The 72,089-nt window shown below is 32.0% G+C and overlaps 5 protein-coding genes across 8 annotated transcripts in view; 2 read left to right on the forward strand and 3 right to left on the reverse strand.

Annotated features, from left to right (window-relative positions):
• Window positions 1–4,746: 4,746 nt before the first annotated feature.
• Window positions 4,747–5,494, reverse strand: LOC130806295 (ARGOS-like protein). Its single transcript, XM_057671311.1, has one exon. It carries the CDS (start codon window positions 5,262–5,264, stop codon window positions 4,851–4,853), a length of 414 nt encoding a protein of 137 aa, XP_057527294.1. The 5' UTR covers window positions 5,265–5,494; the 3' UTR covers window positions 4,747–4,850.
• A 21,146-nt stretch (window positions 5,495–26,640) lies between these two features.
• On the reverse strand, window positions 26,641–31,101 carry LOC130806303 (uncharacterized). Its single transcript, XM_057671322.1, has 3 exons — window positions 30,951–31,101; window positions 28,934–29,900; window positions 26,641–27,124 (listed from the first exon to the last, which is right to left on the reverse strand). Exons 2-3 carry the CDS (start codon window positions 29,876–29,878, stop codon window positions 27,119–27,121), a joined length of 951 nt encoding a protein of 316 aa, XP_057527305.1. The 5' UTR covers window positions 29,879–29,900; window positions 30,951–31,101; the 3' UTR covers window positions 26,641–27,118.
• Window positions 31,102–35,593: 4,492 nt separating this feature from the next.
• Window positions 35,594–41,589, reverse strand: LOC130806312 (RAP domain-containing protein, chloroplastic). The gene is made up of 4 exons (XM_057671334.1): window positions 41,384–41,589; window positions 39,391–41,249; window positions 39,234–39,316; window positions 35,594–35,976 (listed from the first exon to the last, which is right to left on the reverse strand). Exons 2-4 carry the CDS (start codon window positions 41,177–41,179, stop codon window positions 35,905–35,907), a joined length of 1,944 nt encoding a protein of 647 aa, XP_057527317.1. The 5' UTR covers window positions 41,180–41,249; window positions 41,384–41,589; the 3' UTR covers window positions 35,594–35,904.
• A 3,557-nt stretch (window positions 41,590–45,146) lies between these two features.
• Window positions 45,147–56,912, forward strand: LOC130806322 (poly(ADP-ribose) glycohydrolase 1). Of its 2 annotated transcripts, XM_057671350.1 has the most exons (12): window positions 45,443–45,583; window positions 46,739–46,846; window positions 48,197–48,382; window positions 49,348–49,451; window positions 49,927–50,131; window positions 50,231–50,335; window positions 52,139–52,257; window positions 52,557–52,700; window positions 53,679–53,820; window positions 54,015–54,194; window positions 55,700–55,762; window positions 56,417–56,912. In XM_057671350.1, exons 3-12 carry the CDS (start codon window positions 48,245–48,247, stop codon window positions 56,552–56,554), a joined length of 1,338 nt encoding a protein of 445 aa, XP_057527333.1. In that variant the 5' UTR covers window positions 45,443–45,583; window positions 46,739–46,846; window positions 48,197–48,244; the 3' UTR covers window positions 56,555–56,912. The 2 variants fall into 2 exon arrangements, with proteins under 2 accessions (XP_057527326.1, XP_057527333.1); XM_057671343.1 differs by lacking the exon at window positions 46,739–46,846 and having other exon boundaries at window positions 45,147–45,583.
• Window positions 56,913–62,948: 6,036 nt separating this feature from the next.
• Window positions 62,949–72,089, forward strand: part of LOC130806333 (uncharacterized) — a 9,640-nt gene continuing 499 nt past the window's right edge. The window contains exons 1-3 of one of the 3 annotated variants that reach the window (XM_057671372.1): window positions 62,949–63,269; window positions 66,856–67,266; window positions 69,167–69,229. In XM_057671372.1, coding sequence (XP_057527355.1) covers window positions 66,910–67,266; window positions 69,167–69,196 — 387 coding nt within the window. In that variant the 5' untranslated portion in view covers window positions 62,949–63,269; window positions 66,856–66,909 and the 3' untranslated portion in view covers window positions 69,197–69,229. Of the gene's footprint in view, window positions 63,270–63,824; window positions 64,166–66,855; window positions 67,267–69,166; window positions 69,230–72,089 lie in introns of those variants that run through there. The other 2 variants (XM_057671379.1, XM_057671363.1) reach the window with 2 other exon arrangements.

Below are 72,089 nucleotides of genomic sequence, written 5' to 3' on the forward strand. Positions count from 1 at the left end.
CATACTAGTTGGTTATTGTATGGGGAGAGGATGCATGCACCCATCCATGCATCATCCCTAATCCCTTAAAACTATTACATATATTTAAGATTTAGCTTAAAATTTTTTGTGATATGATGAAAATTCCCTCATGTGAATATAAGTGAAAATCTGTACACTGAAAAGATAACATTTTTTCATTTCGCTATGTTTACTGTACTTTTCTTATATTTTAAAAATTTATTCAATAAGTAAGTGGTTGACATTAACATAGTGAAAGCATAATAAAAATAGTAGATACATGCTTGAGAAAAGGGCGGGAATCTATTACACATGACGTTATAAAAATTTATTTTCACAGGTTTATTCATTTAGTATTATTTATATTTGTTAATTCTCATTCATTTTGAATCATTTATACTTTTGGGAAACAGTCTATCATTTTACTTTAATTACTTTCATACATTTTAATATTATTTTAAGTACATTTACAGAATTCAATCTCACTAAATAATTATTATCAAATATTTACTTTTTTCTTAAAAACACTCTATTTTCTTTTTGATACTGATTTAAAAGGACATAATGATATTTACCTAAACATAGTTTTAACATTTGTTTTAGATTTTCCATAGTAAAGTACATCTACATAGTACTCTCAAATTTAAATTCTCAAAGGCTTAAAGTTGATTACTTCTATAATTTGAACATTTTGGAAATTGAAAAGAATTGACTTTGAAGTTTCTAAGAACATTGTATCCTAAAAATAGGTGTTGACCAAATCTAATGAAGCCAAACCTTTTCCATGTATAGAAGCAAAGGAAGTACAATATATTATATAGTGGATGATAAATAAGTATTTAAGTAATGCATAGATCTCACAAAGGAGAGGAGAGGAGAAGGTAAGGCATCTTCCCCTTTATTTTCCAAGTTTAGAAGAAACCAAGACTTGTTGCCTCTTAATTATAATCTCCACTTGCTTTTTTAAGGCTTATTAATAATTGCATCAACCCATTTCGCACCAGATTCTTATTCATAGCGTCGTGTTCGATGTACTCCTTTTTATGTATTTACTATTTCTAGAGTCAACGCGGCCCAGCTTTTCTTACCGCTACAACTTTCTATAACCAGCTCTTCAATGTGAGAGTCTATCTCTCGAATAGACGATGCTAATAATTTATATTAATTTAACTATTTAATTAAAATATTAAATCCGTCTCATGATTAAACTGTCTCATATATATATATATATAAAGGTAAATCACTATCGAATTTTATGATAAGAATGTCTCATATAAAAATTTGTGTTCTAAATAGAAGTATTATACTTTTACTTGATAATATACACTACTACTTGAAGTTTCATAGTACATGACCATTATGCCTTTTTCGACTTTTGCGTATAAAATAAATAAGTTGATCAATGAAAAAAAATAATGGTAGAATCAACTATTGGGTATAAAAGAAATGAGTTAATGTTGCTTTATTGAGGTGCGCCATATAAAAGTTAAGTTTTATTGGATGGATTACAATGCTGAATATTTAGAAAGAATTGTAAAAGGAGGATGGATATAACGAAAATGTGAATGCTTCAATAAATAGAAGTAGAAATGGTAAAATAAAAGGCGAGTGTGGTGTATCAGCTAAAATTTTTTTTCCCTCCATCTACCCGCCACTGATGACTGGTTAAATTTTTATACTCACGCTTGCCTATCTAGGTAAGCTTTTAAGTCTCACTTACTATGGGCCTATGGCCAACTAAGTATCTACATGATGGGTATACACACCTTATCGCTTCACATTCACTACAATCGCAATTTCTTACAATTTAATTGTATATTTAATTTTATTCAAACCATACCAAATAATAAGTTAAAATACTTGTTTGACTGAACAATAATTTAGAGAATTATAACACAATTTAGTGTCAAATTAAAGAACCTAATAAATATTTAAGTAATGATATTTTCTTTTTTATGTAAACTTAAATTAATGGTTGAATTAAAATTGTATTGTCATTATATCGAATAAGTATTAGTGATACAATTTTTTCTCTTATGATCAATGAAATCAGTAAGGTTGTAGAATTAAAAGCTCTATCAAAATTTACACTAATTTAATATTTAAAATATAGCAATATACTTACTAATATCTTAGAGTGGTCCTGCGATCTTTCGATCTTAAGCAAAGCTTTAGGTAAACTATGATAGTAAATATATAAGGAACACATAACAACAATAATAATATCAGAGTTATAATTTTAAAAAATTAAAATAATTAATTACATAAACTAATAAATATGGTACACAAAATTAAGAAAAAGTCCCTTATATTAATATCTTAAACTACATAACGATTATACTCATTTCATTCAATTTTTTTATTTTCACTTCAAATCTCTTGAATATGAAAAACAAAAAATGTGTATTAAAAATAATTGTGACAACGCTCTTTTTCAAAATTCAAATCTTTGTTATGATAATTCACACTTATTCGAAAAAACATGTTACTTGTTCTTATTGCCAAATTGATAATATTGATTCAATATGCTTTAAATCACTCCTATGTTACTTTGATTTAGCATCAAAAAAAATAACGTATTTTTAAAAAACGTCGATATTTGATAATAAATAAAGAAAAAGATTAATTTGTATAAATGAAATTAAAAGAATTAAAATTTATGGATGAAGTTAAAAAAAAAAGTGATAGTTTCATGTCGAAACATAAAAATAATACTCCCTCCTATTCTACCTATTAGTTCCATTTATTTTTTGTCGCTATTTACTTATCACTCTTAATTTGTATTTTATTTTTATTTTATAAGCTAAAACATAGTCATATGAGATCCTATTTAATTCGTCTCATACAAGGATTATTAATATCATCTTTCTATAATTATTAATTAAAAATAATTAAATATATTAAAGGTTAAAATATTATCTCGACAAGTGTGAAAAATCAAATAAGACTAAAGAGTTGAATCCCAGGTAGTATAAATTAAGGACAATTCAGAATATAAAAAATGTTTATGAGAGCTTAGTCCATAATGAGTGTTTCAACTTTAAAGGGCATGTTGGCCCCAAAATCTTGTTTATACCAGTTTGCTACACCATTTTAATTGTAGCCCACATGTGTTCATTCGGGTGATCGGGTCAGTTTCAGACGGGTGTCACTCGGTTCGGTTGCATTTCGGATCGGTTATTTTTCGGCTGCGTGTTACAACAGATCACCCTCGGGTCGAGTCGGTTAGTCACGGTTTAGTTGGAGATCAGTTATTCAAGCTATCGGGTTAGCATCAGTTCAGTGTCGGTTGAAGTTCGTGTCGAGTGTCAATCGGTCTCAGGTTGTCATCGATTACTAATTGGTTCGGTTTTGTCGGGTACAGATCGGGTTCGAGTTTTTTTTTTTTAAAGCAAAATTCAGCTACGTATTACTAATTACTATCGATCGAATCAATATTAAATTAAGTTGTTAGTCAATTTTTAATTGATGACAAGATTTCCTTTATTTAAAGCAAAATAGTTAAAATGCAAATTAATTAGTAATCATTATTATTTTGTTACTTTTACTTGTTTGACCAGAAATTAAAATTATAAAGTTCTATCAATATTCATCTAATACGATTATAAGTAGTTAAATAAACATTGACCATTGATTATTAACTCTAAATATAGGAAACCACGTATTTATAAAATTTTATTTTTTAAAATATCTAACACTTTATTACCTTAACAAATAAGATGATTGAATATGAGTCTATCATACTTCTATGTTAAAAATTGGTTCAGGTTTACAGCAGTTCGATCTAAAATTCGTTCGGGTTCAGTCGGTTTTAGCCGGATAGAATTTGGTTTCGAGCATGATTCGGGTCGAATATGACTCGGGTCGGTCATTATTAGGTTCGGGTAATCTCGGTCAACGGTTATGTGTCAGTTACAAAAATCGGTTACAGCTCGGGTTCAGCTTTTCCATTTTTGGTTGTCAACCGGCTCGGGTACAATTTCGGTTCGGGTACTGTCGGTTCGATAAACCAAAAAAAGGAACACATTTTCGGGTCGGTTTACTTTCAGTTTCGGTTCGGATTTTCGAGTCGGGTCACTTTTGAACAGCTCTACTCACACATTATTAAACCAAATTTTGAAATTTTTTGAAAAAATAATTTGTTTTATAATTTTAATTTATTATATAAATAAATAGATAGTTGAATGGTCAAAACTTAAATGGTGAAAACCATTAACATTAGTGTTTGATAATTTAGCTAATTAAAATAACTTATTATAAATCAACTAATTCACAAGTTGTTTGTTTTCACCAACGTGTTTTTAATCAATTAGTTGTTTGCCAAACACCCTCTTTCTCTGTTTGCTTTCTTTAATCATTCCTTTGGTTGATTCTTTGCACTTAGATTAATCAAAGATCTTAGATCAAATAAGGGAGAAACGTTCGAAACCAGAATCAACTTAACATTATTACTTATCTTATTTCATAGAAACACCCAACTCAAATCTTAGCACCTCATTTTAGGTGAAGACAAAGAGTTCTAAAAGGTGCAATACATGAAACTTTTACAAAAAATAACGAACATATATATGATACTAAACTAAAACTACTAAATCAAAATAAAGTGTGTATAATGGCCTTAATATGATTCAACTCTTCATAATTCATACTAGTATATGTATCTTTACACCAAATATTCAAGTAAAAAATGAATCTCAACCTTGCATTCTCCTTCCTCCTATAATTCATACTACCTCAGTTCCATTATAGTTGATGTCACAATCAATTGCGAGTATTTCATATCTGAGGAAGTATGTTATAACAAAATCAAATTAGAAGCAATGGAGAAACAAAGGATAAAGCTACATCATTTACATATAAGTCAAGTCTCTAACATTAGAAGGCATAAAAGCCAATATCATAAGTAACCCAAGAATCCCAATTGGAAGCAAAAGTAGCAAAAATGGAGGTGGTGGCAATGGAGGAAGTATCAATGGAAGTATCAGTAACGAGGCGGTTAGACAAACAAGCAGAAACATAGATTCAAACCCAAAATAACCGTCTCGCAACGCCTTCTTTCCGGTGCCCTGAGTAACAGATTGTTTATATTCCATATCCCTTCTCACCATCCCTTCATTTATAGGGTTGGTTGTAGGATTTCTAATTGTACAAGGTACATTTTTTCTTACTCTACCTTCCATGACTTTAGTTTCAGAGGAATGGTTTCTTAATGTGATCAAACTTTTGGGTAGCTTCCAATCTGATTCTGAAAGTTCACCAATCATTTACACAAAACCCTTATATTTGTTGAGTTTTTCTTGAAGCTTGATGAATATTCGATGATCCAATATTTACCCGATTTTGTAACTGAACCCGGCTTGACCCGACTACAATGTGGACACTAAGACCCAATTTTAAACCGCTCAAAATATCTTCTCAATTACTCCAAACTTGTTAGGATGATTGATATTAATGTAAAGACCAAGAATTCCAAGCTTGATGTTGTAGCAGAAATCTACAAAATCAAAGGGTGCAAAAAGTAAGATAATTATCATACAGATCATTAGAACAATTTAAAGCGCACTCAATTTCATAATTACACATATCAACATTTCAAACAATCATCATCTTTATATTTATTATATCTTATTATATCTCGCTAGCTCATAGAAACTGTGATCCGGGGTTGGGATGGTAGAAGGGTTAGATGAAGAATAACAAATAACAGCATTTCAAACCATCATCATCATTATAGTCAATTAGTCAATGTATTTCGCTCATAAAAACTATGATCCGGGGTCGGGATGGTTGAAGGGTTAGATGAAGGTTAACAAATAACAGCATTTCAAACCATCGTCATCATTATTTCGCTCATAAAAACTATGATTCGGGTTCAGGATTGATGAAGGGTTAGATGAAGCTTAACACATAACATCATTTCAAAACATCCACATCATTGTAGTTATTATATCTTGCTCATAGAAACTATAATCTGGGTTCGGGATGGTTGCAGGGTTAGATGAAGGTTACCGAATAACGACATTTCAAGCAAAAATTACAGAAAATGAAAGCAAATAACAAATCACAAATCTTTCAATTGGAAATTCTTTTTGTAACAGGTCAAAAAATGAAAACCCATCAATACAAAACAACCCAATAAAAACCAATCAAATAATTAAATCATGCAATTCTTCCCCTTGAAAACTTCCTAAAGAGGAAAATATCAAAATAATCAAATCAAAAAAGGGGAAAAGATGAAGGTATTAAAGAACCACCTGTGATTAAGCTGAAAGAATGAAAATTTGTGAAGAAAATCAGAAGATGGGCATTTTTGGAACCCTAAGATTCGGATACCTTTTTTTATTTTTCTGAAATTAGGGTTTGGAAGGGACAATTAAATTGAGAAAATCCAACAAACAAAAGAAATAAAGAACACCCAAAAAGGAAGTGAAAATGGAAGTTAAAGGGGAGAGCAAGAAGAAGAAGAAGAAGAAATAAAGGATGAATGAAGAGTATGGAAGGTTATATAAAAAGGGTATGTAAATTTGCTTGGTAAAGAGAGGGAAATGGGGGTTGGATACAGTGAACTTCCTAATCAAGTGGGGTTTGCTGACAAAACCCAACTTGATCATTTTGGAAATTTGTTGGGAGATGTGGGAAAAGGGTGATGTTTTCTACTTAGGTTCTTCACCCCTAGACTCCTTTCTTACCCTTTCTTATTTCCATTTTTCTACTTTCTTTTTTCTTACTCATAAAATCTATTACTCCTCTTATTACACATTTTTTTATTTTTTTAATTGTAGTTGTTAGCTATAAATGTTGGGTCAATAGTAGGAATAGATAGAGTTGAAAGAGAGTTTGGTTTAGATCGCAGATTAAACGAATCAAATCTAAATTTTAATACATGGTCTGGTCTGGTTCTTTTCAAATAAATTACGGTTTATGGTCTGATTTCGATTTTTTTTCAAACCAGACCAAACCGTACTATTATCAAAAATTATAATTTTTTATAAAAAAATATGTTGCTGCCTAGATATTTCAAGATATAGTTATTTTTATATAGTAATATATACTTAAATAATGTTAATTCAATCAACTAATTACAAATTATTATATTTGGTTATTGTACGTGCGAAATATTTGCATAAACAAAAACATATATTAATTTGGCAATAATAAACAACCATAGATCAGACTAGACCAGACCGTTGTAGAACGGTTTGGTTCGGTCCAATCTGAAACTTTTGGTCTGATTTTAGTGTCAAACTAGACCAAATCGGACTATGTGCACCCCTAGAAATAGACAATGGTCTTGGATCGTATCTAGACCCGATTCGATTCTAATTTAAGAGTTTGAATTCATCAATTTTTGAACCTTAAGGGTTCGCATCGGATCTAGGTCAATGAGCTTTAGGGTCCACACTTTGACCCAACCCCTAGACCCTTTTCCTTTTTCAAAAAAATTATATAAAAACTTTTGTGTATTTATTTGTTTGATTTGAAATTTTGTTAGTTAATGTAATTTGAAATGTAGTGGTTGCATTTGTTCTTTAAAAATCAAAAAACTTGGTGAATATCTCATTTTAAGAACTTAAATGATGAAAAACTTTGTGTGTATTTGATATCTCAATTAGTATAAAATATAAGAAAAATCTTTTGTTAATTAGTACTCCCTCCTTTTTATTTTAGGTGTCCCATTTATTTTTGGGACACTATTTATCTATCACTCTGAAATTGTATTGTATTATTAAATCTATAAGTTAACACATAATCATTTGAGATCTTATTTGATTTGTATTAATGTGAAGTTTATTAATATCAATTTTTATAATTTTTAATTATATATTACTAGATATATTAATGATTGAATAAGTGCATTGGATATTGCATAAAGTAAATGATATAAAGTAAATGAGACACTTAAAATGAATAGAAGGGAGCAATATTTTCAATAATTTTAGATGAATGAGCAAAAATTGCATAAATGTGCTTTTATATTTTTTCGAAAAAAACATATAAATATTTTTGGATCCCGATCCAGAGACCCTAAGGGTCTGGGTTAGGATTCAAATTTTCTAGATTTTATGGATCTGACTTCGGATCTGAGTCCAATAAAAAAAATAGGGTCTGAATTTGGGTCTACCTGGATCTAACATTCATTCGACCCATGTTCATTCCTAGTCAATTGGTAGATACAATTTGAAGGATTTTACATGTTTATCAATATATTAATTTAGTTTTTAATATCTCTAATTGTATATAACTAAAAATTATAAGAAATTGATATTAATAAATTTGCATTAATACAAACCAAATAAAATATCATTTAACTATTTTTTAACTTATAGAGTAATAATAAATTACAACATATTGATGAATTATCAAATTTTAAATGTGTCATACAGTAGGGATAGGAAGGGTAGTATATTAAATCGAATCAGAGGACAAGGAGTACAAATTTTTATCACATTATATTGATGTTTAGTATCTTTAATTTTTGTATAACTAAAAATTATTAAAATATAAAAATATGTAGTTAAACGAATCAAATAAGATTTCATATGATCACTATATTTTTTTATTATGAATAAAAGATTTTACATAGCACGATAATTTTTAATTAATAGTTGCTACCATGTACGTAGGCCAATGGAAAGTTGACCCGACATGCTAATTTGACTCGAACCTAATATTAAATTAATGGGTTTGAGACTATGAGCATAGATTTTGACCTAACTAAATAATTGGTTAGACCCAGCATAATATGTTTATTAAATAGATTATGTTAAAAATTTTAAATCTAAAAAAATCTATAATAACTTATTGATTAATCAGATTAAAAATATTTTAGATTGGGTCAATCAATATAACAAAAACTTAAACCCATTTTATATCTGCTTATATTTCATAGTAGTACATATACATTTATAAGTCATAACTTTAAGTTTGTAACCGAGCCCAAAAACAATGCATTCTATGTTGAGAGATTTAAAAAATCATAAATGACAAAAAAATAATCATAAAAGACTATAATAATTGAGTGTATAAGAGTGTATAATGAGAATATACTTTTTAAGTTTTTATTTTCATTTTAGGATTTTTTTTTTCTTAGTCCTCTTACTCTCTCTTGAACTAATATTGCAATTACATTCTCTATATTTTCGACTCTTTATTTTCACACTAAGTTTGGATAAGATTTTAGGAGAAAAACGAAATGGAGGGAAACGAAAATAAGTGAATGGAAAGGAAGGAGAGAGATTAGTGAGGAATGTTTCCTTTGTTTGGATAAGAAGGAAATTGAGAGAAATTAAAGGAAAATAGAATTTATAAAGTTCTAAATAATTTAAATACTATCAATAATAATGCACACACTATAATTTAATATTAAATAATTCACAAAAAAATTTGAATATGAACAATATTCTACTTAACAAACTATTTTTTTTCCAAATATTTCCTCTTTTGAAAAGATTTGGTTATTAACAAATTAGGGACATTAGTCCCTCGATTTCCTTTCCTTCCAAATTCTTGCTTCTCTAAAAGTATTATCCAAACAAAAGAAATCATTTTCTTCCAAATCTCTCTCTTTCCTTTCCCTCCAAATTCCTCCATCTAAACAAAGTGTCAATGTCTAATTTCTAATCTCTCGGTGCTCTCCAACCTTTTCAATCTCTATGTAAACTTTTGTTTCTCGAGAGACATTAAATAGGTTAAGTGGGTTTAAATTAGGTTATCTAATCTATTGCAAATCATAACCACATTATGATTTTTCAACTTGACTAACAAAACGGTTAATTTCTTGTTGAAAGTTTTATGAGATATATGACTCAAACACAAACTTGATTCGACTTAATATATTTTAATAGACAGATATATTCGACCGCATAGGACCTAAAAAATTAAGGATCTTAATATTAAATTATGTAATACTCTCTCCTATTCATAGAGAATGAAACATTTCATTATCGGGTCAATTCACTGAAAATGTCTCATTTCTATTTTTGTCATTCTTTTTTACCCTTTTAACTTTACTACAACAACACAATAACACATAAATATCAATGCCTTTAATGGAAAAAGAGAGTTTTCCACCCACGTTTAAGTGTTTCCTCACCTGCCCTTGGTTTTGGTACAAAACCCAAATGTCTCATCCTCTATGAATAGGAGGGAGTATATATTAAATGTTTAAAAATATAAAATTGTTAAATAATATCATACTTTTATAATTACACAAAGCCTTTAGAAAAATTATTATTTTTTACTTTGCCCCGTTATGAAGATTTAATTATAAAAGTAAATCAATTAAAAATCAGGGAGTCAAATCTATTATCCATGTTTTACATAATTTTTCCTTGCAATGGCCTATGGGGTGGTGGGGGTAGCTTCTCAATAATCAAGTTTCAATTCTGTGGGCTGTTGAAAACTAAATCTTAAAACCACTTCAAAGTTGATAGAATTATGCAAATTTTTGCAGCTAAGCTTTGATGGCTTTGTATTTGTGAATAGTGATAAAACTCTTATGGGCTTTTAAAACAGATTCAAACAATTTGATATTTATTCAATATAGACTTTTTCTTCAATGGGGATTAATTGTTACATGTTATAATTGGCCAAGTTGCATGGTCGATTTTTTACAAGAGAACTATTTGCAACGACTCAGAGCCTCATTATTTTAAGAGGCCTAAATTTTTTAATATATATATATATATATATATATATATATATATATATATATTATATATATATACATATATATATATATATATATATATATATATATATATATATATATTATATATATATACATATATATATATATATATGTATATATATATATATATATATATATATATATATATATATGTATATATGTTTATATATACATTTGACCTTTTTATGTAATCAAATGTGTTATTTTGATCATTTATATATTGAATTATACACATATAAGAATTATAAAAAATCTATATTATGAAAGTTTGCGATTAGACGATTCAAACAAGATCTCACTTGACTATTTTCTTTCTTACACTTTACCCGCAATAATAAGCTTGAACGATGAATAATGTCAATAATCATTATGTAGCGAGTATTTCAGAACGGAGGAAGTATAATACAAATTTCACTTACGTATAAATATGTATTTAAAATAATTATTAATACCTTTATAAAATTAAAGTTTTTGTTGATTTGCAGGTTAAATGATTATTAAAAGTATTTTTTTCAAACTTAATACATAAAGTCAGACAAGTTTTTACTTACACCTTAAAACTTAAAAAGAGAACAAATATAATTGATAATCAGTAATCTAAAACACATTAATGCATATTTGTAGGACTACACGATCATACGATTCGATTCTACCGATTTCGATCCTACCCCTTAACAATCTTAGGCCGAATCCCGATCCTAATAGCTTTGTTTGTGACCTTGTTAATGACTAGTTATTTGTTTCTAGGTTAATTGTAATTGGTGGATATAATTTGATATTTTTTCATTGATATTCATTGTTTTTAAGTAACTAAATATTGATATTTTTAATTTATTGTATTTTCAAGGTTAATAGGTTAACTGAGCATACTAGTGTTTTGTCTAATTGATAAAATTAGTAATTTATCAATTGTCACTTTATAAAAGGCTTAACATTCGTATTTTAGAAACTCATTTTTTCGCTTTCGCTCAAGGTCCCCAAAAATATCCAAGACGACCTTGTCAGGATGTCCCATAGTAAAATATGGAAAGCCAAAACTCCTTATCCACCAAATTTTACCCCATAAGCATTTGATCGGAAAACGAAGAAAAACGAAACAAATATTAATATTGTGGTTTAGTGCGAAGAATATGTTCTGTCAAATTAATAAAATAATTTGACAAATAATCATATCATATCATACAATATTATAAAAATGTTGAAAAGTTCCAAGTGTCATCTTCTAAGAAGACATGACAAATGTAATTTTTTTATTGGATGTTAGTTGATTAATTGATAATATTTACCTGATTTAGAATTTGATTATTTTTAAAATTATATCAATTCTATATAACTAACCTAGACTTTGATACATTTAATTAGATGAAAAAGTGACGTATTTAATATATAATTTTTTTAAAAAGATCAGTATTTAATTTTTGCTTAGAAAAAGTCATATATTCAATAAATTTAATCACCATAGTATATACTTACATTATTCTTTAAAGTTATATTTTTATATATTTTATACTCACAAATTCGTGCATTGCACAAGGCTTTTTACTACTTAAAAACATAAAATTATTAAACAGTTAATTTTGCAGCGCAGCAAGGCACTCACTCATACTTGTTTACTTGAAATCTATCTTAAAAATATTGTTTTTTTGAGATATTTATTTTAATTGTGATTCTAACTTAATAGGAGTATTAGTTATTTGAAGTTTGCAACTTGGAAGAATGCAAAATTATTATCAAAAAGTGAAAAAAAATATATGAGATTCAAAATTATATTCAATTAAATTTTAAGATTAACTTAAAAAAAACTAAGGAGTGCGCTCATTCTTTTGGTATTTTGACCATCTAAGAAATATTCTTATGCTTTTATACACAAGTTATTTGCGCTTTAGTTTTACTTGAACATATGCTTTATGGTCAAGTACTTTGAATATTCTTCATTGGTGTATAAGGCATAGAGTTTGATAAAGCATGGATTTAGTTGTTCAAGATACTCTTGTTAGAAAATATGTTTTTATTTTGTCTTACGAGTTGTGTGGAGCATTAGTGCATTGAATATTGGATATTAAGAATTGAAATGCGATAAACGTTACGTGAAGCATGTATAAATTGCCGCTCCAACTTAGAATGTTCGAAAAACGAGCAATTATATACTCGAACGAGCAACAAGCTAATATTTTCTTTTCACATGTGTTGCCCAACTTTTGTAGCTTTGTTTTGCTCCTTTTGCCTATATATGGGCATATATTTTGAGATGTAAGTAAAACGAGCTCCATGCTTGAGCTTTATACTGTCTCTATAACTCTCCATGCTTTATTTGTGTAACTCTCTCTTTCTCTTCTCACATATTAATACACTATAAAAGAAAATCTTTCTACCGACTACGCAAAATACAGATTTATTTCAACTATTTTAAACAGTCGAATTAGATGAAGTCAGTATTTCATTTTAGTAAAGTAGTTGAAATTTTCGACTAACATCAGGTAGTCGAAAAATTAGTCGGAATGTCCATATAACAATTTCACTACGAAAAATTTAACTTTAGGTGGAATATATATAGTGACATTATAAAAAATGTGGCTAATTTGTATTTTTATTGTTAAGTTTTGTTTTGAATTCCACTATAAAGTGATTTAGTAACACTTTATTTTGCCTTTAGAGACATGTAATTGTCACTATAGCACTAGATCCAATATCGCGAAAAGCTTTCGTATGATTTTTTACTATGTTACTAAAGAGTTTAATTAGTGTCACTAAATCACTATATATACCATTAGAAATTTAAAGTAGTAACATTAAAATTAAATGTCACTAAATATATCCCACCTAATTATGCTTAATATCTCTAATTATGCTTAATTAAAAATTATGAAAAGTTCATATTAATTATCCTTGCATTGAGACGAATAAAAGAAGATCCTACTTGACTATATTTTAACTTATATATTTAAAATAAAATATACATTAAAAGAGATTGGTGAATAGTGACGAAAAGTAAATGGGACAAGTAAAGCGAATAGGATGTAGTATAATTTTATTTAATATATTACTATTATTATTATTATTATTATTATTATTATTATTATTATTATTAGTGTAGTGTTAGTATATTATAGTTGTATTAGTGTATTATTAATACATTATTAGTCGTATATATTAGTGTATTATAAGTATTTTATTAGTCTTATTTGTTTAGTTTAGTCATATTAGCAGTGTTAGATGTGTAACATTTATCAAACTTATTATGATGAAAAAAAGTCAAAATTCTTCAAGCTATTTTAAATGATTATATATTTATTAATAAAGCTGAAAAAAATAATTTTTCTGAAAATTTTTATCAAAAAAGAAGGTTTTTTTTCCACCAAAACTTGGTTGCAAATTAGAAAGAAAATAATCGGAAATCCCTTTTCCATTTTGAATTTCGCAATATTTTTAACAAATATTGTTATAGTTGGAAATTAAACAGTTACGACTACTTCTTTTATGGGATATTAGTGAAAAATTTGTAACTATTCAGTCAGATCAGTCGAAATATTTTGAGTAAAAGGTTTTATAATAATAATAATAATAATAATAATAATAATAGGAGTAATACAATTAATGAAATTAAATATAAAAAAAAGCAAGTTGCAAATAGGTCTCTAAAGAATAATCGAGTATTGAAAATTGATTGATGCAGAAATGAATTTAAAGGTAGAAGAAGCTAAATCACAAATATGCATTATTAATTAATTTAATAATAATGTTATGTAATTGTTTATTAATTTCCAAGTTTAGCAGTCATGTCACTCATGTGTGAGTGTTATAAGATGGGCATGCCATGCACGATGTTGTCTTCTCCATTATTCAATTCCAGACATAGCTCAGTCTATATTATTAAGGGAACCTACTTAATTTGCCGTCCATTCCTTTTATAAAACTACTTGGTGTGCCCCATGCGCTTCCCAACAAATTCTATTATCAGGCCAGTCTATAGTCTTATGTAAGTTCGTTTGCAGCGGCGAATTTAGGGTTCGGACTTTTATAGGGCATCAGTTAATGGACGAAATTTTAGCAGAATTTGTTTATAAAATTAACAACTAATTTTTTTTATTTCAGCAAAATGACAAATAGAATCACAATAAATTTATCAAAATTGCAATCTTATTCTTGAAAGAATCTCTCAATAAAATAGTGTTTTTGAATAAAAAAATGCTCGTAATTAAGATCTATATTAATCATATGCATTAATTGAATTAATAAAAATTTGAACTTATTCATTAAATTTATTCCTCTTTATTTAAAATAATGTAATTAGAGAAAAAGTTAAATATACTCTAAAATAATGTGTATGTTGTAAATAAATAGTGGATTGATCTATTATAGTGCACGCTCTTTGTTGAGGTCGTTTAACTATGTGACAACTTCAATTGGATCAGTTCAAACTATTTTTTAAAAAAGTACTTCTACTACAAGTGTGAATTCAGATTTCATTGTTTTTTTTTTTTAATGTTTTTTGCCTAATGGGCCGCTTGTATGAGCCCATCTCACGGTAAGACGGTCTCATACAAGACTTGCTAAAATTTTAAATACGGCATACCATAAAATGAAATAGAACAAAACAAATCAACTAACCTAATACAAAAAAAAGACAAAACAAAAAATAAGACAAAATTACTAAAATGAAGGATTATTTAATCATCAAAAGACTTCAGTATTAATATTTTTACGCTTTTCCTCTTACCAATAGAAAAGTCAACTTTGAATTTTTTTAAAAAAATAAAACTTGCAATAGCAAGTTAACGGGTTACCTAAGTTTACTCTAGGTAAATACCCATAAAGTTGAGATTATTCATGGTTAATCAATAGGTGAAATTATTATAAGTTAATTTTGAAAAAATCGAATTATTTTAGATAATTTTTCCAATTTATTAACTGAATTAAATCAAACTAAAAATACATTTGCGCTAACCAAATGTATTTTTAGTTTGTCAAAAAATTTATGTTCATTGATTGTGTTATGTTCCATACTTCAAGATATTTGAAGACTTTGTTAGTCAAAAGATTTATTTACACCTACAAGAAAAGGTTTAGAAATGAAATTTTAAAGGTTATTTATTTAACCCATCTTGATATAAGTATCTATTGCAATTAACAAGGCTAATAATAAAACTAGAGCTTTGATTTGTTAAACATTACGAATAAATAACTAGATAATGAATTTATAAAGTTTTTTAATGAAAATAAACGAGAATACAAAAATTCTCAAGAATGAATAAACATAAGAGAATAACTTCTACTATATATATACCATAGCTTGCATCTTTCCATACCATAAATGTAACAGCTCGAGATTTTTATGACGTCATTATTTAATATTTTAATAATTTTTGGAGATTTTATAATTAAATTAAATTATGTTTGAATTAGTTTTGATAAATTTCCTTTCATATTCGAATTTTTTTTTACGTTAACATATATTTATATTAAAAATATAGTTACGACTTCTAAAATAAAGAGGTTCGAATCAAAATTATTATTTTATTAAAATGTGTGAGCATACGAAGGTGAATTCTTAATTGGGCCTCGCAAGAAGATGAATCTAGATAAATAAATAAATAAATAATAAATAAATAAATAAATAGATAAATAATATAAAAAGGATGAGTTAGGGTTTTATTTTAAAAAGACTAGAACACTCCTTGCCTCACAAGTCTCACGCCATTACTTCTCCTCTCTCCCTCATTCCCTCCTTCTCCCTCACGGCTCACCACCACAACCAGCAGTAGCAGCCTCCCCTCCTCCCCAAAAGCTCTTCCTCCACTAGCAACGGCTACTACCTCCACCCTCCTCTAATAGCAGGCGGTTATAGGCCTCCCAAGAGCAGCTGCTGCTGCGTTTTTCCACCTCCAGCAGTGGTAACTGCCCCACATGACCACCAATTGTGGTCCACCACCACACTACCCACTTTCCTCTTTACCCCTTCTTTTGTTCATCTTAGTAAGCCATCTCCTCTTTTCTTTAATTAATTTTCTCGTTTTTAATTGGAGTTTTATTAAGTGTATTAAGGTTGATGTTGTTTTTGTATTTTTTTCATTGAATCTTTTGTGGGTAAGAGTTTGATTGATGAATTGAACATATTTATGATTTAGGGTTTGAAGTGTGATTAGAAATTATGGGTTGTGTGTTGATTATGTATTAGTTTGGTTTAATCTTATCATGGGTAATAGAAATAGTGTTATCTTTGAACATGAAATAATTAGAGTTTGATTAAGAAATGAGATTACTAGTAGTGTGTGTGTTGTATGCTACTTTGGTGGTGTGGTGATTAATTAAAGAACCTTATAAGTTGTTTTAAGACTTGGTTGATTATGGTTGTGATAATTAGTAATGATTTTGATTGTAGTTGATTATTTGGGAGTAATAGTTGCTAATTGTTGTGACTTGATTGTTGTGAATTGCAAGTACTCTTAGTAGGTCGTCATTGAAGTTATACATGCATAATTTTAGTAAAGCCAAGAGCATAATGTCAACTTATCGTCGAGGGTTGCCAAAGTTACTCATCATGTTGCATTGTTTTGATTGTAGTTCTCTCTAGCTTGGAGAATGTAACAAATGATATCACGATTCGATAACTCTAAGATTTGCCTTATCGTTATATTAGTGTTATGTTAAAAGTTGTAAGACTTAGTTGTGATTAGTTATTTCTTTTAGTAACGCGAACCAATATACTCAAAATTAGTTGATGAAGAGGAACGATTCACATATAATTTTATTTTTAAATTGATGAAAAGACTTATGTTGTGTTGAGTTAATGATTTTGACTTGCATTGAATGAGTTATTACGTGCTAGAGTAATCGAAAAACTCATGTTGAATAGGTGATAGCAGTTACTTTGGTGTGACAAAGTAGTTAAGGGGATTTGTTAGTTTTATTCCTAACTTGTATATGTTTCCAATTCATAAGAGGAATATAGAACCTTAGTTTGGTGAATTTTGTAACTTTTGGTCGTGTAATGACGCTTACAGGTACGTACACGCAGTAATTAACCCTTATATACAATTTTCCTTTAAGAGATCATTATTTATTGTTTATTGTGATAATATGCATTGTATCGAAATTATGAGGTACTAGTGAATACACTTTATATGAAGAGTTATCGACTATGAAATCCTTGCGCTTAGAATAGTTTAGAGAATGAGAGTGTTAATAGAAGGTGGGGACCACCCCCTTATTTATTTAAGAATTGGATTATGCCTTACTTGGAGTTAGAATTACTCCTTTATAGGTGAATTTCATATTTTGTCATTGGGCGCCAAGTGGCCGAGGTGTTACCATGCGGGCCTTGCAAACCCCAATATGGTGGCCTCTTCCTTGGATTAGTACCCCAGTGTGTTAGTTTTTTTCGAAGGTAGGACCTGAGAGGGTCAGCTGGAGGGGGTATGAGCTCATACTTTGCCATGGGTGCTGGGTGGCCGATAACGCCCTTGGCCGTGTCACTATGCCATGAAGTAGAGAAAAGATCCACTTATATAAAGTTTATTCATTGATCGAAACTTATTTAATGATAGAAGGTTCATTCATTGATAGAAAGCTTACACATTGATACAAAATTTTGGTCATTGATAGAATAGTTTATGCTAGTCAGAAGCGTTCCTAAGTTAAGTTACCTTAAGGGTATTACCAATCCCCAAAGATAGCCTATGATCACACTTACCTTAATATAGACAAGCTCTATAAGGTCATGTGTTAGGTAGTCTGTTAATGCCTTGGTTGAGTTAATACTACGCGTGTTTTACAAGAGTTTATGTTTTGAGAATAGGAGTGTGAAGACCTGTATACTACCCAAGAACACATGGTTCAGGTTGGAAAGGACGTAATGAGATTAAGAAGTACAGGTGGACAATAAACGGTTACTATCTGTGCTTGTGTCTTATGAAATCATCTTATGTTGTTGTATAACATAATGTCACCTAGTAGTTGGCCTTATTATATTTGATGCTAGTTATTGACGTGTACGTGTTTGTGTTTATGTTTGATTGTTTGATGTCTTTCTATGATTGTCCTGCTACGACACATTGGCCTTTGGTTTGATGTCGAGCAGCAGAAGGATCATAGACATGCGTGGCAGGTGTTGGAGCTTCTTTTACATTGCATTGCATTGGGGGAGAGTAATGAGGGCGAAACATAACCCGTGTCTAGAGGTGTTCGTACGGGTAATTGGATAGGTTTCGAACGGGTGTCATTCGATTCGGTTATATTTTAGATCAGTTATATTTCGGATGCGGGTTGCGACGGGTCATACTCGGGTCGGGTCAATTAGTCACGATTCAGTTGAAGATCGGTTATTCAAGCTATCGGGTTAGCATCAGTTCGGTGTCCGCTGAAGTACATGTCGAGTTTTAATCGGTCTCGGGTTATCATCCGTTAATAATTGGTTTGATTTTATCGGGTACAGATCGGGTTCAGGTATTTTTCAAGTAGAATTCGGCTACAAATTGCGAATTACTAATTACTATTGATCGAGTCAGTATCAGATTAAGTTGTTAGTTATTTTTTAATTGATAATAAGGTTCCTTTAGTTAAAGCAAAATAGTGAAAATGCAAATCAATTAGTGATCATTATTATATTGTTACTTTTACTTGTTTGACCGGAAATTAAAATTATAAAATTCTATCAATTTTCATATAATTCGATTAAAAGTAGTTAAATAAACATTGACCATTAATTATTAACTCTAAATATATGAAATCATGTATTTATAAAATTTATTTTATTAAAATATTTATGACTTTATTAGAATAACTAATAACATGATTGAATATGAGTCAATCATACTTCTATGTAAAAAATTGGTTCAGGTTTACAGCAGTTCGATCTAAACTTCATTCGGGTTAAGTTGGTTTTAGCCGGATCGAGTTCAGTTTTGATCATGATTCGGGTCGGATATGACTCGGGTCGGTCATTATTAGGTTCGGGTAATCTTGGTTAACAGTTACGTGTCGATTAAAAAATCGGTTACAGCTCGGATTCAGTTTTCCCATTTTCGTTGTCGACCGGTTCGGGTATAGCTACGGGTCGAATAATGTTGGTTCGATAAACCTAAAAAGGAACACATTTTCTGGTCGGTTTACTTTCGGTTTTCGATCGGATTTTCGGGTCGGGTCACTTTTGAACAACTCTACTTGTATCATACCGTTATCTTTCGATTTTGTAGCTCTTGTTTATCTTTTGTAAACTTTGGTTGTATACGTTTTGTTATAAGGCCTTGTGTACTCCTTTATATATTTGTCTTTCCGCTGCATAGTTTATAACTTTGTATGGTTTCTAAAGAGTTAAGTCATTTTAAACGCAAGCGTTGACACTGGAACCACAATCCATGCTTAGCATGTTGATTTGAGAAGCCGGCGAGAATCATTCCGCTGTGGTGTGAGATCTTATAGGCAATGATGCCTTAAATTAGTTTAATGTTTTTATTGTGCTAATTACTCTAACACATATTCGATTTTTGGGAGAGATGCTGTTGAAATTTTTACTCATAATTTCTTTTAAAATTTAATATTATCTTATTTATTTTATTTCAATGTAACACCCGAATTTCCTCCCATCTTTTGCGGTCTTGGTTTTGTATAAGGGGTCGGAAATTCAGGGGTGGTACAATAAATCTAATACATCAATTAGTATTGATGAATAAATATGAGTTAAGATAACAACTTCAAACAACTGATATAACCAAAGTTGTTAGAATTGGGATCCTACCTAAGATCGGCAAGGTGGTAAGATCAAAATCGGTTGAATTGAATCACAGGATCGTAAGATCCTAAAAATATGTTTTGATATATTTATTTTAGTTTATTTTTAAATTTATAAGTACATGAATTTTCTTAAACTTATTGGAGATATATTTTTATCTTTTATTTATATAAGTAAAAGCTAGAATATAAGAAATTTTTTATAATTAAGAACACCCTTGTAGGATCGGATCGTAGGATCGTAAAATCGTGTTATGATCTTATCACCCATATTCATGATATGTCTTGTAAAATATCCGAATCGTTCGCCTGTACAAGGGTGCTCAAACGAGCACATATATATAGTGCTCAAACGAGAAAATGCTGAAACAACTTTCAGTAGCATTTTGCCTCTGAAAAAACACATTGTACTCGAGCTAGCAGAGAAAGTGCTCGAACGAGCTGCACACCGCTCAAACAAGCAGGGTGCTGATCTATTGTTTTGTTTGTTCTTCACTTAGTTGCTTCGTATGTTTCAAAGTACTTTGACATAAAGTTCTAATACTTATTTGTAAAAAAAGGTAAAGGCAGAGGTAAAGGTAAAGGACACTCAGTATCCCGCACGAGGCATGGTCCGGGTGGGGGTTTTTTTTTTCCTGAAAGATGCGGACAAATCATACCCGTTCTCCCGAGGAGGAAATAAAGAGAGATGCGCGCAGCCAAAAAACCTACCAACTGATATTTACGCCCAATAAAAATCGAATCCCCAACTTTCTGCTCGATATGAAGATGCTTATTTGTCTCAGTATAAATATAATTATAAAACATAAGACTTGTTCTAATTCGCTTTAAATATCCAACATCTTCAACACGAAAGGGTGAAAGTGCTGTTAATTAATAATGCATGAAACAAATTTTCCAATTGATCTCATACAATACTTGAATATGGATTCTGAAAATCCAATTGTGATAAATGTCCAATCGAAAATTAATAAGTTACATTCGAAATTTTTAACCCATAAGTCCAAAATAATACAACCCATTTTTTTAAAAAAAGGCAAAACTTGATCATAATTGAAATAGATTTTTTTCAATTTTATCAATTTTCAAATTCCACGTTGTTACTTTGGAGAATATTTATATCTAGTTTTAATATTCTAAGTCAATATTTACTCTTTGAAACCATAAAAGTTTTTTAATTTTTTTTTCTTCTCATTCACTTTTTTTTCTCATGTCTCAATGCATAGGTAAACACCAAAAACTTTTGATTGTGGACTTTAAAAAATTATAAGAAATAGATGTTTAGAAAATATATATTGAGACAAATTTATTAAAAAATCCTCATAAATATGCTTTTTGATTTAGATTCTTAATAATTCATAGTCAAATTTTAATACTAAAATTCAAAGATTCTATTTGAGAAAAATATATGAAAACGATAGGAAAACTAATATTAATTTCATAAACTCAACTTTTATTTTTTAATTAATCTAAATTTAATGAATTTTAATGTTTCATAAACTCTTGCCTTGTTGAGTCGACCCAAATTTAGTCAAATCTAAAACAATATTAACGTAAATAGTCCAACCAAAAGTGATCCATGTAAATAAGTAACCCAAAGTCAACCCAAAAATAATCTCGAATGAAAATGATCTACTTTTCACCTATCTCACTAATATTCAACATATTTACTTTCGACAATCTGACGGCACATTTTCCTTGTATTTGCTTAGAACACATATTTTTTTCAATTATAAGAGTAGGCTGAAAGAAAGAAAATCATAGATGTGAATAGAATTTAAGATTCTATGATCAGAACCTACTAGGTATGATGATTTGATAATGACGATGAATAATACCGAGAAAAATTTAGACTTATTATCTTATTTTGACTGAGACAAAACTCAATTCTCAACTTAAAAACACATATTAAAATTCAAACAATTCATCGTTCAAAAAAAATAAAAGTATTCAACAATTCAACTTTACACTTATCAAGAATTTCCATTTTTTATTTTGAACACATGGAAAAGATAAAAAGTAGTTGACTAACACGGCCGTACCGTACGCATTTAGAATTTTGTTTTTCAGCAATACGGGGCTTGAACATTACACGCCCCAGTCAAGTGGAAGTCCGTATTAGGAATCATCTTAAACATTAAGTAAAAACAACATCGCGTTGAATTTATCATTTCACCAACGTTTTCATAGTGTCTTTTGGAAGAAAAAAAAATGTAGGAAAGCCAATAGAGGAATTTGGAGTAATGAAATATAATATATTTTTTATTTGGCTAATAAAATGGATACAAATTCTTAACAACCCGCTTTATATGAAATCGTTTTACGATGGGACAAGCATACTGCATATATAATTAGCCCATTTATGTAATCGATCACTTTAAAATTTTATTTGATCACTTTAATACATTAAATATACAGTATTAGCCGCATAAAGATAGTCTCATAATTAATGTGACAGTTTCAAATAAAAATTTGTGAATTCTTAAATGAGAAATCTAATGATAAAACTATTTTTATTGGCTAATTCATATAAATTTAGTGTGTGAATTTATACATATACTTGAAAAATTTGTAAATGATAGTATAATACTCTCAACTATTGCTACACTCAACTATTATTTAACCCTATATACCATCAAGTATTGGGATACTTAACCTTGTATATTCTCAACTATTTTGCTTATTGACTCAAAATGCCTCGAGAGCAACTTGTTGAAACTAATATGCATAGTATTAAAGGTTAAATATCACAATACTTACGGCCTGTTTGATAGGTTGTAATAAACAAGAATGAAAATGAAAATTAGTGTATTTTTGGTTGAATAATCTCTTGGTCATCTTAATAGCCATACTTGTCCAACTTCAATCACCTTATTTTCTTCATAAATTTCATTTCAATGTATTTCCATTGGAGGAGGTGGTATTAGATGGTAATGAAAATTTATAAACAAAAAACTTTTTTGTGATTAAAGTTTTATTACCATGGAAATGACATAGAACTTTTAATGAAATTTTACACTATAAATCATTCTCATTACCACCATTTAGTACCACTGACCAAATGGATCATAAAGAGATACAAAGTTAAGTTTAGAGTATTTTGAGTCAATGAGTAATAATATTATTTACAAACTTTTTATATACATTTGTTATGTTTAATTTTAATTGGACTGTCTGATTATCTCCTTTCATTTCTCTTTCCCACTAAATCATAGTTTAACTCTTGCATGTCTCCTCATTTACTTTTCCTACAAGTCTGGCGGCGATGGCTTTACTTTTTCATATTTTAGGGTTAAAAGTTGACGTTGAAGTCAAACAAATACATAAGCATGTTATAATCCTGATTATTATTGGAAATATGCTTCATGTTTTTGATTACTTAGGGTTGCAAATTTGCCTACATATGTTAGGTTCTGCCTACCACTATTTATGATTCATGTAACCTTATAGAGTTTCAATTTTAATTAAAAGAAATAGTAAAACCAACTTCTTATTAAGTAATATCTTTTTTATAATATATTTTTCTATTATCACTATTTAGAACTAATTATCAAATAAAATTGTGAAAATTGCATGCTAAAATTATAGGATGTCTAGTTGTTTACTTTTCAATTTGGAGAGATGTTTGAAAATCCCCTGAAGTAAGAGTGAGGTTAAATTTAGTTCTATTTGTACATGATGGGAATTGAATTTCTATAATTACAGTCAACAATACATAAAATTTTATTTTTAGGTGGTTAAATTTATCTCATTCATGATTAAAAAGATAATAAATGTTTATTTTTTTCCTACTTTTTACTATATTTCACCTAGGAGTATATTTTTTTCTTTAGAACGAAATACAATGAATTTTGGTTATTGGACGTACAAGAGCTACTTAGGGCCAAGAATAAAACGTGAGATGATTTTTCTGTAAAAATATCATCCCATGGTTTAGTTTACCCACGAGTGAGTGGAATGAATTTTTTGATCAAAACATAGTTTTTCCGCTTTTAGTGATTCAAAACAGATTCGACGATCTGATATTCATTCGATCTTGTAATTAGACTCGACTTGACCAGGACTTCAAAATGAATTTAAAATTATATAAAAATAAATGTGGATGCAAGACCATATTTTAAACCAATCCAAAACACTTGATTTGAAATCAACCCGCTGATCCAAATGAAGACCTCTAATTGGCATTGCTCTAAGATATCTAGTTCTTATAGCACTCTCAATGGTTAAGAAAAAAAAAAGTTCCGTCCTCACCAATCTCCCTCTATACTTTCCCTCTCATCCACATAAGTTTTTTGGGTGAAAGTTTTTGCTATTCAAGGTTATCCTACATGAGGAAAATATCTCACCACTCTCTCCTACATTATATTTTATCCTACCTCATTTTCTTTCTCCATCCTAAAATATTATTAGGACAAAAAAATAATTCATTAAATATTATTAAGCCAAAATACTAATACCGCAAAAAAAAAATAACAAGATTAAACTAATAATGTAAACATTGAACCACTTGAATACTAATTTTATGAAATTAGAGAGAAAAGAGAATTTTTAAAGTGTGTCAAAAATAGAAAAATAAGGTGTTTAAATATACAGAATTTATTTTTATGAATGTTGATATATTTTATTTTTAAAGTTTAAAATTCAAAAATTATGGGTCAAAAATAGAAACATAGGTGGGGCCCAAAAATTTTCCATCATTGGATGATTTTTTAGAAATATTTAATTGTTTTTGGATATTCACTGATGAGCTACATATCCACTCAAATAAAAATTTTTCCATTAGAATAGCTCTAAATACGATTGCTATCCAAAATAGTTAACATATTCAAGTATATTCAAAATCAACTAAAAATCATTTTAATTCATCAATATTAATGGGTGCACTTGAATGTATCAAAAAAGTTGGCATTACGTCGTCATTTAAATCTACAAAAATTCAAATTTTAATCGTTTTAGAAATACTCTTTTGTCTAGCATGATTGTCACACACTTATTTCCTCCATCGTACTTTTAAAAATACCATACTTTTTTTCTTGATAAATATACATATTTTATTGACTTTTAGACATCTAAGACACCTCTGATTGCAAGTTTTTCTCTTCATCATATTATTTTTTCTTGAAAACTATACATACTTTTGGAAATATCATACTCATAGTGACTTCTACATACCTTTGATTGCAAGTTATTTTGGCCATCAATATTATGTTTTCTTTCTTGATAACTACACAAACTTCTAATGAACTTTCCCTATCATTAGAAAATCATAAGTATAAATATCACTCTCTTTATGCAAATATATTTGTACACAATTTGAAAAGGAAATAGATAATGGTCTTTTCCATCTTTTTTTTTTTTACCAACATGGAACCAACTTTCGTTTCAAGATGTTGTTCGTACTCTTATGTGTCCTGCATCTAGGCCTCCTCTTTTCTAGCTTCACGCCTTGCAAATGATTGTGTACTGTACTAATGTAAGTCAATTGGTGTTCGTTTGTGCTGGACACTTACGTAAGTCGATTAGATTGGTGTGCTTTCGTATTGGACACTTATGTAAGTCGATTAGACGGGTTAATGTTGATGCTCTTTAAATATGTAAATGGTTGTGTACTAATTTTACTTTTCTGTTACTATTATCACTTTCCTTTCCAAGGCAAACCTTACTCAAGGTTTCGGTAGGGTGTGTTTGTGGTGGATGGGTAGCCAATCAACATCAATACTCCCATTGGTGTAAGGGTTCCCAATCTGCATCACTTTGTCCTCAAAAATCGTCAATGTTTTTTAATGGGCAAAGCATTTTCATTCATAAATGGCACAACCCAAGCAAGTTTGTCCTCATAATTCCTCATTGTTTAAAAAGCTAGTAACTAAAAATATTGTATAAAAGTTATATAAAATAAGTTGTGTTATCATCATTCACAAAAAAACAAAAAAAAAAAGTTGTAATATCAAATATAATACTTTTACCCAATTATTAATAATTTTTCTATCAAAATTTTGCAGTTCTTAGTAGTCAATTGTTATATTTTAGTTTATTTACAAAATAAATTTTTAATTATCATCTTATTCAGTATATCTTGCTCATATAAGTAAGTTAAATTCGATTTTTTAAACCATTGCGAAAGGCAACTATTGTAAATTCTCCCTTGACTCTGTATAGAGATGATTTTGCTCGCGTACAAAAACTTTAAAAGTAAGAACACAATATAACCAGAAGGCAAGTCAATCAAATGCAAAATATAAACTCATTGAAGCTTGGAGAAATTAGACTAGACAGTTGATTACATAGAACAGAGATATCTCCATGTTGAATGCATCAATGCAAAAGAACAACATACACGCCTCGAGTATGCTCGACAATATTTTCTAAACAAGAATCGACCGAGCTTATTTTCGAGTTGTTTGAGGCATGAAAATTGATAGTTATGTTTGAGTTTGCTAGAGATTCAACTACATTTGCTAGATGCCCAATGGAAACAAGGAAAAGGTAGGGAATTTAGATGTAAAACAATTTATTCCCATAATATAAATAGTTTAAACTCCATAAAAGTACAATAACAACACACATCTCACCGGTAAAACGATCATAAGTAACAACACAAATAGATGATTACCGCACAAGATCTTCCTCGAACTCGCAGTTTCGTATTTATTGTCGTTAATCATGTCTTCATACGTTTTGAGGATACTGGATACCTCTGGTTTACTCCTGTAGATAGAAAGAAAAGAGGTAATATTATGGTTTTAGACGAATGTATTAGTCAAACAATGGAAGAATGTCATTCTACGAAAACAATGGCCTTCGATTAGATCTAGATAATGAGCTAGTTTGACAGTGAAGCTATATTTGAAATTGGGTGCACACATGGAATGCATCCAACAGGTCAGTTGGTGGTCAACATGTCCTCTTGAATTTATTGTTAAGTTTGCAGAACATTGCTAAATGTTCAAAAATGATAGAGCACAATTCTTGCCGTATTAGACATTTAAAACATACATATATAGGAGAATAAGGTTTTCTTTTATGAATGGTGATTGTCATTGTCCACATAGGAACAAGCGTACCAAATCTCTCTTGAATTGAAAAGGGTAAAGAGGTAGAATGTAACAGGTAAATGTGAGGTCTACATCTTATTTGAATAAAAAACAGGGCTTGAAAGGCAGAGCAAAACATAATCAGTATTTGACAGGAAATTTTGGAGAGTGTAGGTAGGGAAGAAAAAGTGCTGAATCAACCCACTCATTTAGCAAGCAAACGGGGAAAAGAAGATGAAAGGGAGATTCAATGACCCAATTTGCTTTCCCTTGAAGAGCAAGCTTAATTTCTGTTGTGTCAAGTCCCAAATCTCCTTATGAAGGAGATGAGTTTGATCATATCATTGCACATGCCATGTCTTGCACTTTGGAGAAGGAGGATGTGAGTGCAATGGCTTATGAGAAGTTGAGGTTTGGATCACTCCATGAAGTGATCAAGGGAGATGTTTTAGAGTACCTTGGACAAGGAAAAGGATGCATTGAACAAGACAAGAAGGTGCTCATTGAAGGCTTTGGTCCATGCCTTGAACGAGGCAAGGAGAATGAAGCAAAGTGCCTTAAACGAGGCAAGGAAAATGAAGCAAAGTGGCTTGAATGAGGCAATGACGCACGGAAGGCAGAGAATGCCCAGGAGATGCTGCTCGTTCGAGTGTCCATAGCAAATGCAGGTTTCTGGAATTTGGCCTATACTTAGGAGCTTGCTTGTACTTGCCTTAGGGCTTCTCTAATGCATTGTGGGTTATATAAAGACCTAAATCATATTAGAGAGATGAAGAGGGAGGCCAATACATTGGGAGTAACTAGGGTTTGACCCAAGAGTTTCTTCTTCATTTTATTAGATTTTGAGGATGATCTCCATTTAAGGTGAGATCTTTATCTTGAGAGCTTGTTCTTAAGAGTGTGAGGGTTTAATTCATTGATGTATAATTAAGTTCATTAATGATATTAAACATTGTTTGGGGAGAGGTAAGATACCTCATAATCTTGTTTGCCTCCTTTGACTTGTGCTATGTTTTTTCTTGTTGTTTTCGCATCTTGTTCTTCATCAAACACTCTTAAACGCTTTCATTTCACTGTCCTCTATCAGTGTTACTCTATTCCCCCTACCGCTTTGATAAGTGGAACGGGTATGGGGAAATCAAGTTCAGATGAGTTCTAGGATCATACGTTCATGTAAACTCAATTTCCTAATAATATATATGTTCTGGGTTCATTTCATCTGATTCCACTTCACATTTCAGGAAGGATATGACTTTGGTCTATACGAATTTACAAGGACTACAAGGAGATATAGTAGAGATCGAAATTAGCTATTACCATTCAAACTAGTATCGATAGACTAAGCAATGAACATTCAAAAATTAAGCTACCACAAATGTGTCGGTCACTGGATGAGAACGATGAAGCTTTATAAAATGAAGCAATGAGTCTTATCAAAATACCATACAGTCAACAGTCACCGAAATTTCAAAAATCAACATACCTCATCGTCATCACTGCCTCCATCTTCTTTGTTCTTCTTAAGGCGGGTAGTACCTCCTTCCTTGCTGATAGGAAGTTTCATGGCACCAAACGGTGTGTCAACATCAATATTTCCTTTCATACTGTAACCAGTCCCTCTTCCTCTGATCATATCCCAGAGTGCAGATCCAAAGTCCTTTGGCCTGAATGTGATCGGAAGATCTAAATAGCTGATACCATTTTTAGCCAAAGTTCCAGATTTTTCGAGATCAGCACCTCCGATGCTCACATCACCTAGCCAAACCTCATAGTCCAAATCCTTAAGACCCAAGTCAAAGTCATTCTTATTCTCTATTTTGAGATGAAGTGTAGCAACAGTTTCTTCAAAAGAGAACCTCTCAAACTTAATTTTCTCCACATCAATGTCGGGCTTGTAGGGTATAGGGATCTCTCCGGTTTTCTCTAGGGGGATAGTGATCCTACCAAAAACAGGAACGTCTATGATAAGATCAACCTTAACCCTGTAGGGGATAATGCTTCCAGGCTTAATGTCATGGTAAGTCTCTTTGATGTCATCATACACCAGATTGACTGGTATCTTGACAGTCTCCGAGCCATGAGCATGAATAGTTCCAGCATCAGGAATCAGTCCAGATACCAACTTCCGTCCATCACTGTCAATACAGTAATTTATGTCGATAAGAGGAATTGGAACGGGATTGGGATTTTTGACAAGAACATCGACAACAATCTCTGCCTTATGAAGGTTAATGTGAGGAATATGAATTCCGCTAACATCAGCAGTAGGCTTGCCAAATCCAATTACACCCTCTATCTTCTCACCAACATCATGAATGAAATCTTTCACTTTCTCTATGAATCCACCTTTCTCTTCCTCTTCTTCTTTCTCAGAATCTTTCGCTTTATAAACCCTTTCAACTAACTCTGGGTTATCTTCTGATGCCATATCCAACAGCAATGAACTTAAACTGCAAAAGTAAATCATTTAATAATTCAAAACTATAATAACTAAAAAATCATTTGACAGACCAAATTCTCAAAAACATCAGTTTACAATAAGATGGGAACCAAAGACGTTATCTTCTATAGTGGAAAATCCAAACAGTCCATTTGGTATTCAATAATAAATGGTGGGAGTGGTAATGAAAAGTCAGTGTAATAATTTTGGTAGTATTATCTCTTAACAAGCTTAATGATCATTTTTATTTTCATTCAACAATCTCATTTTATTTTAATTAATCAGAAATTAAAATTGATATTTAAAATTAAATTTGTATGAAGCATATATGATCGATAATTCTTTCCCATCAAACCCAAATGAATTGGACGATGCAAACTTCATTTCCAGACTTTCACAAATTGTGCAGACGAGAACCTTCATGTCCTGATATGAGCAATTTCATGCCCAGCGGCCAGCATTTCATACCCACCAAGTAATCGACCCGCCCCCCCGACCCGTAAATACATTCGACCCGCACATTAACCACCTCTAGCCATGATTTATCATACTACGATTAAAGTACTGTAAATCAAGATTAACTTCAAAAATCCAGATAAATCATTGATGTAAAGATCAGATCGCTCAATTTGTACTAAAATGCAAATCAGAAAAGGCAACGATCTTTCCTGACTGATCTCTTATCTGTTCATGCTAGATCAAAGCTAATGAGCATAATCAACATCCAAATCAATCACAAATTTCAAGTCAACACCATAGAAACTCTTCAACTTTCAGATTATTTACTTGCTTCAAATCCATGTAAAATGCTCTCTCACCAATCAAGGAATCACCATAAAGTTTGAATTTGTTTTTTCTGGTTCTTCAAATTACATAATTAAAATACAAATTAAATGTAGCTTTTTCAATTTTTAACCTAAAAAAAGCGTTCAAATTTCAATGATTATGATTATAATCAGAAAAATAAAGATCGACCTCGATCAAAATAAAGTAATCAAAAGATAAAAAAGAACAAAGAATTGAATTTTACAAAGGATAGGAAATCAGAAGAAAAACTTACCAGTAAAATAGAATTTGAGAAGCTGATTATCAATTTACCAATGTAGAATTGTGAGGAAGAAGACCAAAAAGCAGGTAGTATTATAAATATGATTAGACAAGCTCGCTGCACACGGTCTATCTGATGATTTATCAAAAATATAAATGCGTGTCCTAATTTCTTAGATATTTGCCGAAGTAGGGTCGGTATGGACAGGTTATCCGTTACAAGGTTAATTCAATCATTCTTGTTCAAAGTAGATCTAATGATTTGATATTCACTTGATTTTATAAATAAATTCGATTTGATTCAACTTAAAAGTTATTTAAAATCATGTAAAAATCAATATGGACACAAGACCTAATTTTGAACCGATTTAAAATACCTAATACGAAATTGATTTGATCACCCAAAAGAATACCGCTCATTAATAGTGATATTATTTTTAAAAATATTCAAATTCATAGGATATATAAAACTTGCCCATTAAAAGTAATGGGTGGTTGGTATATGAAAAATTTAGAGATAGTTAAAATTCGAACTTGAAATACCAAATATCTTTTCTATTCAACAAGACTACAATTAGTAAATGTAGTCCTCAATTATGAGTTTTGGTGTCGGTTGTTTGTAGTACCTAAGAAAGTCATAATGGAGGGAAATGTGATTTGTTTGGCTTATAAATGGCATAGTGAGGCTTGTAACAACACTCTAGGAAATGTGAGATGGTCTAAGGTCTATTCTCCTAAGATTGTGTGCATTAGACCTTCTCTTTCTAAGGTTAAATTTGGCTGTCATATCTAAACGAGTTAAACATTAAGACTTGACTTATGAACCATCGTCATCATAATGATGATATATGTTCTATGTGCGGTTTAAATTTTGAATTCATATGTCACTTATTTTTTGAATGTACTTTTAGGAAGAAATGTATGGAAAGTATGTTGGTTTGGTTGGGCTCTAATATGAAGAACACTTCATCAAACAACTTTGTCTCAAGGAAATGGAGAATAAATACAATGAAACAAAACATCTTTCTTTCCACACTTTGTACCTTTAGTTTATGCAATCCAGGAAGTAAGACATAGCGCTTTATGGCATCTCAAAGTAAATATAGTGGTCAGGTAATTAAGAAGGTTCAATTTGAAGTCAAGGAGCTTATAGATGTGATGAACATCAAGGATACTTGGTTTAAAAACCTGCTTGTTCAACCATTTAGCATTGCAATTCTAGGCTCACAGACAAGTATTTTTAGCTAAACTCGATCCATAAAAAGTGATACACTCTAATGACTGAGACAAGACAATTCTCTTTATATTCTTTAGGGGTAGGCTAATGGATCCTTACAAATGAAAAGGAGGTAAGAGGGGAGAGGCAATAATTTTTTTCCCGTAAATGAAAAAAGTCAAACTCCGCATATAAGGATGAAAGAAAAAACTTTTAACCATTTGGTTAACACATGTTTCTCCTCTCTATATGTTAGTTCATAACACATTCAACAAGTTAAACTTGTTCAAGAGCTTACCTCAACAATGAAATAATTTTACGGTCCGTAGAGTAGTTGGTATTAAATAGCGGAAATGATAATGAAAATTTAGGGTAATTTTGGTGGGAACATCCCTTGACAAGTTTAGTGGTTATGTACTTATGTTTGTTTTACGTCAATCATCTTATTTTGAGATGTGGAAAAAATTAGGAAAAATTAACTAAAATAATCCAACCTTTTCATGATTTTTTTATAATAATCCCACATATTGATTAACCATAAATAATTCCAATTTCGAATGGTGTTTTCCTACAACAAACCTAGAAACCAAATGACTTGATATAGCAAGTTTTATTTTTTTTTTTTAAAAAGATAAATTAAAATAAAATATTGAAAAAAATGTTAAAAAATTTTCTAATTTATTTTATTATTCAAAATTTTTTATGTAAATTTTCAAAATTTTTCTCTAATTTTACATTATTTTTCAGTTTTTTTTTGAATTACTTACTATGGTCATTGGGTTACCGAAGTTTACTCTAGGCAAATACTCCTTAAAATTGGGATTATTCATGGTTAATCAATAAGTGAGATTATTGTAGGAAAATCATGAAAAACTTAGATTAATCTAGGTAATTTTTCCAAAAAATTATGAATAAAAAACTTTATTGATCAATTTTTTATTATCATAGAAATGACATAATACATTTCATACATTTTAAATTATTCTCATTACCATCATTTAATACCAACAACCAAACGAATCATTATTGTAATATTATAAGAAAGTCACTACATTGTATACTTTTAATTAAAGGTAAAGGACACTTTCAGTATCCCGCACAAGGCAGGATTCGGGTGGGGGGTTTTATTTTTTCTAAAAGATGCGGACAAATTATACCCGTTTCCCCAAGGAGGGAGTAAAGAGAGATGCGCACAGTCAAGAAACCCCTCAATTAATACCTGCTCTTAGTTCGTAGGAGTCAAACTGCAAACCTTCTACTCTACATACAAATGCTCTATCCATTAAACCACAATCGTTTTTAATCAAATTGATACATGCATTGTATGCTCTATCCGTTGTATGCTTTTATTTAAATTGTATGCTTTTAATTCTTTCATTTTTATCGTTTTCCCCTTCGGTATCAAATTAAAGGGCAAGAGAAAGATAGAGCTTTAATTTTCATAAGAGTTCCATTTTATTCAATTTTCTTTTCATCCCCTAAAAATGACATTATTGTAGCATCTCTCGAGATTCACGCAAAGAGCTTTGATGTTTGATAAATGATTTTTATATTGACTTAATAATTAACTTTTTTACTTTTGGCTTTTTAATTGGACAAGCAAAAAATAAATAAATGACTTTTAAACCTGTTGAAAATTTGATATTTAAGCGAAATCAGAAAGTTATTAGGACGAGCATTTTACCTTGGTTTATTGACTTTTCATCTATTTTTTCTCTAATAAACCTCCAACAGTCAACAAATATTTTTTATTAAACACCTTCATAATAGTTTGCTTAAAAAACTAACTTAAACAATTTACCAACCAATACTTCTACCAACCATTAAATGATATCTTGAAGCGTTTCTCTGTCTATCATGAATGAACAAATGATGTTGATGATAAAGAAGATGAACAATAAAAGACTAACTTTTGAAAATATTATTGTAAATGATTGAATATAATCTAACTAATGTTTCTTTTAATTTTTACAATATCATCTATTGAAAAAATGATGATCGAGTTGGATGATGAACATCAAATTATTTGACAATAATAATTTGGAGATAGGTAATGAAAATTGTACTTTGTATAGTTAAAAAACCTACTTATTAGTTAATATGTCTCGTGCTCAATTAAAAATTAAAAAATTTTATTTTTACACTCTTGAATAATAAAAATCTCACATTTTAATTAATATAAAAAAATTTCACCTTTATACTCCATTGACACATATGTCATGTAATAACAAGAAGACATTTAGATGCAACTACAAAAGTTTAAAGATGCGATAACCTTAAAAATGTTTAAAGATGCAACAAACAGCCAAGAAAAAGTACTTTATATGAATAAGTGATAAGATCATAGGAGTATAAAGGAGAAACTTTAAATTATATTCTGAAAGGGTAAATGTAAGATTTTTTTAATTTTAATTTTCCTAATTAAAACACCTACTTATTAAATTATGTCATTAAAAGTCTAACTTTAGTTTAAACACATCCTTAATAATTGCCTCATTTTTATTTTAGAATGTCCCGATAATTTGTCATATTTGTTTTTGAACATAACCCTACTGTTTTTTACTCTCTATATTCACTCACTTATTCTAAATATCTCAGTACTTTAATCTCTATATTCACTCAATTATTCTAAATATCTTACTATTTAATCCACTATATCTAGATCCTTAATCACCGTGCCTTTTACAAAATTTAACAAATTAATTGAGACACTAAGACCATGCGATAAACACAGAGGAGTAAGAAAATTTTATGTGTAAGACAATTTATCAAAAAAATGAATAAAATAGTATAAGTTTCAACTTTATTCCAAAGGTAAACGTGAAATTCCCAAACCTGAGGTTTGGGGCTGTTCGCAGTTAGTAACTGCGAAAAGCTATTTTGTCTTTTTTGAACTATTCGCAGTTACTAACTGCGAACAGCTATTTGACCTTTTTTGTGGAGCATGATGTTCGGAGTTAGTATAGTTACTAACTGCGAACAGGTCAAAACAGGTCAAAAAGCTGTTCGCAGTTAGTAACTGCAAATAGCTATTTTGTCTTTTTTGACCTGTTCGCAGTTACTAACTGCGAATAGCCCCAAACCTCAGATTTGAGAATTTCACGCTTACTTTTGGAATAAAGTTGAAACTTATATTATTTTGTTTATTTTTTTAATAAACTGTCTTATACATTTCAAATTTTCGAAGAGTAACACTCCCAACCTATGTACATGAAGTACCTTTTTTCGGGTTTTAATACTTGCAATGTGGAGTAACAAAACTCCGTTGATTTCAAATCAAATATTTCGGATAGATTCAAAATCGAATTTTGTGTTCATGTTGAGTTTTACATAATTGCAAATTCATTTTAAAGTCGGGTCAATTCGTATTCGGTTACAACACCACGTAAGTTTTAAATCGTCGAGTTTGTTTTAAACACCTGCAGATAAAATGGTCAAGCATTCAAAACATCAAAAACCAAGAATTAAAAACTCACATTATTTTCAAGAGCAGAGGCATCACTTGTTCAAAGGGATGAATTTCTTTTGCATCATACTCCCCAGTCCCTGGTAAATGTTTTAATAGAAAGTACAAAAATACAATGACATATGTGTGTCATTACTATAAGAAACACTTGAACAAAATATACAGAAAATTTTCCAGTATGTTTATGTCCATAATGCAGCATTGAAGCTTACATGCTCCATATCAATTCTAGACCGATATGCGATATTCCACATTTCCTTGTTCGAGAGCAGGATCGGTACAAGCTCAACCTACATAATCCTTCAAAATTTGTCTCAAGTGTTCTTCTTGTTCGACACTACCTTCAAGTTTTTGCCACTGCAATGAATCGGAAAATGCATCAGATCGATAATTCATAAACAGGAAACTTGATTATGTGACCAATACGTGCAAATGATTTTGGAGTAGCATTACTACACTTCAAGATCAAGATACGAATTCCACTTGTTAGGACGGGATTGAAGAAATAGCTTTCCAAAATTCCAACATTAGATAAAAATTTAAGAAAGAAGACATTGGCTACTATTAGAGTATATATCCTGGAGCCTCAACCAAAAGCTTAAGTTAATGGTTGAGGCCTCACGAGAACACTTTGGGCTAGAAGTGTAGATGTGACACATGCTCTTCTCATACCTAGTGCTTAATGTTCCACTTTACATGAGGGGTGGTTGAGATTCTAACCCGTGACCACTTGTCATGTTGGCTTCTAATATCATGTCAAAGGACCATCTCAACCAAAAGTTTAAGCTGATAGTTGAGGCCCTAATAATGATTTTATACTCTATCACGTCCTCCAGCAAAATGTAGCCATGTAGGTATATGAAACTCGATTTGCTTTTACATTTTATAGAAAGAAAATATGAAAGTAGTGTAAGGCAATGGCACTATGATCAAGAAATTCAGTGGTAATGCTGGAAACACCCTTCAAGTAAGGGGAAGAGGGAATTAATCTTTCAGGTAGTTAATGACAAATATTCAAGGGTATGGCTGGAGATACCCTACAAGGATTTGAAGTCTCTTTTACCTAATATTTTGTGACTTACTACTACAGGTCTATGGCCATAGTTCAGGATAGGTTTACTGTGATTCAAAAGAAAAAGCTTCCTCAATGAAAAATTCTCCAATTTCTGAGCATATAAACGGTATTTATAATACCCCGTTTTGTAGCCGGTGCTTATGGCAGGAATGGTTATAAATTTTTAGCCTAAACCATTCCCATGAAAATGAAACTCCATCCCCAAACTAGTGTTTTTCTACATAAATATTCATTACCACTTAATACCACCTTCCTAAATAATAATGGATAGTTATAAATTTTATGATAAAATGTTTGCGGACACACACGCATAACCATGGAGGCTGTAACATGGCTTTCCCTACAAAATTAGATCAAGAATTTATTACCATTACTCCACTATCACCATTTAGTACCAGTGACCACATGAGGAATTCAAATAGAGTGAACTATATAGAGTGAAATCATGTACTCCTGCCTAGAGTTTCACCATAGAAATGGAATTTATACTTTAAATTAACTGGGTGAAAACAAAATTCAGATGGAGATGTACAAGACCGCCACATTTCTCGATCAAGAATCTTGGAAGAAAATGTCCTCGGATCATCAAACTAGCATCGTAAAGTTCTACAGTTAATATTGTCTAAAGAAAAAGATTGACAAAGTCCTGTTTCACATCTCTCAAATCATTTGGCTTCCACTATACATGTAGCGGCAAAGTTGTGAGCTCGAGTTTCATGAAAAATCTATTTCATATTTCAAATACTACGTGTTCAGTTAGTGATAGTAATTCAAGACATGGAATGACAACCAAGCTAGCACTATCAATGGACAGTTCTCCCACATTGAATAGATCAAAATGCTTTTCAATTTATATCAAAGTGGGTTTTTCTTATTCTTCTCAATGATTGAATTGGATCCCTTAACCATAAACGCAATTTACTTTGTTAAACGGTCTTCGGTTACTAATACTAATAGACTTTCCTTTTTGACTTAAGACCGTAAAAAATGAAGATGCCTTAAGTTTATTCCATAATAGATTCTATGTGATGTGTCGTTACTTACACCTATAATGGCTATACTCAACTTATAGATGAAGATCGTGACTGCTAACAACTCAGCTAATTTCTTTACCAAGTGTGTTCCGCTTAGCAAATTTAAACAATTCTTAGACTTGCTAAATATTGATTACTACGTGATGTCGTAGGCCCTTAGGGGCGGTGTTGGGAAGCTCCTGTTATAGGCATGATGAACTTGAGGTGGAGTTTGCCCTGGGCTTGTGATGCACGTGGAGCATTATGAATTGTTATACTTGGAGAAGAGTATGTGATGAGTCTTGGTTGGAGACCTGTCGAGATGAGTCTTAGTTGGAGACTTATCGGGACATATGGCTAATGCATGAGTCTTGCATCGGGTTTGGCTTGAGATATTTCATTGTGTTGACGGACTTGTTTGCTGACTACGTGTTCTCATCAAGGTGGAGATTGTTGTTAATGGTGACTCAAACAAGTAGTTTTGCCATGGTTGAAGATGAATCATGAAAGCTGGAATTTGCAAGCATTCCAGTGGCAAAAGCCAAATCCGTTTTTGGTGGGCCAAAGAAAAAGCAGAGTCGTTGATAGGGGCTGTGATTGAAAGGAATTTTCCAAAGGATAAAGCTGAGTCGGCGTCCATGGCCTGTGGAGCACACCCGACTCGCCTGTAGGTTCTGTTTTCTTGGAGTTTTTGTCAGACAATGAAGTCGATTCGGTGGTTGTGTGGGTGTGAAGTGCAGCCGACTCGGCAGCGGTTGCATTTTGCACGGGAGCAGTTTTCTTTTCAAGTTTGGCCAATTATTTGCATTTTCTTAGAGCCCAAGTTTCTTTTTTATGAGGATTAATAAAAATACTTCTCTCGATTAGGGCTAGGGTTCTTGGTAGAGAAAAGTGAGCCATTACAAAACTTGATTCATCTTTGTAAATCGTTCCGTTCATAGTGAAATTGTTCGTTCTCGGTGCCGGTGCATGGTGAACCATGTTAAATCTCAGGCGTTTTTTCTTATTGTTTGCATTGAATTTCTTATTGTTTTATTATTATTTTCGATATTTGCTTCCGCTTCACACAACAGCGGCAAAGTTGTGAGCTCGAGTTTCATGAAAAATCTATTTCAAATTTCAAATACTATAGTGTTTAGTTAGTGATAGTAATTCAAGACATGGAATGACAACCAATCTAGCACTATCAATGGAGATTTCTCCCACATTGAATAGTTCAAAATGCTTGCCAATTTATATCAAAGTGGGTTTTCCTTATTCTTCTCAATGATTGCATTGGATCCCTTAACCATAAATGCAACCCCCTTTGTTAAACGACCTTCAGTTACTATACTAAAAGACTTTCCTTTTTTACTTAAGACCGTAAAGAAATGAAGACGCCTTAAGTTTATTCCATCATAGATTCTAGCGATGTGTCGTTACTTACACCTATAATGTTTATACTCAACTTCTTTGCAAACATTACTTCAAGATGAATATATGTCAAAGAGTTGAATAGAAAAGGAAAATTCTTTAAGAAGACTCACTTCTTGATGAGAAACTGATACAATATCCCAGCCAGAAGCAGAGATATATCGCCGTTTTAGCACAGTATGCCCAAGAGGAACCCCTGAAATTTCTAGAATATTAGGCAGCCTCAGAAGAAATCATGTTAACATATGATACAAAGATGATAATATTTACCTAAATTTCTAGAGAAATGAGTAGGTCCATCGATTTCAAGAGCAACTTTTTTGTCAATCAAGGCTGCATCTATTGTGTACGCGTCCAAGGCATACTCTCTCACCCATTCTAGCCCGGTGCTGTAAAGTAGACGGGCAACTTCTTTTTGGAATGATGACGTAACTTTTTGGTTGAATCTCCTGGTTCTCCCTGCACGGGCAATAATCTCCTCGACATCACTCCTTAAAGCCAGCTGTAGATGAGAGTACTCAACCTTCAAGCAATGATTCGCCAAATAGACCTGAGAAGCAAACATGACATCCTCTCTATACTGATCTGTAATTCTCTCTTCCTCACAATTTTGCAGGGTCTTCCACACATTGAAAAAGAAATTACGGTTCATCTCACCAAGAGCAGCATAAGACCAAGCTATATTTCCGAGCTGATCCCGATTGAATCTAAGGATAACAGGATCCAAACCTTCAGAATCTGCAACTATAATCTCACCATCACTTGATGAATCCTTATTTGAACGACATTGAAACTGGTTTTGATCCTTAAATACATTGTCCAAGGCGTCAAGCAAACAATTAGCTGGTTCATTTAAGAAAGCAAAAGCCCATAGCAATTGAGCAAGCTCTTGCGGACAAAAAGTATGAATTATCTCAGAAGCCCTCTTAGACAACTCTACAAAGAGGTCTGGAGCAGAGTGCCTCATCGAGGCAAATGCACCAGCAACATTAGCAACATTCTGAGAATTGAATTCATCAACTTTGGTCATTGCAATCTCAGCAACTCTATCCATTTCCGTCATGTACAGAAGGTCGCCTCCAATCTTAGACAATGCCCAAGCAATATTTGAGATACCTTGGGCTGAGAACTCAGGCAGTGCAGTCATTGCAATACCGACAAGCATAGACATATCCCTTTGACGGGCAAAAGCCAGCCTTCGAGTTTCCATCATCGAAACTTTCTCCATGTTCTTTGCGATCCGATGAATTGCTGTAGCAAGATTCAAAGGAGTGACAGGAGAAGGGCTCAACCCTTTTCCAACAGAAACAATCATCTCTGAAACCACCTCCAACACTTCTTCAGCTGTCTGGGCATCTACAATCATCCTGTTTAAGTTAACCTCCTTTCTGCGGTCAGATGGCTGACCACTAAACTGTGACAATCTCTGAACGAACGTCTCCATTGTTTCCTTCTTCTTTTCCTCAAACATCCCATCTCCAAGCATTCCAACCGCCTTACGTATGTGATCCATGTTATCTAATCGACTAATATTATCCATTTCAATTTCATCATCAGTATCAAAATCAAAGTCCTCATCATCTACCTTAACTTTCTTATCTACTATACTCTTATTCTTCTTATTCTTGCTCTTCTTTTTCGCCTTCCGGCTTACCATATTCTCCATAACTCGGGTCATTCCCCTATCATCAATGGATTTCAATGCAACTTTCCTAGCCCTCACACACCAATCCATACCATCTGTATCTGCTAATAACCTAGATTTTTCTAGTTTCTTCTTTTTTATGGGATCTGAACTTAAAGGCCGGCGCTTACCTAAAAATTCCAATTTCCAATCATCCACTTGAGGTTCTTGTTGCTTACCATCTACAGCCTTAACAGAAAAACTACCAATTTTGCCATAATTCTCACAATTCCTCAGAAAACACCGAAATTCCAGCTTTCTTTCCAAAACCCCATTTGTAATTCTGCCTAATGAAAACTTTAAACTGGATTTATCATTAATAATGAAGGGTTTCAAACAAGCTTCACCTAATAATGCACTTGATAATACTTCCATTATTGCTTATTATTCCTATCTTCTCTACTTCATCCAAACAGTGTTGAGAATTTGAACTGAAAATGGAAGTCTAATAATAAAATAAAATAAATAAATATATATAAGTTCCCTTCCCAGAACCAGCAAGTTCATTAGTAAATGTAGTCTGTGTAGCGATGAACAATTACAATAAAGATAGAGAAAGAGATATGACTGAAAACTTACAGGACAGTAGTATCTTCAAATCTTTGTCCGAAGAATGGAGAAAAAGCAAGCGTAATTTTATCCCTGAATTCCACTTCTCAACGGCGAAACTAGATAGAAGAGGAAAAATGGAGGAGCAGGAACAAGATATGAGTTTGCTCTTCACAACCTTGTGCTATTAGCGACTCCTTTGTTTTACTCCAACGACCACAAACGCCGTAAAAAAAATCATACGTCATTGTAACCAATTTTTACGTTGTTTATCATTCTATAGTATCATAAATTATTTATATTAAAAAGTTTGAAAAATTTTGAATGTGAGGCTTTGTCAAATAAAATTTATTTATTGGCTGAAAAAATGACATGTTATTTGATCTTGACCAATATATACTACATAATACATTCTATAATATACGGTTAACAATTTTTAAAATTACAGAGTTAAAATTATACATATAAGTGACTTAACTGTTAAACTTGAGTGTTTCTACTGTATAAATTATCTAGCTTAATTATTTTTAATATCATATGCCTATAAATGTCGATGTTTAAAAAATTGTGCATTACACGAGTTTCTACACTAATTTTATATATATTACAGCTATTATACGAGAAAAAAACATAGTTATGTGAGATACTATTTTATTCATATTGTCGGATATTTTCATAAATATAAATTTTAATAATTTTTTGTTGTATATAATTCTAGATATAAACAATCGGACAAATGCATTAAACTGGGTAAAATGGTGTTTGGATGCAAGTAAAAAAATCTAATAAAGATTTTTCACTAGTGGAAAAAGGCTTATATGATGCGGTTTTATCCCTGTTATATGCTACAGTTTTGACCTGCAGCACTTGTGATAGCAACATATGACACAATATTATATGTTGCGGTTCAAAACCGCAGCATATAGTCCATATATATATTTTTTTTCATTTTATACTAATTCGCTACTAAATATTAATAACTATATACATAATAATTATAACACTAATAATCATTTAATATTTCACCAATCACCTTCCAAATTAATCATCATATATATATATATATATATATATATATATATATATATATATATATATATATATATATTTACAATCTACTAATACCTTACGTAAAAATTCAGTTGAAATGCGACGATCTAACTTATCCTTTATTTCATCGATAATTTGATGTATGTCAAGGAACGCAATTCAATTCTGTACTTACACAAAACATGTACATAACATAAGAAATTTGTTGTGCATACCAAGTTTAATATTACAACAAAAATAATATGCATTAAACTTTAAGAATCATACTTATACAATCTACTACAATTTGCAACCAAATACAACACAATTTCAATATGCCTTAAACTATAAAATTCATACTTATACATGCACAATATTATAATTCTTACTTATATCATATATCCATTAACTAGTAAAATTACCAATATTCCAAATGAGATTCACATATCCCCTCTATTGCCTTGGAAACCACTTCATCTACCATCGTACTTTTCATTTTTCTATCATCTACTTGACTAATTCAATATTGTGGTTGTTGTAAGGAATTCCTGCTAATTTTAGCACCTATTATGTCTAGAAAGTTGATCTTTTACTTGTTGTCATATTTGTATTTATGCTTTTGTTTAAGTTTGTTGCAGATGAAGCTTGCAAGAAATTTGATTTCCCCGGATTTTATTTTTGGTTATTTTTTCATGTTTTTCTTTTCAAAATGAATTTTACGTTTGTTAAATTGAATACTACCAGTTTAGCTGAATACAAGTTTCAATGAATATATTAATTCTAAGTTTTTGGATGAAATAATCCGTAAACTATAAACAATACATCTTTAAACTTGAGATGATTTGCACTACAACAACTAGTCTTGTAGAAATCTTTAAAGTTTCATATGAATGGAAATAGGGGGGGATCCAGAAAATAAAACAAGGGATATTGATAATTTTTTCTAAAAATAAATATTATACTCCCTCCTATTCACTCAATGTTTGACTTTTCACTATTTTTTAAGGGGTCAACTAGGACCACATGTGAAAGAAAAAAGTATAGTGTTTTTTAAATTTTTATAGGTTGTAAAGTGGGGTTAATATGTATAAAGGTGTGAAAAAGCTAAGTTTAGTAGAAGTAAATTAGTAAAAGTAATATATCCAAAATAGAAATAGGACTAATAGGATGACTTAACCAAATAAGAAAATAAGACACTTATGATGAATAGGAGGGAGTATGATACTAACAAGTCGAAAATTTTAAACAATGTACTAGGTGGAGTAGTATAACAACAATCAATTATAACAGATAGCGTATGGGGAAGGATCGAGCATGTCAAACCATACCACTTTTATGAAATTCCTAAAATTTTACCCTTTTGCTAGATTTTCCAGTAATATAACCTATGCTACTATTAAATACTGACTCGGTTATAGTTGGTTTTCTCCTTTTACAAATGTCATAGAGACTAAGGAGTTAAATATAGTGTGTAGAAGTAGTGAGGGTATTTAAAATTAAAATAGATAATATAAATAATAAAAGTGATAAGTCATATCTAAAACAAACTAAAATAACAATAGAACAAATTCATTTAAAACGAAGTAAAAATAAAAAAAAAATCATTTTAAAACTTAAACTATCACTTTATATAAACACAGGTATTATATATTTCATACTTGTGCAATTTTATTAATCAAACCACAAGTTAATATCATAAACATCAAGTTTAAGCACATATATCAATATCAACAACAAAAATAATCAAAGCACCAAATAATACACATAACATCACTTTGAACAATTTCAAAACATATTTGATATGACACATTTGACATTACATGTTGTTTATACGATGCTTAAAAGTTAAAACTCATTTACTTGAAAAAAAAACTTTTTACACACTAAATTAGACACTGCAATTAGAGTCGTTTATTTAGGTCATAAGATTGATTTCAAATTAAGTATTTTAGGTTGGTTTAAAATCGAGTCTTATCTCCACATTGATTTTTATATAATTTTAAATTTTAAATTCATTTTAAAATCAGGTCAAGTCAAATTCAGTTATAAGATTGAATGAATATCGGATCGTCGGATTTGTTTTGAACACCTCTATCTGTAATAATGATTTTCATATAAATTTTTGAGGAGATCTTAATAAATAACGGTCATTTATAAAGTTAACATATCATTCTCATGTGGTAGGATTTGATAGGGGGAGAGTTTTATGATTTTAATTTATTTTTTTTTGTTTTGTTTATTTTATTATTATTATTTGGGAAATTCCACGTAGTAGCACTTTCATGAAATGCCAGTTGTAGCACTTTTGTAATATTTTTCCACATAGTAGCATTCCGTTTATGCCTTATCCAACTGCCGTAGCATTTTTCGTTAAATTGTTGTCAATTTTCGTTAAATTTACCATTTTGACGCGTCTACCTTTGTTAAGCATTGTTTATTGTCTATATAATTTGCCCTAAACATTTGAGAGCGTTGATAAATTAAATGGTGAATTACACGTCAAAATGGTAAATTAAACATTTGAGAGCATTAAAATGGTTTAGGGCAAATTATAAAGACAACGACCAACACGATATAAACGTCAAAATGGTGGATTAAATGAAAATTGACAAGAGTTTAACGGAAAATGCTACGGTAGTTAGATAAGGCATAAATTGTATTTTACATGTGGAAAAATCTTACAAAAATTCTACCACTAACATTTCATAAAAGTTTAATGCTAACATGTGAAATTTATTTTATTATTTTTTTTTTCGGTGATTGTAAATTATTCTAGGAAAAGATTGAGAAAATTATTTGTGAAATCAAAACAGAAAACACGTCTTTTGGGACGATGAAATGAGAAAGTAACGGTCATACACACAAATCAAAATCTTGAGTTTTCACCAAATTTCGTGATTCTCGTATGAGGCAGACTTGAAGAAATTACATACTCCTTCAACAAGATAATCAATGGAGAATCGGGAAGACTTGAAATCAATCCTTCCATATCTTCCATTGAAGCTAGAATCCTCAACACTTGCATGGCCACACCAAGTAATTGAAGCCCTAAAATCATTGTCTCAAGGGCCAAGTCATAGTCGAGTTGATTCAGGAGAAGTCCTCTTCCTCGCCATTTCCGATCTTAGAAACTCTCTTTCGCTTTCCCCTCACCTCTTAGCTCCCTCCGCGGCGGATGGATATGCCCTCTTCTTCGATGAGGTTTTTTTTTTTTGTCATTTCTTATTTTCCATTGCTTTTTTTTTTTGGCTGAAATATTGACCGATTTGAATCTGCATATATAAAAGTAATATTGTGGTGGTATACTGGTTTAAATTTTTATCTTTGTGTTGCATAAACATATATTCTGCTTATGCTAGGCTAATTTTACTTGGTGAGAAGGAATTTTCATTGTTTTGGTGGGATTTGGTAGTATGACTCGTTTGGTTAACATTCTAATTTTAATTGACACAAGAAGTAATTTTTTCTAGAAAACAACTTCTCTCATAAAATATTTACGAAATTGATTTTTGTGTTTGACAGCACCTTGAAAATTATAATTGACTCATGAATTTTAGTTACCAAGGGTACCATAGTGATTAAATTCCTGTAGAAATTAACTTTCGTTGAAATCTTAAATTCTTATGTTAATTGATAACCAAACACAATCCATTTTGGCATTTCCTTGGAAGTTTAAATTCCTAGCTAGTTAGTTTCAACCAAACAACACAATATTATTTTTGATTTATGTGATGGTTTTCACAAACTTTTAGGATTGATTAGCTCAAATAATATACGATTTTGACAAGGGTGGAATCAAGGAAATATACTGGAAGAGATTTCGTACAAAATATTGAATATTATAAATAAATTTGAAGAATAATCCATGTAGACGACCCCCAAAAATGATCTATTGTTTCAAGTAGCCAACCCCAATCTTTTGGGATTGATGCTCTGACACTGTTGTTTTTGTTATTGTTGTTATATGTGATTTGAGCTTTAATTTGTTCCAAATAAATGTTTCAAAAATAAATCATTCTAAGTGGGTGTTGTCCTTGAGGATTTTGCTTTCATCCATTTGGTTGTTCTTCTAGATGAGGAACAATGTAGATTTAAGTTGGCAACCCCAATAATGGCAGGCCTTGAGTTGTGGGACTGGAAGTAATTCCTTTGATTCAGAACATATGATGTGTTTCTAGTATGTTTAATTAGTATTTATGCTAAGTAGGGTTACATGGGAAATGTTAAAACTTGAGTATAAAATGTGATTTGCTTCATTACGGGGGCACATGTGGCAGACATGATCACATGTTAGATGCGACTTGTTTGGACACGACTACCTTGTAATGTCTTTTGATGCCTTATATTTTGATGTAGAACCTGCACCACTCAGGGCGAAAGAAGGAATTTAAAGAAGAGCCTTGTAGCTGATACGTTTGCAAAAAGTTATAGTGACCATAAACACAATAATTGTATAAATACAAGGTAAAATTGGAAGTTTATGTGTATAAATTGAAAAATTCTATAATTTGGGATTTAAAAAGTTGGGAGGCTACAAAGCTGCCAATAAGGGTGCGTGAATGTTATATAAGACAAGGACTTTGTTAAATCAATACTTTGTTTACAATACTATTACAAAAATAAAATTTGTGTAGCATGAAGCCATGAAGCATAGTGCAAAACTAAGATCGATAGTATTGTATCACCCGCGTTGTAAATCTTGTCAAATTTACTAAATTGATAGTACTGTGTCACGGAATTTCTCATGATTTTGGTATGAGAAATTTTGCACAATGGCATGAAGATTCAAACTGTAAATGGCATTAATTCTACTACTTTGATCACTAGATTTTGTGATATAAATAGTCTTGTATCACATATTAAAAATTAAAAATACGGTAGTGGCATGTTTGATTGGGGCGGTCTCCTATGTAGCTTCACTTTGGTCTATTAGATATTATTAGGCTTTTGTTCCTTTTAAGAACTCTACAAATAAATTAACATAATAAAATTTTAAATTTTTTATATTGACAAAAACAATAACAATAATGCCAAAAGTAAAACTTTAATCCTAAAAGATTAGGGTTGATTACATGAATCAACATATCAGTTCTTCATTTTGATTTTCTAGCTAAAGAACACATGATCATTCATTTGCTAAGGATGAAAAATTAAAAAAGGATTCGTTATGTTATTTTTACTCGTATATAAAATTTTGCTACAAGTTTCTAGAAAACTCTTTGTTGTGTACTCTGATTTTGTTCATTCTTGAACACAAGTTCATCTATTTTTTTACAGAGAAATTGTGCGGGTCTTTGTCTCTTTTTAGTATTTACACTGAAATACCATTGTGGGGGAAATGACATTGAACCAAGGTCTCCATACACCTATAATTCCGTGTAAAATTTTCAAAGACTAATGTGTATAATTGTTCAAGCATAGTTCTCGAAGATTCAATTGACATTGTAACAGTGCTCATGATTATTTTTTGTTTGTAGGAATTTTTTACAAATTTTTTAACTAGATGTAATCAACCTTACTCTTGTATCAACTAAGCACGCTGTTTAAAATTCAATTAACCTTTAGTAAGAAGCTTATGTGTTTCAATGCGCCGTCATTATAGTTCAAAACCAATGAAGAATAAGTCTTGGTTTTTATTTGAAATGAGGAGAATAAAATACTAAAGATGTTATGTAGGCTCATAGCGTTACTATATAAATCTACTATTACTTTTGGATGGAATAACTATGAGTAATTAATAGTACTATGGATAACACAAGGTATTTGTTTATTGAGGTATGCCTAAATTCTTATATTAGGTCACCTTTTCTGCAGTTTTTGTCCAGGGCTGAATCAGCTAAATGGTTTGGGGAAGTTGTACCAATGATGGCAAATTTGCTACTAAGATTTCCTACACTTCTAGAATCTCACTATCAATATGCATACATGATTATGGTTGGGATTGAAACTGGTCTTCGCTTGTTGGAACCTCAACAACCAGGCATCGTATTTCTTAGTCAGGTATCTACAAGTAACTATTCTATTGTCTTAATGTTAAAAGGATTTTATATTGTGTGCTATCAAATTTTCTAACATTTATCTAAGTTATATGGCCATTGTTTTCTCATTTCTTCGTATGAAGTACTCATTTTCTAATCAGAGGAAGTAATCTTGGTACCTTTCGCAGTCATAACGTATACCAATTATCAAGTAGTTAGAGATGTTTATTTGTATACAGCCCATACATGTTTGTGATATTTACATTGTAGTAATACTCATTATACTTCAAAACTATTCATCAGTGAGATGTTTTCTGTCTTTTACCTTCAACTAACTGTCTTTTCCATTCTAGTTTGTACTGTGGATTGTCTCATTTGTATGATATTATGTGGTATGATGCTGTGTTTTCCTTTCTCTGTGAGAGTTATGTCCAACACTCCAACTTACTATATTGATATAAGATATAGATCTTTTCTTCGGTCTGAAAACATTTCCTTTCTTTGTTAAGACAATATTGGAAGCATATGTAATCTCTTAGCTATATTGTTGACTTTCAGGTTCACGCCACTCATGGATAGAAAATATAGATATAGGTCAGCAGCTTTGAATTAAGTTTAAAATTGAAGAAGGTATCAATTTCAGTTATTAGTTATAATACAACTTCACTTTTCATGATATGGAAAAAGAATTTACCAAGTGGAGTAGAGAAAGTGTCACTGGCTAATTCAGAACGGTTCATTAGGAATAATTAGTAATTCATGAGTTCTAATGTAGTGTGATGAACTAGTGTTATCTATCTTGCAAAGAGTTTGCAATATTAGGATCTAGCCAAACCCACATGTGACAGATACAGTGACATTATTAATATAGTTAGGTACTGTTCTGCATACAATGTACTGGAAACCTTCTGCTTTCATTTCTGGGATTCACCCATCTTCGTGACTTAAAGTGGTCCTTTAACACCAAGTTTCTACGTTTCTGTATAGGAAGTTATTGCCGCTCTGCTGTCATGTGCCTTCTTTTGCTTGTTTCCAAATGCTAGTAGAGGTGCCAAACATTTGCCAATGATCAACTTTGATCACTTATTTCAGTATGTTACAGCTTTTCTCTCTTTGACAGATGTCGTATTAGCTGTATAGTTATGTTTCAATCAAAGTTTTAGTTACTAAAAATAATATGGGCCAATAAGAGCATGACAAGTGGCCCTTCTTATCTCTTTGACGAGTTACAACATGTCATTCAAGGACTAAGGTCTTTTAAGGGAAGATATGGCTAAAGGTGAGAATTTTTTAATTATTTACAGGTGAGATTTTAAATCAGATCATCCAAATTTGGAATTTTACTTGCATTTTCTCTTAGATTATATTCTCTTAATTCTACATCTGCTGAGTTTGACTAGTCCAATTATTTCGAGCTTTTTTTATCAGTGATGTTTGGCTATGGGACAAATCTTAAAGATTTCTTAAAAATTCTCGTGTTGCTTGCATGTCTATATCTATTGCTTCTTGCTCTCCTTTATCATTACCGTATTTTGTAAGAACAACTTTTGTTTTTAATAATTTCAGGAGTTTGTATGAAAACTACCATGAAAATCAGGAGCATAAAATCAAATGTATTGTACATTATTTTGAGAGGATACATTCATGTATGCCAGCGGGATTTGTTTCATTTGAAAGGAAAGTTCTTCCTCTTGAGCATAAGCAGCCTTTTGTCACTTATCCCACTGCTGACTATTGGGCCAATTCTGCAGTTCCTCTCTGCCGGTTTGAGGTAATATATGGACTAGGACTGAATTATTGGTATAACGTTTCAGAGGTAAAATAAATTCAAGCAACAAACACTTACCAAACTTGTACATCTACTTGGAAGATCTGCTCTTCAGGCATGATAGAGGACCAATCTAGAGATGCTGTCGAAGTTGATTTTGCAAACAAGTATCTTGGTGGCGGTTCTCTGTCTAGAGGTTGTGTTCAGGTACATTGTACTTCTTGCTTATAACTTATTTGGTAGTTGTTGCTCTAGTCTCTCTTGAAGCCTTCCCCTGAATAATATAGAGGTGGCTATTTGGTTGTTTGGATCTACTTCTGGTGGGGTCTGTATGGGTTTTGTCAAACCATCAAATGAGATTAGGCCATTTTCATGTTTGTTGTAAATTGTACTTAAGCTTCTGTACACTTACCTACTTAGAAGCTTTCAATTTCCATTTTTTCATGGAGATAATATTTTTTATATCATTCAAAGCTTCATGGAGGTTTTTCTTTATGGATGCACTATGAGGCTTTATTTTTACAACTATATGTTATTTGTTGGATTAACTTTAGCTAATTTTTGAACAAAATGATTCGATAAAGATCCATTTCAAAATTGTAATTCTAGAATTTTAGACATTTTTAAAATTGTAATTCGATTTTTTTAGAACATTTATGGATTCAAAATGAAGTGTTGAAGAGTCATACTAATGAAGGAATGTCAAGGATCCGACATGGGTATTTTATGTAAAATGAAGAGTCTAAGTAACATAATTGTGATAAAGATCCAATTTGAAATTTTAATTCAAGAATTTTTGAACGTTTGAGCTAAAATACTCTTAGTTCCTTGCACTATTTGAATAATGAATTATAATGGCTAATTTGGTAAAAATAATGGCATACAAAAGATTCCATGACATTAATCATCACATATAACTAGTTTAAGATTCATTACATTGAACACATCATTTTATTCTAATGAATGACCCCTAGATCTATCGCTCGTTTATAGTGTATTAATTGGATATCTAGGATGTTTAGAAAGGTTCGAAACATAGTGTAAATATGGGATGGGGCTTTGGTTGCAAAACGACATACGCAATTAATGTAGATGGTTTTGAGGTTGGTTTGAACTGTATTGCGCTTGCAACATGCTCAAAAACCTTTACATTGTGATTTAGCACAAAGATTAGGAAATCTCTAGGCTCTTTAATTTGCCGACCCATACTTGCCCTAGATCCCACAAACGTAATTTGACCTATTTTAGACCTAGACTCAATCTATAGATCAAGTTTAGACTTAAATTGACCTTAATATTATAAAAATGGTAGTTAAAACAATAAGATCAAGACTCATATTGGACACAGTAGGACTCTAGACACATTAGACCTGCACGTCTGTGTTTGGTTCGGATTGGCCCTATTCAGACCTAACATAAGACAATTTCTCTTATGACTATGAGTGTCCAAGTTCGTGTCCATTGAGTTTCATGTTCGACATGTGATAGGTTGGGCAAATTAGAGTGTGAGACATGCAAAGGTTTTGGCAATTATTGAACTAGTAAAATGAGGATATTGTCGAACAACATACAAGATGATTTGTTAGTTTTTTTGACTCGTTGCTTTCTTTTCATGGCTTTGCCTTCCTCTTTATTTTTTTTTCTTTATAGTTATATAATCACTTGGGTGGTTTATCCTTCCGTATATAATTAACTTTTCTAACCATGTTTATTGCTTAAGATATCCATGTTTCGCTGTCATGGAAATTTATATCTTGTATTTTTAGTATGCCATAGGCATTAGGAATAGACGATGATAAGGAGGCACCTTATAACACAAAGAACCTGCAAGACACAAGAACCTGTATGAGTTGTTCACACCTGAGCTTTGCATAGTTGTGATTTCTAGATATGTCTTGCTTACAAATCCTCTTGCTAATAATATTTCCCGCGCTGCTTTGATTTAGATACTTTGTACAGTGTCATATCAAAAGGAATGGACAGTTTCATTGCTAATTAAACATTTTGTAGGAGGAGATTCGTTTTATGCTCAATCCTGAACTGATTGCTGGCATGCTATTTTTGCCTTCCATGTCAGACAATGAGGCAATAGAAATTGTTGGCACGGAACGGTTCTCAAATTACTCAGGGTTAGTGCCAATGGAATCTAATGTTAAATCTTTTATGCTTTGAGAATATGCATGTACTGGTATAGTCATTAGATTGTGTAGGATTACATTGACGAGGTTTGGAGAGTCTTTCTTTTAGAACCTGCTTCCTTAGTGTTGATGTTATCAAGATTTTAAATCAACATTACTGAATTTATTTGATGTGTAAAGATGTACTTGGTGTGGGTTATGCTAATAGCTATATAACAATACCATTTGCATACTTTTAGTTTTATAGGTATTTGTTTACTTGTTAGATGACGCCATTAAATATGTTGTAGGTATGCCTCTACATTTCGTTACATTGGAAACCATGTGGACACAAGAGACGTAGATTCTTTGGGAAGACGCAAGACAAAAATCGTTGCTATAGATGCATTGTGCAGTCCAGGAATGAGACAATATAGAGTTGATTGCCTCTTGAGGTTTGTGATTTTTCATTCATTTTTATTTGGAGGTAATATGCTCTAGAGTAATCAAATAATGGGCTTAATGTTGGTTTTCTCTCTACACGTGTCCATTGTCTTCTCAAGTTTGCATTGTTTGTAACTTGTAAGTTTGTTGGCTTACCACTATAGATTAGTTTAATGGAACCGTTATATGTTAATTTTGTCTTACAAGGCTTGAAAAGAAGGGTGTGATGATCAATTCCACCTCTTCTATTGTCCTCATGCAAACTATCTCGATGACAGCACAATGTCAACATTGGGCTTGGTTACATGAATCAAAGCAAATGAATGTTCGAGACCATTGTTTACTGCAGCGCATTACTGAATATCGGATGCTTCTGTATTAATTTGAATTCAGCTCATGACATTTTGTGAAGATGTTTTATATTGGCTATCCTAACATATGGTTGTTGAGCAAATCCAGGGTCTTTTCTAAAATTCTGTTTGTTGATTATCTAGTTAGACTTTTCAATTTTCATGTTTCCTATAGATGTATTGAGCAAAGAATTTCTTTGCTTTTGGGTGTGATCAGGCTAGTTACACACAGGATGTGTGGACAAACCATCCCATTCCTAGTTAGTGTCTTTTCCTTTGCATATGTTTAGGATTAGTAGATTTACTTTGTCTTTTTGCTTTAGTGGTATGTTCTGTATGGTTGACTATGTTCAGCCTTTCTTTTGTTATGAAATTTCAATTTAATTGGAAAAATGGTTAAATTTGTAAATAGTTATGGCGAGCAATCATTTAGCATCGGCAATGATGTGGTTAATTGCCTTGTTATAAGATACTACATTTCATCTTCCCAATGACTTAATTGCTGTACTGGATATGACTTGATCAGCTCAGGTTTGAGGAATGGGATGTATGCAACCTTTCCGTTTCAATAACAAAGAGGTTAAAAGATTATTAATTGCTGTACTGGATATGACTTAATCAGCTGCTTATTTTTGATAGGGAGGTTAATAAGGCTTTCTGTGGCTTTCTGGTTCAACATAAACCTCATCAGGAGCAGAACCTGTTGCACTCTAATAATTCTTGGGACGTTCGCGTTAGTAATGATTTTATGGATACCAACATCTCTGGGATTCAAGCAACAGTAAGGGGTTGGATTTTGTGTACTATTTGGCTTTGTTATTTGACTTGCCTATTTCTATTTCTCTCTTGTTCATCACCTCAAGATTCATGATAATTTTCTTCTCACTTGATAGTATAAATTGTTCTTTTCCAACCAAGTGGGTTATACTTTTGATATTAACTGATTCAGGATTGTCGTATTTCTCCTGTATCCAGTTAAATGAAGGTGGTAAAAACTCTCCAAGCGCCGATAAAACAGAAGCATCTCAGAATGTGGAAAATAAGTCAAAAATTTCACTTTGTGATGTTGGTATTGCTACTGGAAACTGGGGCTGTGGTGCTTTTGGTGGAGATCCTGAAGTTAAGACGGTTGTACAGTGGCTAGCTGCTTCTCAGGTGACTTTCCCTTCCATGTCTGTTTTTAATGCTGGGTTTTCTTGGATGTTTGAAATGTGAATGCGTCTAGCGTTGTACTTTATTAGATAGCTTAAATTTTTGCAACAAAAAGAATGTCAAAACCTTAATCTAAAAAGATTGTGTTCGGCTACATGAAACATAGTTTGTAGAAGCAGACTATGTTACCTGGAACGAAATATGAATCAGAATGTGGGACAGGAACGGGAACGTGAACGTGGGACGCTTCCTAAGGTAACTCCGGAACAATGACAACAACAATTGTAATTCATTTTAAAATATAAGAGTAGTTAAAAAATAAAACATAAAATAAAAAAATAATATAAGGAAAAGAAAAAGAAAAGAGCAAAAAGAAAAGAAAATAGAAAGAAATTAAAATAAAAAAATCTGAAAAGCAAATGGGTCAAGCCCAAGATCCGATAATTTTGTTGGGTGATGCAGCCTTCAGATTCCAAATCTCTCATTCAAAATACTGTGGTGTTAATTTGTTAATTTTAAATTTTAGCTGTATGGAATTCCCGTTTTAATGATAAAATTTGTAACGATATTTTCCGTTTTCTAACACATGCTAAAATGAAGGGGAAAAACTTCAACCTGCTGCCTGAAATGTAGCAGTAGATGCTTTTTGAGCATGAAGAGGACTAGATCATTTCCTCATGTTTCAATTTTTATTATTTATGCCAGGAGCTGGTGCATGTTCTTCCTTCTCTCTAGAACCCTCTAGAGATCGCACATGTTATTTTGGTTCACGAGATCATAAATTTTCATGACGGATTAAGGGAGTTTTTCTGTTTAAAAGTTGCCTGAACTAGGTCCTACTATAAGCCTTGGACTGAACTGAGGTTTGGTTGCAAAAGCATTGCATGTGGGACTCTTGCCTAAATAATATCTTGACATGCTTAACACCTTGAAGTATTCTTCACAACTTCCACAAGCTGAATCAAAGTTGAAATTTCCGGAGGATGCCTAAACAGATAGAATCGAAGAATATATTTCGCATAGTGAAGTCAATTGAAAGTGAAGAAAAAGTATTATAGAGGAATTAGGTCAGATACAACATTTTTTCACCCTAATGCCATTATAGCTCCCACCTAGGGTGGGGTTTAGGGGGTCGAATATGCGCAAGTTTACTCTTGTTATACTCTTGTTAGTATAACAAAGAAGTTACATCGGATTGACCCTTTGTAGCAAACATCATATGCAATTTCACGTAAATAAGAAGTGCACATGATTTAATGAGCCATTTTACTATAGTCCATTATAATTTGAAACCAAAGAACTATAAACATTTGGCCCCATCAAAACCAAATAATCAGGTCAGATAATAAATCTAAAAGCCCGTTGCAACAGCTTGGTGTATTATTTCTTGTAAAAGCTTCTTGTCTTGGATATTTTTTGGAAGCGTGTGAGAGAATGGATCTTCTATTTCTGTCGTTTCCATTTTCAATACAATCTAATGGTTTGCGCCTAATGTCTTTTATTCTCAGGCTTTGAGACCGTTCATTTTATATTACACATTCGGAATCAAGGAATTGCAACACTTGGATCAGGTACTTTTTTTTTCTTAGCTACGTTTTGAAACCATTGTTACATGAAACGACATTCAGTTCTGTACGGGACCAGGAAGGGAATGAGGAACGTAACCTATAAAATATAAATTTAATAACAAAAGGAAGTGAAATTGATTTTTATATTGTAATGATATATATAGCCCTTTGTAAGAAGTTAAAAGGAGAAATATTTGGTGAAAGTAAGCAATTAAATCATTATTTGTGAATTTCTATTAAAATCATAAAATTAAGTATTAATTACATTGTTATTACTGTGATTTGTATTGAAATCATAAGAATTCTACTTTAGGAAATGAATTTAATGTTTATTTACAGCTATATAATATCATATTTTTTTTGCTTTAAAAATTCTTTTTTGTGAGTTTTTTAAAATACTTTTCTAGGTTTTATTTCTTGATTTCCTCCCATATTTCTAGTAAAAGCTGTAATAGAGGCCATAATACCTGTAAAAAACATCAACTAAACCAGGACGACACCTGAACAGATTTGGGACATTTTGAAGTCGCAAAACGTACATTCGCGTTCCATGTTTCTTTGGTTGAAACGAATTTGTTCTATAGTTATGTATGGCTGCTTTTTATGGTGGGATGGAATGTTTTTGGCACTACCATTTAACATGGGGATGCTGTGCAGATATGTGAATGGATATTGTGCCATAACTGGAGCGTTGGGGATTTGTGGAACATGTTGGCCGATTATTCTACTAAGCGTGCGAAAGGAGAAACAAAGCAAGGCTTCTTTTCTTGGTTGCTTCCCAATATTACAGTGTGAATGTTTGGCCTTGCATTGATTTTAAGAAACAAAATTCTTGAAGTTGTTAGGAGGCCCTTCCGTTGTGGAAGCGTAGCCTAAAGGTGCCCAAGAGACGTTATCATAGTTTGAAGGTAACTGGTGAAACAAGATCATTTTCAAGTAATAAAGTGATTTAAGCATGACAAACTCATGCAAACAACAACGCAAAGCTTTGAGATGGTTCGCCTTTGATTTGACTACATTCATCATATTCAGTTTAGAGTAGTTTACTTCATTATGTGTTTAAAAGATAAAAGAGCATGAAAGCTCAATACAAATATAAAGGAATTGTATCAATGGAATATTTGCGTGTTTATGAGAAACTTAGTAGAGTAGATAATTAATCTTTGGTGGAGCCGTAGAGGATATGGAGGCTCAAGCTCCTTGGTTTGGCTCACATTTAGAATAGCTAGGTTTGTAGGATTATATAAAACAAAATATCTAAGGAGTATACTCATTCCATTCATCACCAACCAATCGAAGTATACCTAAGGTCTAAATTAAACATTTGTGACACTTGACCATTAGGGTTCAAATATTTCTTAATCCTTCTACATACATTTGTTATGATGTAACACCATGATCTAAAAATATCAAATCTTACTGTTAGATCTGAAATGGGTTTGACATGAACAAATTATGGCCGACATGCAAGCTTGCGGAGGTGGCTTCAACTTCACTCAGTTCTATTCGTTTGCAGGAACTTCTCTTGATTTCCTTCAAGTTGAGGGACTCTTTGACCGCGTTTTCTTTTATGGGCATGAGTTGCCGCTGTTTTTCCCTTCCTAGATCCTACTCATGGTTTTTTTATGGGCGGGATACACTAGATATGATGATGATAATGATGAAGTCTCACTCACTAATTAAGTAGACATATGTTTTTAGTTGTGTAAAAAGGAATCGTTGCCTCACAAGCAACATTAATTTAATTTTTGTGAATTGTTATTAATTCATCGACTCTCAAACATTGCAAAAATTATATGCAATGCACTCACCGGAATGGTTTTGGGTTGCTCACTTTATAATGCACATAGATTTTGCCTCGCCTGAACAAATGATTTGAAGTAAATACAACACAATTTCAATAATATGTTCTCTAATGATATCACTTAATTATAGTTAAAAGTTTTTGAGAAAGCTCATCAGTGACGTCAGAGGGACAAATAGTTGTCTTGGATTGAATAGCCCCCAAACCAGAGGCATTGCCAAAGAGTTTAAAGACTGGATAAGCATGACATCAGATGTCTCTCCACCTTTCACAAAAATCATCAAGTCATCAGCAAAATACAATTGATTAAGAGTTATAGATTTACAGAAATAATGAAAGGAAAACTCGATAGTAGAGCCAAAAATTTAAAGGCTCTATTAACGGATTCCATACAAAGAACAAAATGGAGAGACGACATAAGATTATCCAGTCTAAGGTCCCTTTTAGCCTGGATTTTACACACCGATTGACCGTTAATAATCAAAGAAGATTGAGCCGAAGTCACACAAGAAATTATTAGAGTATATAAGATATCTTGGGGCCTCAACCTCAACTTAAACTTTTGGTTAAATTGGTTCCTTGACATGGTATCAGAAGCCAACGTAACAAGAGGTTACGGGTTCGAATCTCAATCACCTCTCTCATTTAAAATGAAATATTTAGCGTATATGCGCATCCACACTTCTAGCCTAATAGGCTCTCGTATGAGAGGGCGTATTAGAGTATATAAGATATCCTGGGGCCTCAACCTTCAGCTTAAGCTTTTGGTTGAGTTGGTCTCTTGACAGAAATAACCACCTTAATGAAGTGTTTGGGAAGCTTAAGACCCAGCAACATGTCATTAAAGAAACGCAAGCTAAAGAGTGAATCTAACCTTAGGAATGGATGGTTAATGCCATAAAAAAATTTTCCCAAATAATTGTAGGTTTGGGGGAAATGCACTCTATACACTTTTTGAATAGAGTACGAATTGGTATGTATAAGATGAATTTGACTTTGAGTAAACTTTAAAATCTTTTAAGTATTACTTTGAGATTAATGCTCAAAATGAATGAATTTTTATAAAATTTAGACTTACATTAAATTTTACCAATATTATCTTAAACTGTAAGATTGATAAATTTCAAAAAAATGTTCAAACATGTATGACAACTAGATTTGAAATAAATAAAAACTAATTGACCAAAACAAAAACTAAAAGCAAAATTTAATTTTGTGTTTTTCGCAAAAAAGCTGTTAACAAAAAATCATTACCAAACGGGGCATTAGAAAATGAAATTTCCTTATAAGTAAATAAATAAAATCTTTTAAAACCATTGAATAAATTAATACTAGATCTGTATCTATTTTTATAATTTAAAATTCATATTCAATAATTTTTAAAATTATTTTAAATACTAAACTAATAGGGTGTTATAGTTGCCTTAGACCAAAGCAAAGCTTATCAAACACAATCCATCCGAGGTCAATTAAAACATGACTCGAACTTTAACGGATACCAAACTAAGTAAATAATAAGATCATTTAAAAACTCATTTTAGATCGAACGAAGTAACCGATTCGATTAGAGCATTAATAATAAAAATCGTGTCGTGCTGAGCTCGAAAATGTTGGGAATGTCGGGCTTTATGACAAGTCACATCGTGCAAAGTCATATCGTGCAAAGTAAGCCATAAATAATATTATATCATAACATGCGCTGCTTGGCCACTGAAAATAAGGCTTATACATGCCTTAGGCCCACGTGACATCGTGTCGTACACGGGTCTTGCCACGTGCTAACCCATTAATTTAATTTCTATAACATGCTGAACACATGCGTATGAACCCCCTGGCACCCTCGGTCCGACCCATTGTTATTCTTTTATGAAAAAAAATTTAAAATTTTTTATAAATAATTTTTTGAAATTGTAATTTTAATTTTTAAAGCTAAGAACGAGCATTTTATACTACATCAGAATAGACATTGCAAGTATGAATTTGACAACTTAAATGTGACACGCAGGAGTCCCTCGTGTGCTAGTTAGACCCACTCCCATTTAACATATATAGGGATGGCTACGGAGCGGGTTACCTTGAACCGAACCGGTCCCGAACTGCTTGGAACCAGAACCGTTCGCGACAGGTTCCGAAGCGCGGAACCATGAAACCGCCGGAAAAAAAGTTGCCGGAACCGTGAAACCGCCGGAAAAAAACTGAATGAACCGGACCTAAGAATCGCGGTTACTAAAGTGGCAAAATCATTGGGAGGTTCTAGCTCTAAAAGGAAGGCCACTTCAACTCCGTCGGTATCAACAACACCCCGTCGGTATCAACAACACCTTCGATTAGTAATTATAATTATGAACCAAATTATCCAGAAGGGTACGACAAAGAATTACACAATTATGCAGAAGAAGTGAAAAGAGAAATACAAATTGATGAAGAAGAAGAACAAGAAGAGGAACCAATGACCCCTATTGGGATACATAATTCTCGACAGTCATCAACAAGATCACATGAAGAACAACTACAACAACAACAACAAAGATAAGCTCGTGGTAAACGAGTCAATTTCCAAACTATCGGTTAGTTTTATAATTTTATTCTTCAAATTGATTAAATTTTAAATTCTTATTTATTTATATATTGTGGTATTTGGGTATTTCTTTATATTTAAATTTAGATGAAGATGAACCAGTAAGACAACATTTTTCGGCAATGCCACCTCCTAGTGGTAGAGCTCTTTCACATGTGTGGTCGTATTTTACAAAAGAACCAACCGACAATCTAGATGTTTTCTTATGCACTTGTCAAATTTGTGAAAGCCAAGGAGTAAAGCCATTAGTTTCATACAATTTCGCCAGAGGTAAATACTTTTTCAGTTTTTTATACATACATTATATATTCATATTTTATAAAAATTTATTTATTGTGTTTTGTGAATACGTGTTAGGTGGTGGTACGGGATCTTTTAACAAACATTTGGCAAAGAAGTATGGAATTACAAAAGAAACTCATGCAGTAAACGGCAGCGGGACCACAAGTGGAAGCCGACAGTGGGACATTCTCAGCACAGGTATGCCTTTTAAATATAATCGTAATGATATGATTGATGAATTTTCTAAGTATGTAATTTGTGATGAATTGCCATTTAACCATGGTGAAAGTAGGGCATACGAGCGTTACACTAGAAAAACTTTGCAACCACAATATAGAGCAATCCGTAGGAACACTCTTAAACGACGCACAATTAAATTATATGAATCAATGCGCTATGAATTAGTAGAAATGTTTAAATCTTTTAATGGTAGGGTTAGCATAACAACTGATATTTGGTCTGCTCCCCCACATTTAGAATCTTATATGTGTGTAACAGCACATTGGATAGATCAAAATTGGATTATTCAAAAAAGAATAATTGCTTTTGAGGCAATGCTCAAAAGACATACGGGTGAAAACATAACAGATTAGTAGAGATATGTAGAGAATGGAACTTATTAGATAAGATATTTTGTTGTTCTACCGATAATGCAACCGCTAACATTAAATGTATGGAACTTTTGTATAACGAACCTGCATTTAGTTTTATCCTTGAGGGTAGATTACTACACATACGTTGTTGTGCTCATATAGTAAACTTATCTTGCCAAGTAGGTATAAAACAATTAAGTGATTTATTAGATCCAATTAGAGACATAGTGAAGTGGCTCAGAATTGGACATATAAAGAGACGATATAAGCAATTATGTGACCATTATCAACTAAAAAAAGTGTATTGGTCATTAGATACTCATACACGTTGGGGCTCAACCAACGATTTGTTAAGAAAAGCGATTGCTTATCATCCAGTTATAACACAACTTTATAGTGAATGTACAGATAGCTATATAACTGATGACACATGGGAACTAGCTATAGGTGTACATAAAATATTAGAAGCGTATGACCACGCAACTAAGATTTTTTCATATGTTTACAAACCAAACGTCCACTTAGTAATAAGTGAGTGTATTACTATTTTTTATCATCTTCTTAAACATACGCATGATGATACTAACCCATATTTAAAGCCGATTCTTGCAGATATGATGGATAAGTGGAAGACATATTTTACCGATTTTCCTTTTATTTATGGAATTGCAACCATTTTGAGACCCATGTTTTAAGACATAAGTCCTTACTAAAGTAATTGTATTTTACTACCAATCATTATATCGCCCGCCTAATGATGTACATAATTATGTTGGAACTTGTAAAAAACTTTTAGCAGAACTTTATGATTACTATGCTAGTGTATATAACCCAAAATGCGATACGTCTAGGCATGCTAGCGTCTCGGCACGTCCCTCTTATTATAATTCCGTAATAGCTAATATAATGAGCCAAAATAATAGTTTTGTAGGATCATCTTCTTCTAAACCCTCCACTGCATATTTAGAATTAGATAATTATCTTAAACATCACTTTGAAATTGACCAAGGTAGCTATAATATTTTAGAGTGGTGGAAAGAAAAATCTATAAAATTTCTCATATTATCGAGAATTGCAAAGGATATCCTTGCAATTCCTGCTTCTACAATTGCGTCGGAGTCTGCTTTTAGTGCAGGTAGAAGAGTTTTAGACGAAAAGAGATCTCGTCTTGCTCCACATAGTATTCAAATATGTGTTTGCAAGAAAGATTGGGATCAAGCGGAGATTCGAACACAAAGACTAAGGAATGATGATGATCAAGGCGATGATGATGATGGATACATCTGCATCATCGTCAGGAGGAGAGTCAGCGGAAGCATCTAACCAACCAGATGATGATGACGAAGACGAATAGGATCCATCGGACAACGATAAATCAACATTCAACAACTACAAATAAAAGGTATGACAAAGAACTACGTGGGCTTTGATTCCTTGGGGATACGTAAGCAGCTTAGTTTTCCTTTGGGTACTAGGTTCCAGTCCATTTTCTCCCTCTTTTTTTATTAATCATCTTTATCGACATTATCGTTGATTCGTTTCTTATTAATTTATTTTTTTCATTCTTTTTTGTAAATATTTTAATAACGATGACAACTTGACAATCAAAGGTACGTCCGCAATATTATAGTATTTTTATATTATATAAATATTTAAAGGAAAAATAAAAATGGAACCGATGGTCCGACCCGCCCGTCCCGCAAGTTGGAACCGCAGGAACCGCCTCATGAACCGCCAAGGAACCGTTTGGAACCGCCCGGAACCGGAACCGGAACCGTTCGCGACAGGTTCCAAATGGAACCGGAACGGAACCGGCCCAACCCGGACCGTGACCATGCCTAAACATATAATTAGTTAGGACCCTTGGACCCTTGGACCCTTTTCAAATTCCCAAATACACATACTTTGAGGGGTGGATTTAGTGCAGAATTAACAATGTTAACTGATATCATTCAACACTTTGAAAAAAAATAATATAAATTTTATGGGCTAAGTTGATTAAAAAATGGAGTTGACTCAAAGGTCATAAATTCAAACCTTCAAATTCATTTTTTTGCTTCTTCAGATTTAATCGCTATACCCATCCGGCCCTAATTTTATTTTCCTAATTTGCCGATAATCCCAGCAAGCACTGCAGCAGTACTCTCCTTATCAACAGTCCACAGCTCGCTAGCAGTACTCCACTCCCCGCCCGTCGTCCATTGTCCGGCAACCTGAAGCCGCTTGCCAGCAGTCTTCTCTTTCTCTTCTTAGGTGAATAAATAGATTATTTATTTTAATTTGTTTATCTTTATATTTATCATTTTATCTAATTGTTTTAAAAAATAGGACTTTCATTTGTTTATATGTTTAGATAAATTAGGGCTTATAGTTTTCTTATTAATTCTTGGGTAAATTAGGGCTTTACAAAAAAGTAGGGTTTTTTCTATGTTTACTTTATTACTTATGTAACACCCCGTCATTTTAATGACGTTATTAATTATTATTATTATTATTATCACTTTTAGATATTTTATAAACATATTATATTATTTTGAGTTAGTCTTAATAAATTTCATTCACATATGAATTTAAACATTAACATATTTATATTAAAAATAAATTTGTGATTACTAAAATAAAGAAGTTCGAATCGAAATTATTCTATTAATTAGTACTTGTGAGAAGACATAAATCAGCCTTTTTAGTTGGGCATTTCAAAAGAGTAAATTTAGAAAATAAATAAATAAATAAATAAAAGGAATAATGATAATAATAATAATAATAATAATAATTAATAATAATAATAATAAAAGTGATAAAAGGGAATGAAACCCTTGTTGCTCTACTAGCCGTCATCCCTAATCTCCCCACCCTTCTTCTCTCCTTCTCCCTCACTCCTCACGGTAGCAGCAGCCCATCCACACCACAGGCTACGTGAGCCTCGCCACCAACACCACCATCAGCCGGAAGCCAGCCACGTAGCAGCAGCCCAGCGTCCTCTCTCCTAGCAGCAGCCACGGCTGCGTTTTGCCCCCAACAGCAGCAGGCTGCTGTGACGCCAAGTTTAGCACCACCACGCAACTTTCCCTCCACCATCACGCACGGTGGGTCTCATCACCACCACAAAAACCACCAACCTCTTGACCCATTTTCTAGTTCCACCCATTGTAAGCTATCTCTCACTTTCCTAATTGATTAATTTATTGTTTCTAATTAGAATCTACCATGTTTATGAGTTGTGTGTTAATTGTGTATTAGTTTTATTGATTTTTGCTATGGATAATAGTTAAAAGTGTCATCTTTGAACATGAAATGACTAGGGTTTGGATTTAGAGATGAAATTACTAATGATATGTGTTTTATGCTATGTTTTGGTGGTGTGATGATTGATTAAATGACCTTAAAAGTTGTTTTAAGACTTAGTCGATGGGTATTGTGATAATTAGTAAGGGTGATGATTTTAGTTCACTATAGAAGTGATTTTGGTTGTCAAAATTGGGAATAATAGTTTCTAGTTGTTGTGGTTTGATTGTTGCGAATTACAAGTACTCTTATTAGGTTGTTATTGAAGTCATAATGCAGTAAGCCAAGAGCATAATGTCAATTTATCGTTGGTGGTTGCTAAAGTTACTTTTCGTGTTGCTTTAATTATAGTTCTTTTTAGCTTTAGAGAATGTAACAAATGACATCGCGATTCGATATTTCTAAGATTTTCCTTATCGTTGTATAAGTGTTATATTAAAATTGTAAGGCTTAGTTGTGCTTAGTTATTTTTGAGTAACGCAAACCGATATACTCAAAATTTGTTGATGAAAAGGAACGATTCACATATGCTTTTACTTTTAAATTGGTGAAGACTTATATTGTGTTGAGTTAATGGTTTTGATTTGTATTGAATGAGTTGTGTGTGTGCTAGAGTAATCGAAAACTCATGTTGAATGGGTGATAATGGTTACTTGGACATTAAGTTGGTATGACAAAGTAGTTTAGGGATCTTATTAGTTCTATTCCTAACTTATATAGGTTCCCAATTTATAAGAGGAAAGTAAGACCTTAGTTGGGTGATTTTTATAACTTTTGCTCGTGCAGTGACGCTTGCAAGTACGTACACGCAGCAATTAATTATCATATTCATAGTTTCAAGATATTATCAATATTTCATGATTATATGCTTCGTATTAGAATTATAGAGCGCCAAAAAGTAGACTATGCTATCGAATAGTCATAATATTGGTATAGGCAAGTAGAATGAAAGCATTAGGAGATTATGAGAACAAATTTTTAAATAGTTAGAACGCACTATGATTGTGTGTGGTATCAAAGTGATTCCCTAGTTATTGAGCCTTGAATTTGATTAGTTGGCGTGACTCAACTGGATTACGTCCGGTTGATTTAGTAGTCCCCTAGGTGAGATCCGTCGGGATCACTGTAAGGGGAGTATGAACATACTTTTGTCATTGGGCCGATACCGCCTCTTGATCGAGGTGTTACTATGTGGGCCTTGCAAACCCCAATATGGTGGCCTCTTCATTGGATTGGTACCCCAGTGTGTTAGTTTTCCCAAAGGTAGGACCTGAGAGGGTCAACTGGAGGGGGTATGAGCTCATACTTTGCCATGGGCGCCGGGTGTCCGATAACGCCCTTGGCCATTTCACTATGCCATGAATAGTGAAAAGATCCACTACCTTTGAATATATTTCGAGGAATTGTTAGTTTGAAAGAGAAATCATGAGTACATAGAGGTGTTTAGATGGATGAGTAGATTCGTTATTGCTGTGCTATATCGTTGTCTATCCTTTTGTTCTATGATTCTAATTGTTATAAGTTCATTAATTACTGACGTGTATGTGTTTGTTGTTGTTCATGACTTCCTATGATGTTCCTGCTATGACACATTTGACTATGGTCATTATGTCGAGTAACAGAAGGATCATAGCTTGGAATAATAGGTATAGGAGCTTCTTTTGCTTGGCATTGGAAAAGAGTGGAGTGCGATGATAACAACTACTATACGATTAGCCTGACGTTGTAGCTCTTATATTATTTGTTAAGTTTTGGGTTGTATAATCACTTTTTTAGAGCCATATGATTCCTTGTAAAGTTATAGTCCGTTGCGTAGTTTCTGGATGTATGATCGTAAGAATAGTTCTTTTGTATCTGTTAAACCGATGCGTCAACACTGGAACCACGATCCGTCTTGACGATGATTCATCCCGTCGTGACATCTCTTGGAGGGCTTTGATACCTTCAATTAGTTTAGTTGAATCACTCTATTTATCGATCTACATTATATTCTCAATTTCAGTAGAGATGTTGCCGAAATTTTCACTCACTCACCCACCTCTTTAAAATTAATGTTTAACGTTTATTTAAATTCTTTTTCTTTTCTTTTTATGTAACACCAAAATTTCCTCCCGTCCTTCACGATTTTGGTTTCGTTTATGGGGTTGGAAATTTAGGGGTGTTACAGGTGGTTACCATAGCTAGTGGTTCCTACTTTGATGCTTGTATTCTGAAGTCTTTAAGGAATTGTTTAAAGTTAACGTTACGCGTGAGAACTAGGGTAGATTTGGGATGGGTATACGACTTATGTTTTGCGTTGTGATTATCATTGCATGTGCATAAGTAGACTAAGTTTAGTAACTTGATGTCTTTTTTTAAATTAACATCTGGATGTCTTTTTTTAGCGCAATGTAGTGATTGTATTTTCAATTATCAGTCGTTGTTCAATGTAATTTTTTTAGCACAATTGATTGTGTATATTTTTTTAAAATTATCGTCATCCCTTATAATTTTTTTGGTTCCGCCCTTGCATACTTCCCAAGTTCCTAACTTTATTCCATGGGGATTATCACAGGCACAACTACGAGAAAGAAATAGAGGATAGTGTATTCCCAAAAATCAATCAAAGATGTTAAAGTTCTTATCAAAAGTAAAATTAGAATTCAACGCACTGGACTCCCGTGCAGGTGCGTGTATGGAATTCTTAGCTCAATGCAGTGCCGGCACAGCCAGGGATTCCAATCCATCTTGCCAAGTTGAAGTCAAAAGGCGAACCGATGATCACCCACCTCAAATCAAGGTCACTTTCGTCAATGGTGTCGAAGAAGTTTTTGATGCTTCCATAACTTCTGCTCAATCAATTCGTTCTCTCATCCTTGATAAAGGTCGGTATCTTGAAATTGAGCAGATGTTTCGTGATGGTGGTCATGGTTGGCCTATCATTATTCCTGAACAAGAGCTTCATGAACCTGTTCCTAGTATCAAGGTATCAACTCGTTTTTCTAATTTGTCTTTCGGGCATTTCGTTGAACACTTAATGGGTGTTGATTTTTTTGTCTTGAGTTATTTTCTTGCTGGAAGTGGAAATTTAATAAATAAGTTTGAATGAGCATTTGGGTGATGAAAGTTAGGGTTGATTGACCTTTATAGGATTTCCAATGGTTTGATATATAATATGCTATTGGTTTGCAAAATTTTGGTTCTTAGTAAGCGCCTTGGATGGATTGAACAAATTTTCATGCAAAATAGTGGAAGAGCATCAAAATTTAGCTATGAGTACCCACTACCATTTTCATTCGTGTGAACTGCTTGTAGTGATTGCATATCGAGCTGATTGTGCTCTCGATCTTTAAGTGTGAATGTGGCTTAGTAAGGCGTGTTTGTTTGAGGATATTAGACTTGAGACTTTCATGTCCAATTCTCACCTTTCACGTGTCTAGCTTCCCCAACATATGTGACTTTCCCTCACAATTTTCCCGGTTGCACCTTCTACATCCTCGTAACAAACAAGAGATTTGAGACTGAACAAGTCTCAATATTAAGTCTCACATTATATGTTCCTCCCCTAAGTATTTAGATTTTAGTCATTGTTTGATTGCCCTTGAGGTTATGTTTTCTCCAAATTTATTATTTTTGTTTTCCTAGACTTTTAACTATTTTTGCTGAACTTAGCTTATTAATGCTCAACTTCACATCTTACTACTAACTTATTTTTATTAAGCAGATAAGCTCAACTTATTTTTACCAAAATTGTTAAGTGGAGGAGAATGAACTCATAGTAACAAGCTTGTACATTAATGATGTACTGAATTGCAGTGCTCCATATAATTAGGGGGCAAGGCAAAATTTTTATTTTATAACTTTGTAGGCAATGAAAATCAAACTTAGTTTTGAATTTGAATATTTTCAATGAAGATTTCATGTTGAAACAGATACTTTGCTAAAGATCAGAAACTCTTGGATTGGAAATGGATTCGAGATATATGCCCTGATAGTTATAGTCACCACAGTCTGTGACTTGTGAAATGTGTTAATTTGTTGGATGTTTGTTGGTGGAAATGGAAATTGTGTTTACTGTACCTCATTTTTTCTTAGGCCTGGATCTTTGTCAAGTTTTAATGTGGTTTTGTTTATACTTAAATAGCACTATGATGGTTACTGTATTCCTTAATTTCATTGGTGGTGAGTGGTGGTGATCTATATTTTTTTTTATAATTTTTTTTATGTATGTCTGTATAGGTCTTCGTTGCACTTCTTATAGTCTGTCTTGATCATAATCGCATTCTAGATTTTTCATTTTTTATTTCTTTTGACTAGGGCACTGAATCGAAAATGCCTTTTCATGTATAGTTAGGTGATCATGTTTGTATGAAAAATACAAAAGAGTGTAGAAAGCATCAAAATAGGGTTGTGTGGGCTAGATTTCAGCTGTCTGCTTTGCTACTTGCATAAACCTCTAGGAACCAGGATAATAAGTAACAGGGTCATAGAACGTTGAAAATGCTGAAATGTTGCATGCAACGGTTTCCTTTTTGTCATTATAGTCTTACTCTTACTTGATTGGGCTGGTGGTCTTCTTGTTTTTAACACTCAGCATTATCTGCACGTGCTACACTTCTGTAAGTCCAACTTGAATTGTATTACCAATCCATTCTGCATCATGTATTATATATGCTTGAAATACTGATACTTTTGAACATTACTGAAGGATAAATAAAGATGTCAGGTTAAAGTATTGTGTCTGTATAGGTTAGTTTTTGGAAAATGTAGTCAGTGAACTATGATTATCCAGTTAAAAAGTAGTCAATTTATTAACTTTTTTTTGTTATATTCGTTACAATCATCTAGGGTATAAATATGCTTGGCTTCTTTTTTTGTTCTTGCAGCCTAGAAAAGCAGAGGACAAAAAGCAATAATTGCCCTTTGCCAAAAAAAGGCGATTTGAAGCTGTAAGTCTATTTGTCTTAAATACTAGATTTTTAATTCTATGTAAATATTCTCTTCAAATCTTACTTGTAGCTGTATGTTTTCATTGAAAAGCTCTGTTAATGTTCTTCCCCCTTCTATTCCTTTCTTTTGAACAAATGGTTTTCGGGAGATTCATGATGAGTTAGCAAGAAGGGATTCTTTGACGAAGGAGGGGGTTTCCTATAATTGAGTTGAGAGTGAGTTCATGAGTAGCTATTTACCAAATTGATTATCAAATGGTAGTGTTCAGAGGTCTTGAGCTTCCTCACTTGCAGTAACCTTAAGACCCCAATTTACTTTTGGCTGGCTTCTTAGGATCTTGCGGACTTTCTCTTGATTACTCATTGTCTTGTCGAGGGAATTCAGATTCTTTACGATAATTGTAATCCTTTTTATCATGTCTTTCACAGTTCCATTTGCTTGCATTGCAAACAGTTCATATTACCATGGATAGATGTTGATCTTGGTCTTCTTGACTTGAGATGTCCCCTTATAGGTGACTGCCAGTTTGTCCCATATCTCCTTAGCACTCGTACATGAGGAGATAGGGATGCAGACCACAATACAATGGGTTTATGGCTTTATAGTTTTTTGTGACTTTGTCCAGGTCCTCTTGATTAAATTCATTTTCAGCCTTTGAAACATCCTCATTAGAAATTTTCTTTATAGGAACATGTGGACCGTTTTGAATAGTATGTCATAGCTCAAGATCTTGATCTATGATGAACATTTCATCAAGCAACGCCAATGGACAAAATTATCTCCACTGAACATGGTGGACGTTTGGTTTGAGCAAGTCCTCCATCAATATCATTCATTCTCACAAATTTTTAGATCAAAACTGAGATCTAGCTCTAATACCAATTGAAAGATCGACTTGAATGCTTTGAAATACTCTAGAGGGTTGAATACAATTATGTTTTCAATAATTTTTTGTTAGATCTCTTAAAGCCATTTTTATCTGGAGTTTTGGTTGTCTTTGATTGAATGAATATTACTTGAAATAAAATAAACATAAGTTACTATGGAGTTCAGTCTTCAAGGTTCTATGTCTCCACCTTTGGTTTCTCTCTAACCTTTAAAATTTTAATGTCTTTTAACTTTATTAATCACTTTCTTAGAGAGCTTACAATGAAGAAAGTACACTTATTCTCACTATCGTCGTGCTACCGATTTAGCAACTCTATCCTTGTGACCTTACTAAATATAAACAACTCCCTCTTGTTTTTCTTCTCACTTGATTTTGAATACTTAATAAATTAATTGAAATCTTACAAAAAATTCATTTTATAATTTGTGATTTGCCTTTACAATGCTAAAATAAAATTATACTCGACAATATTTTTCAAAATATAAACTCTGACTATAATCAACAGCTTGAATATGAGAGTTTGTCAGTATTGGTTGTGTTTTCAACTCTTGAAATCTTCTCATATATACATAGCATTCTGCAACAAGTTAACCGTGAAAAATATCAAGTCTTCATGCCATTTGAATTTCAAACTAGCAATAACATCCTTAATATCTCCTGCGGTTTTAAAATTTGAAGTGAAACTACTTCCTGAATAATCTCTTGATTATTCGATATTCAACTTAAGCTTGATTTATTCTTCTCGAATAAATGCAAATGCTAGTATAACTTTGATCAAACACATATATGCAGCAAATAATCAACTATTTAACATGAATAGATTATATATTACTCAATTGTATAATCTTGGATTAAACTTAACTAACTAAACTCGATTGTATAATTTAGACTTTCATCGCATATAATAAATTTAACCAACACGTAGAAATTTACAAGAGGGCCAATCTGCACAACAGAAACTTTAATATTTCATTTTAGAATTTTGCAAGAACCAAACAAGCCTTTGTAGCAAGTTAGGAACTTTTCATCACCAGCGGGTTTATTCTCTACAATCCCATAAGCTTTAGCAATTGTATAAGCAAACTCCAATTTCTCGTATAAAATCTATCTTTTATCTTGAGAACTACAAACAAAACTGGTGGATATTCTAAACGGCAGCATCTTTCGTTTCCGAAAAAACATTTTCAAGATTCAAAGCATCAATGTATCCCTTTGTTTGGCTTCCTTTGAAGACAATTTATTGGGTTTTCTCAAAATGGTGATAGTATATTGCATAGAATATATGATTCCTCCTAGGTTCCAAGTTCTTATTGTACTAATGTGGGTTCCAATATCAATGCGCATCTTTTATGATATACCTTTAGAAGATTCTACTAAGCGAACAATACCATCTTCTTATCAGGTTTTGTCTTAATCAAGAGTCATTGACCTAGTGTTGCCTCCAAAGACTCCGGTGAAGTAGTGAACCTTGTAAAGAAGTCCTTTTAAGTTATTTTGGTAGATTAGAAATAATAAATAGCTGATATAAGTAAAATCCTTTGTACTGTTGGCAAATCGTGGATTGATGCTATTGCCAAAAAGAAGACTATGAAGGTTGGTCATGTTGTGGGAAATCTTTTATGTGTGTGTGTTTCCTCTTTAGCCTTATTGGAGGAAAATAAGGTTGAAAATTTTGTTATGTTTTGAGAGAGTACTAACTATTGAAAAGGTCCACGAATCTTGGGCATCATTGGATTCATTGCCTTTCTCTTGTGCTCTTTGGTTCAATGATCTATAAATTTATAAAGATGTGTTAGGATTATCTCTTCCTCTGAGGAACCTACCTAAACACGTATACTTCTATGGTGCCGGAAACTTCACTATTTTTCTGTTGTGATAATACCCAATTATTATTACTTAATTCCCATATATCAATTGCAATTTGTGAAGTAAAATACGAAGGTCGTGGAGATTCTTTAATTTTTTGTTTG

Source organism: Amaranthus tricolor, chromosome 1 (genome assembly GCF_026212465.1).
Source record: "Amaranthus tricolor cultivar Red isolate AtriRed21 chromosome 1, ASM2621246v1, whole genome shotgun sequence".
Taxonomy (NCBI): domain Eukaryota; kingdom Viridiplantae; phylum Streptophyta; class Magnoliopsida; order Caryophyllales; family Amaranthaceae; genus Amaranthus; species Amaranthus tricolor.

What these genes read in the sequence shown, in the direction of transcription:
- LOC130806312 (XM_057671334.1), bottom strand. Translation starts at nt 41,179, where the DNA reads ATGGAAGTATTATCAAGTGCATTATTAGGTGAAGCTTGTTTGAAACCC. An exon ending in TCATTTCTCTAGAAATTTAG is followed by an intron (nt 39,317 to 39,390) that starts GTAAATATTATC and finishes TAGAAATTTCAG; the next exon opens with GGGTTCCTCTTGGGCATACT. An exon ending in TATCAGTTTCTCATCAAGAA is followed by an intron (nt 35,977 to 39,233) that starts GTGAGTCTTCTT and finishes GATTCATTGCAG; the next exon opens with TGGCAAAAACTTGAAGGTAG.
- LOC130806295 (XM_057671311.1), bottom strand. Translation starts at nt 5,264, where the DNA reads ATGATTGGTGAACTTTCAGAATCAGATTGGAAGCTACCCAAAAGTTTG.
- LOC130806303 (XM_057671322.1), bottom strand. Translation starts at nt 29,878, where the DNA reads ATGGCATCAGAAGATAACCCAGAGTTAGTTGAAAGGGTTTATAAAGCG.
- LOC130806322 (XM_057671343.1), top strand. Translation starts at nt 45,335, where the DNA reads ATGGAGAATCGGGAAGACTTGAAATCAATCCTTCCATATCTTCCATTG. An exon ending in ATGCCCTCTTCTTCGATGAG is followed by an intron (nt 45,584 to 48,196) that starts GTTTTTTTTTTT and finishes CCTTTTCTGCAG; the next exon opens with TTTTTGTCCAGGGCTGAATC. An exon ending in TGTCTAGAGGTTGTGTTCAG is followed by an intron (nt 50,336 to 52,138) that starts GTACATTGTACT and finishes AACATTTTGTAG; the next exon opens with GAGGAGATTCGTTTTATGCT.